Source organism: Nicotiana tabacum, chromosome 6 (assembly GCF_000715075.1).
Source record: "Nicotiana tabacum cultivar K326 chromosome 6, ASM71507v2, whole genome shotgun sequence".
In the NCBI taxonomy this organism is placed as follows: Eukaryota; Viridiplantae; Streptophyta; class Magnoliopsida; order Solanales; family Solanaceae; genus Nicotiana; species Nicotiana tabacum.
Window position 1 is genome coordinate 147,222,558 of NC_134085.1, and position 72,089 is coordinate 147,294,646.

General features: G+C 39.8%; 3 protein-coding genes across 4 annotated transcripts; 2 read left to right on the plus strand and 1 right to left on the minus strand.

Annotated features, from left to right (window-relative positions):
* Window positions 1–20,327: 20,327 nt before the first annotated feature.
* Window positions 20,328–32,931, plus strand: LOC107779369 (MAG2-interacting protein 2). The gene is made up of 12 exons (XM_016599794.2): window positions 20,328–20,612; window positions 20,700–20,751; window positions 21,908–22,081; window positions 22,581–22,782; window positions 22,875–23,086; window positions 23,216–24,215; window positions 24,808–25,781; window positions 26,562–26,644; window positions 27,057–27,416; window positions 28,346–29,555; window positions 29,683–29,948; window positions 30,058–32,931. Exons 1-12 carry the CDS (start codon window positions 20,523–20,525, stop codon window positions 32,665–32,667), a joined length of 7,233 nt encoding a protein of 2,410 aa, XP_016455280.2. The 5' UTR covers window positions 20,328–20,522; the 3' UTR covers window positions 32,668–32,931.
* Window positions 32,932–34,237: 1,306 nt separating this feature from the next.
* LOC107779370 (uncharacterized) lies at window positions 34,238–35,403 on the plus strand. Of its 2 annotated transcripts, none has more exons than XM_016599795.2 (3): window positions 34,238–34,391; window positions 34,702–34,861; window positions 34,946–35,403. In XM_016599795.2, the coding sequence occupies exons 1-3, from the start codon at window positions 34,313–34,315 to the stop codon at window positions 35,175–35,177; spliced, it is 471 nt and encodes a 156-aa protein (XP_016455281.1). In that variant the 5' UTR covers window positions 34,238–34,312; the 3' UTR covers window positions 35,178–35,403. The 2 variants fall into 2 exon arrangements, with proteins under 2 accessions (XP_016455281.1, XP_016455282.1); XM_016599796.2 differs by having other exon boundaries at window positions 34,242–34,391; window positions 34,762–34,861.
* Window positions 35,404–37,279: 1,876 nt separating this feature from the next.
* On the minus strand, window positions 37,280–41,278 carry LOC107779368 (uncharacterized). Its single transcript, XM_016599792.2, has 8 exons — window positions 40,773–41,278; window positions 40,068–40,212; window positions 39,809–39,977; window positions 39,318–39,588; window positions 38,520–38,785; window positions 38,226–38,441; window positions 37,973–38,075; window positions 37,280–37,780 (listed from the first exon to the last, which is right to left on the minus strand). The coding sequence occupies exons 1-8, from the start codon at window positions 40,924–40,926 to the stop codon at window positions 37,716–37,718; spliced, it is 1,389 nt and encodes a 462-aa protein (XP_016455278.1). The 5' UTR covers window positions 40,927–41,278; the 3' UTR covers window positions 37,280–37,715.
* Between the last annotated feature and the right edge of the window lie 30,811 nt (window positions 41,279–72,089).

Consider the following 72,089-nt stretch of genomic DNA (forward strand, 5'->3'; position numbering starts at 1 on the left):
TCCAAGTGTGAGTTTTGGCTCAGTTCAGTGGCTTTCTTGGGGCACATGGTGTCCAGCGAAGGTATTCAGGTTGATCCAAAGAAGATAAAGGCGGTTCAGAGTTGACCTAAACCATCCTCAGCCACAAAGATTCGCAGATTTCTTGGTTTGGCAGGCTATTATTGCCATTTTGTTCAGGGATTCTCATCTATTGTATCGCCCTTGAGCAAGTTGACTCAAAAGGGTGTTTCATTTGTATGGTCGGACGAGTGTGAGGAGAGCTTTCAGAAGCTCAAGACAGCTTTGACCACAGCTCCAGTATTGGTTTTGCCATTCACTTTAGATTCATATACCATGTATTGTGATGCTTCGAGAGTTGGGATTGGTTGTGTATTGATGCAGGAGGGTAGAGTTATTGCTTATGCTTCTCATCAGTTGAAGCCCCATGAGAAGAATTACCCGTTCACGATTTGGAGTTGGCTGTCATAGTTCACACGTTGAATATTTGGGGGCATTACTTGTATGGCGTATCTTGTGAGGTGTTTACTGATCATCGTAGTCTTTAGCACTTGTTCAAATAAAAGGATCTTAATTTGAGGCAGCGGAGATGGTTGGAGTTGCTTAAGGATTATGATATCACTATATTGTACCATTCGGGAAAGGCCAATGTGGTGGCCGATGCTTTGAGCAGAAAGGCGGTGAGTTTGGAGAGTTTGACATATACTTTAGTTGGGGAGAGACCTCTTGCGATTGATGTTCAGGCCTTGGCCAATCGGTTTGTAAGGTTGGATATTTCGGAACCCAGTCGGGTATTGGCTTGTGTGGTTTCTCGGTCTTCCTTATATGATCGCATCAGAGAGCGCCAGTATGATAATCCGTATTTGCTAGTCCTTAGGGACAGAGTTCAGCATGATGATGCTAGATATGTGACCATTGGTGATGATGGGGTATTGAGGATGCAGGGCAAAATTTGTGTGCCCAATGTGGATGGGCTTCGGGAGTTGATTCTGGAGGAGGCCCACAGCTCGCGGTATTCCATTCATCCGGGTGCCGCGAAGATGTATCAGGATTTGAGGCAGCACTACTGGTGGAGAAGAATGAAGAAAGATATTGTGGGATTTATAGCTCGGTGTCTCAATATCAACAGGTGAAATATGAGCATCAGAGACCGGGTGGCTTGCTTCAGCGGATTGATATTCTAGAGTGGAAGTGGGAGAGGATCACTATAGACTTTGTTGTTGGGCTTCCACGGACCTTGAGAAAGTTCGATGCTATTTGGGTGATTGTGGATCGGCTGACCAAGTCCGTGCACTTCATTCCTGTGTGTACTACCTATTATTCGGAGCGGTTGGCAGATATCTATATCCGAGAGATTGTTCATTTACATGGCATCCCAGTTTCCATCATTTCAGATAGGGGCACTCAGTTTACTTTGCAGTTTTGGAGGTCTGTGCAGCAAGAGTTGGGTACTCAGGTTGAGTTGAGCACAGCTTTTCACCCTCAGATAGACGAACAGTCCAAGCGCACTATTCAGATATTGTAGGATATGTTGCGTGCTTGTGTCATTGATTTTGGAGGGTCATGGGATCAGTTTTTACCGCTTGCGGAGTTTACCTATAACAACAGCTACCAATCAAGTATCAGATGGTCCCATATTAGGCTTTGTATGGGAGGCGGTGCAGATCTCCAGTTGGTTGGTTTGAGCCCAGTGCGGCTAGGCTATTGGGGACAGACTTGGTACAGGATGCTTTAGAAAAGGTGAAAGTTATTCAGGAGAGGCTTCGTACAGCACAGTCGAGACAAAAGAGTTATGCTGACCGGAAGGTTCGAGATGTGTCCTACATGGTTGGCGAAAAGGTTTTGTTGAAGGTTTTACCCATGAAGGGTGTTATGAGATTTGGGAATAAAGGGAAGTTGAGTCCTCGGTTCATTGGGCCTTTTGAGGTGCTTCGGAGGATTGGAGAGATGGCTTATGAACTTTCTTTGCCACCCAGCTTGTCGAGTATGCATTCGGTATTTCATGTTTCTATGCTCCGGAAGTATATTGGGGATCCGTCTCATGTTCTGGATTTCAGCACGGTTCAGTTGGATGATGATTTGACTTACGATGTGGAGCCAGTAGCTATTTTGGGTCGTCAGGTTCGAAAGTTGAGGCCAAAGGATATAGCTTCAGTGAAAGTGCAGTGGAGAGGTCGGCCCGTGGAGGAAGATACCTGGGAGACCGAGCGGGAGATGCGGAGCAAATATCCTCACCTATTTAAGGCTTCAGGTATGTTTCATGACTCGTTCAAGGACGAATGTTTGTTTAAATTGGGGAGGATGTGATGACCCGGCCAGTCGTCTCATGAGTTACCGCTCCGTTTCCCCCATTTCTGCTTCTTTATGCTTCGTTATTCATGTTTTGTGATATCGGGTTGGTCGGATCGAATTCGGAAGGAATTTGGTATGGTATGAGACACTTAGTCTCTTTTAAGGAAGTTTAAGTTGAAAAAGTCAACCGGATGTTGACTTGTGAGTTAGAGGGCTCGGATGTGAGTTCCGATGGTTCGGTTAGCTTTGGGAGGTGATTCATGACTTAGGAGTGTGATCGGAATGGGTTTTGGAGGTTCAAAGTAGAATTAGGCTTGAATTGGTGAAGTTGAATTTTTTTTGATTTTCGGTTGGTAGGCGAGATTTTGATATAGGGGTCGGAATGGAATTTCGAGAGTTGCAGTAGCTTCGTTGTATCATTTGGGATGTGTGTGTATAATTTCAGGTCATTCGAATGTGGTTTGGTTGGATTTTTTATCAAAAGCGTATTTCGGAAGATTTTAGAAACTTAGGCTTGAATCCGATGTGATTTGGTAGATTTGATATTGTTTGAGGTGTTTTGATGATTGGAACAAGTGTGAATAAGGTATTGGGTTATGTTTGTGCTTTTGGTTGAGGTCCTGGGGGCCTCGGGATGATTTCGAGTGGTTAACGGAGAAGTTGAGATGTCATTGCAGCTGCTGATGTTTTGCTGCTTCAGGTGTTTACGCACTTACGGTTTGGGGACCGCAGGTGCGGTACCGCACATGCGGAAGGAGAGCCGTAGAAGCGGATTCGAGAGGAAAGTCTGGAACCACAGATGCAGTAGTTGGACCGCACATGCGTAGTCGCAGATGCGGAGAGTGGACCGCATATGCGAAATTGGCCTTTAAGTGATTTCCATAAAAGCGGTGGATAGACCGCTTATGCGGTATCGCAGAAGCGGCAAAAGTTGTCGCAGGTGCGGGACAACTGGGCAGATGAATTAAAAGAATCCTTCGAAAATTTTTGGGTTATTTCACCATTTTTTACTTCGGCTTGAGAGCTTTTGGACGATTTGGAAGAGGGATTTCAAGGGAACTTCGTTAAGGTAAGGATTTTGGACCTAAAACACATTTCTATGGTAGTATTTCATGGATTAAGGCTGTAATTAAAGGAATTTAAGGGCTAAAAATGGGGGATTAGGGTTTGAGTTTAAGAGGCCTTAAAATGAGGATTTGAGGGGTTATTTGAACTCCGATTTTGGTATTTTTGATATGCATAGACTAGTGGGGAGATGAGGAATCTATTGATATAAAAATTTCTGAATTTTTAGACATGGGCCCGGGGGTCGGGGTTTTGGTAATTTCGGGATTTGTGCCCTTTATTGATTGTTTTCGCTTAGGCTTTGTTCCCTTGGCATATTTTGACGTCCTCGTTCTAATTTTGGTTTGATTCGACGCGCGTGGAGGCCGATTCTAGGGACAAAGGCATCGCGAGCTAGAGATTTAGCTGGTTCGAGGTGAGTAATGATTGTAAATGATGTTCTGAGGGTTTAAAACCCTGGAATTGCACATCGTAGTGCTATATTGAGGTGAGACACACGCTTGATGATGAGTGTGGGGTCGTGCACTATTGGGGATTGTGACTTGGTCTGTCCCGATTGATGATTTTACCGCGTATTTGATTGAAAACTATTTGCTATCATCATTATTTGGGCTGAATGTCATATTTGGGCCTAGTTCCAACTATTTGAACTCTTCGGGGATTTTTATTGATATTTCATCACTGTTTTGACTTTACACTTGAACTCAGTCCTGTTATTTTTCACTGCTTTCATACTCAGCCATGTTTACTCAGTTTTAAGATTTAAATGATATTTGGGCTGAGAAACATTGTTTGCTATTGCCCGAGGGGCCTGTGAGTATTTTTGACTGAGTAAGGCCGAGGGTCTAGTTGTGAGGAAACACTGATACTGTTTTGAGGCTGAGGGCCTGAGATATGTACGCCATGAGGTGGCTTGACTGATATGAGGCCGAGGGCCTAGTTTTGATGTCACGAGATGGCTTGTTATTGTGCTTGGGCCGTAAGGGGCTCCTCCAGGAGTTTGCACACCCCCAGTGAGCGCGGGCACCCATCATGATGTGAGATTGAGCCCGAGGGGCTGTTATTGTTCTGAGATGTTGTCCGAGGGGCGAAGTGGTGATACTGTGCCCGAGGGGCGAACTTCTATTTGTTTACTTTGCCTTAATTACCTGTCAGTTACTTGTTTACTTGCTGAAAGAGGATTTTACCTGACTTTCCACTATTTTACTATTTTTAAATGATTTTACTGCTTCATTATAGAATGCCTTGTGTCTTACGTGTATTCTTACTTTCAGTCGTTATTTACATTTGTTACTCACTGAGTTGGAGTACTCATTTTACTCACTGCACCCCTATGTGCAGATTCAGGCGTAGCTGATTCCGCTCCCGAGTGCTGATTCATCCCAGCTTCATGCGGATCTTCGAGGAGTCTTTAGGTAGCTGTTGGCGTTCGCAGCCTGGAGCTCCTTCCTATCTATTTCCTTTATGTTCTTAGTTCAGTATTTAAAACTCTGTAGTCACATTTGAGGATTCCGTATTGTTAGATGCTCGTGACTTGTGACACCCCGGTTAGGGCTGTGTTACGTTGTACTTCCGCATTTTTATCGATCGTATCTGCTACTTCGTATTATTAATCATGTCTTAGACTGTTTTACTGTTGTTTTAACTATTTAACGTCGGATTGGGAATAGTTGGCTGGCCTTGTTTTCACGAGAGGCGCCATCACGACCGGGTTCGGGGTTAGGGTCGTGACAATCTCGGATTTTCCAAAAGCCAGTTTGGTTTTCAAAAATTTCTGTTGCGCTTGGTATTACTTTCTTTGCAAAAAACGATGGAAGATATACTGATAGCTAACCGTTTGTAGGGAATAAAAGGGCACGTGAGAAGGTTACTGTTAAAAAACTAACGATGTTTAAGTTATGACTAAAAGTGCACCATTTTGTTAAAGTAAATGGATTATTAATGCTTCATATAAAAGAATATGCATGATTTTGAGTCTAAAGCCAAAGATAATGTATGATTTTGGGTTTTATCTCTACAATTTTTTTTAATAGAACTTACGAAAAAAGAGAAAAAATGATAAAGCAAAAATCTGGGAATGTAAATCTATGATATTGACTGCTTTCTTACATTTCTCTAAAGCCTTTTTTCTTAATATGTTGCTTCTACTATTAATTGCTCATATATAAGTTTCGTAAAATTGACAATTTTTCAATTCTCTCAAATAAAAGTTAATTAAAAAAGTAGAAATAGAAGGATAGAAAAAAGAAAAGAAATTGAAGAAATAAAGAATCAATTCAATGCATTTCTCTTATTTAGTTGACCAAAAAAATCTCTCTTATTTGAGTAATTATTCATCCGAACCTTCTTGCTTTTTAATATTTTAAAACATAGAGTTTCTATACCTCATTTTAACAAAATCTGTTGTTCTAGGCTCAAAATCAGATATTGCACCAAACATGCATGTAGTGAACTTCTTCAATAACAATGGCAGACTCTTCAAGTAGCGTAAACCTCAGAAGAATATGACCCACTTTTGTGAAGACGTTTTATGGCTAATCTTCTACAATATTTCATGTAGTTATTCTTTCCACTCCATATATAGCCCTTGACATAAAGATAACCTAAACCTTGTAAGCAGAATAAAATTGTTGCAAGAATAAGTCACTCTATTGGCTTGATAAAGTTCTTTATACTCTGCCTCTCACGATGTTTGATGACGATGTTAGCATATTTTCAATATTTACCATAGAGTAGGATATCAAAAAGCTAAGTAACCAAAAATTATCAAATTAAAGACAGTTATTTGTCAACAAAATATGAAATCAATAAAATAATACAATTTATCGATGTATTATTACCTCTGGCACTATTGTAGTACCATAAATTACTCATTGGTGAAGTACCGATGAGAATGGGGAAGGAAAACATGTGAACTATAGAATGACTCATAAAAGTCTTACATTTGTTTCATAAAAAAAACGTTGCATTCAAAATAGATGTAGTAAACCCATGCCGGTATCTCTATCGTTAATTTTCTTTTTTCGGCTAACCAAGTGACTTCTTTTATTTGGCTCTTGCCTTCTCTTCTTCCAATTCTTCAGATCTTCAAATATAGGTTTTTTCTCAAGAAGTGCAGTAAGTGCTTTTGGACTTCTAGATGCACTTGACTCAACAGAATAATGTACAAATTATCGGATAAAAAGAAATTTGTGGAGGTTAAAACTTAAGCTTGGAATATGGAAAGACTATTATGCATCCCAAAAAGCACTTATGAAAATTTAATGACCCATTATTTCAATCCAACCCTTGCAACTTTAATGACCTATTTTAATATCAATTCAATCATTGTAACCATTAGTTGAATTGTTGCAACGTTTTACATTCTTCATGTTGGAAAAAAGAAATAAGACATCTAATATAACAAAAAATGAGAGGAAAAGCCAAAAAAAGAGAAAAAAGATAAATGAGTTTCTTGGCCAAAGAGAGGTGTCACCTCACTTTTCTATTGCCTCTTTTATATATATATATATATATATATATACTAATTAAATTGTCCGCGCTTCGCGCAGGTTAACTTACATTTTTGGAAAAAATTAATAATTAATAAAAATAATTAAAAATTTAACTTAGAAATAAACATAAGTTTAGTTCTAAGGAGTTACAAAAAGAAATCCAAATATTCTAATAACTTCTAACTAATGATGAAGAAATTAGCTATTGCTAAATTTTAATTATATCGGTTGTGTAGGCAAATCATTACAATTGCATATATAATTGATGTGTTAAGTGTGGTTTCAGAACAAAATATTATATTAACGGCATGCTATATCAACCAATCGCAAAAGTGAATATTCTCTTCTTTTTTTTGTAAACATACGAGATCAACCACTATCTTGGAAGAATATTAACGATAGTCGTGGTATATGATCGGCTAATTGCAACCTTCTTTTTAAAAGAAAAAATATAGCAACATAAGCATAACTATATGATCTGCTAATTGCAGCCTTATTTTTACAAGAAAAAAGATAGCAATAACCAGTAAGGAGTAAAATTGCATTAGCATGACTCATAGATACTGTAGAAGCTCAAACATTCATTGTCCCAAGAAAATTTAGCACAATTTCACTCTACTCTACACTTTAACTTTTTGGGCCGATCTTTACAAATACACGTCTCTCTCTAATTTAATTCATCGGATACACCATCGGACGGGCGAGCAATCCATTTTTCATCCACATTCAACACTCTCATACAGTAAAAAGAGAATTCAGTCATTCACTGATACAATTTTATCTCATCATGTGGGCTCTCCTTGACGCTGCAAAATCAAGCCACCACCTTATTCTCCGCCTTCTCTGCCGCCTATGACCACTATGTGAACCCACCTAAATTTCACCTGTATGTATCAACTAACAGTGAATTGTCATTCATCATTTTCACAAAAAAGACTATATATACATTGACAGTGGAGTTTTTGAGTTTAAAGCAATATCGTAACTTATACGTTACAATCTTTTGGTGTGGCCACAATAATAAGGAACGAAATTAATGATACACATTTAAGGAAGAGATAAATAGGGTGTCTTAATTTTCTGCAATTTTTTTAAGGGAATACTTAGAGAAATAAAGGCCAAAAAATGAGAGAATAGATAAATAGGAATCCTAGCATTAGAGAGTGCCACATCACTTTTTCTATTCCCAACTTTATATATATATATATATATATATATATATATATATATATATATATAAAGATATATATATGGATTGTGGTACAAATTGCCAAGATGTCGTTATTCATGCTTATATTGATAGGAACTATGTGATTCATCTATATGCTTGTGATATACTAATATTCATCGTTTTAGGAGATTTTATTCTTTACAACAAGCTGGTTGGCCTATAAAGACTGAAAAACTGTGAGTATATCATGATTTTATTAGTAAATCTAATTAATTAGTCTGTCTTTGCATGTTTGATATATCATTCCCTTTTAGAGGAGTGTGATATATGTCTATGTGCTCAGTGCTCTAGTTACTGGTTTACCTCTAGCCTTAAGTAACTAGATAAGTGCACATGCTGGCACTTGGTATGTTGGGAATAAACCCCGTAAAAATAATATTCGTGGTATTAGTGATAATCGCGGACCACTAAGTTATGGTTAAATCAGCAAGAATAAAAATGCAGCAAAAATGACACCAAGATTTTACGTGGAAACTCTTCTGAATAAGGGAAAAACCACGGCCAAGAAGAGCAACTGATATCACTATAGCGAGGATTTTACACGGTGTAGTAACGAGTACAAATACTCCTAAGATCATTATACCCTCAAAAGAAAAAAATACTATTTTGCTTTTTTCACCTCACTGCAATATCTCTCACACTCTATTTTTCTTCACAGACTATTTTCTTATAGTCTATGGAATACATTGCTCTCTCTCTCTTTTCTCTCTTTGTTGTTGTGATGAAATGAGAGTTGAAGCTCTTCTTTTATAGCCAAAACTTCACTCTCTAAAGCCTACAATATTTGACAATTTTGCACACACTTTTCACAATTCAACAAGATTGGCTACCAAACCAATACAAATTCAACAAGATTGGCCACCAAACCTTTTGAATGAGTGGACACCATCATGGTAAAGGTTCATCCTATTGTTTAATCTACAAAAAAATGTTATGTGTTTCAGTTAATATGTTTCGTTAATTTATTTATTTTTTATCCTTAATATATTTACTTTTTAAATAGTCTTCTACTTATATCTTGTATACGGTGGAAATCGGGGCTACCCAATTTCATTCTTTGGTCGAGATAGGAATGTCACGTCAAAGAGCTAGGACGTTCAGTTCGGGCCGAGGTCAACCTCGGTTGCGGACAGAAAGAGGCAGACTTCAAGTGACACTAGCATGGCTTGATAACTGAAAAGGTGAGATATCCGCGATTGGCCGAGAATCGTGGTGTGAATCTCAGAACAGATCGATCTATAGCAGTTAATTAGATGATTTCTTACTATAATTAGAAGTGTACCTTATTTAGGACTCTTCTCTTAAGCAACACAAGATCAAAGGCCATTCAATTAACCACAAGAAGCACATAGTTGAACAATTAAAAAGTACAAACGACTCAATTATATCAATACGCAATCAAAAATTCATCCAACAATTGGTTCCATCAACCCTAGATGATGGGTTTAGCTACTCATAATACTATGTAAGATTACAATATAAAAAGTTATAACCAACAATGGAAATATGAAGAAGAAAGTGAAAAACTCGTAAAAGAATTCCCCGCCTTGCTCCTGGTGTGTTCTTGCCTCCTAAAGTATTTAACCCTCAAAAACGGCTTTAAGTTGCATTTATGCCAAATAGGGTTGATGTGGGGTGTCCTTGATCTCTCCTAATTCGAAAAGGAAAAGCTGAGTCGCGTGCTCGGGTTGGTGCAATGTGCGACCCCTGGGCACGCTCCCAACTATTTTTTTTGTTCTTTGTTCTTTCGCGTGCCAGGTCCAGTGCCAACCTCCATATTTCATTATTTTTTGGTTCATTTCCTAGTCCATTTCTCGCCTACCTTTCAGGTAATGCACCAATTATGGCACACTCCCAATTCTTGCATCTCTACTCTTTTTGCATCAAATTATCTAATTTTGCCAACTTCCATCTAAATTCTTTCCTATACATAATAAACACGTAATGAGTATATTTCACGTTTGTAATGTTACGCAGCGCCTTCCTAAGATTCCTTGGAAGGGCGACGTAAGGCTAAGCAACTGATGTTAGTGTTAGTGCAGTTACTGTCCGCCAACTGAGGTCTCCTCCGTACGCTAGATTAGATTGTCAATGTCGTATGGGAAAACCAATGTCAAGAGCAAATTGAGAGAACAGTAATGAGAATTGAGAATGAAAGAAATCTTAATTGAATAAATAAAAGCTATTATAGAAAGCAACACGGTGTCGAGGGGGAGAGACACCAGTACAGAGAATTGTGTGTTTGCTAGAAAGTTTGATTGCTTGATCCCCCCTAATAATGTTTAAAAAAAATAAACCAAAGCTACAAGACTAGACTTGACTAAGCTAGAGAAACATAATGGAAGTACATGAAATAAAACTACTCTATATTTACAATGAAAAGGACTTAGTTTTCTACAAGGCAAAAACAGGTCTATTGTCAGCAGCAGCGTCTTTGGCATCATGGTCGGCGCACGCGGCGCTGTAGGCATCTGCCTGCAGCTGGGCGCTGGCAAGGGATATCGGTGGGGCGACAGAGGCACATGTGCGCTTGTCACTTGGCGTGGCTAAGACCACGGGGCCATCCGTGGTGCTAGGCATTGGGAGGCTTGCTAGGACGCCACGGGGCGCGCCCAAGGAGTCATGGGGCATGGCTAGAAAGCTGCTCATGACATTCTCCCCCACCTGATTTAGCGATTTCCTCGGCGTCTTACTTGAAATATAATCTTCAATTAGGCTCTTTTAGGCTTTGAGGTTTGTTCCCCTCTCCCATGTATTCTCCTTTGCATCACATCCCTGCCATTTCACCAAAAACTCTTGGTGATCTTTCCTTGAGGTATGAATCACTCCATCATCAAGGATAGCTTTAACATGCATTTTCCCGGTTGAATTGGGACCTCGAATACTGGGTATTGTGAGCTGGCTCCGTGAAGGATCCTCCGTGTCTTCTCGAAAAGGTTTCAGGAGGTTGACATGGAAGACAGGATAAATTTTCCACCAAGCTGGGGTATCCACCTGGTATGCAACTTTCCCAATGCGCCTTTCAATGGACAAGGGTCCAATGTATTTTTGCAATAGGTGAAGGTCATGGAACCCGCAAATAAGTACCACTTTGGAATTTTGACCATCACTTTGTCTCCTACCTGGTATTCGACAAAGCGACGATTCTGATCAGCATGCCTCTTCATCCGCTTTTGAGCCTTGACAAGATAGCTCCGCACTATCTCCAAATTTCGCTTCCACTCTTTTGAGAAGCTAGCAGCTCAAGGAGATTTAGACATATTTGGTGCATTGACTGTGTATGGGAGTAGTTGTTGCTTTCCGGTAACAATTTCAAAAGCGCTTTTGTTTGTACTAGAGCTCTTTTGTGAATTGAAACACAGTTGAGCAGCATCCAGAAGCTTCACCCAATTCTTCTGTGATTCAGTTACAAAGTGGCAGAGATATTCCTCCAACATACCATTGAACCGCTCCGTCTGGCCATCAGATTGCGGATGAAAACTTGATCTGTGACTCAGCTTTGACCCAAAGAACTTAAGGAGTTGGGTTCAAAAGTTGCTAGTGAAGAGTGAGTCGCGATCACTAACAATGTCTTTGGGCAGGCCCCAATATTTAACGACATGAGAGAAGAAGAGTCGAGCTGCATCTTCTGCTGATATATATTGTGGGGTGGCAATAAAGGTAGCATACTTGGAAAACTAATCTACCATAACCAAGATAGTTGTGAGTTCTCCGACCTTGGGCAATCCGGTGATGAAATCCAAGGAAACGCTTTCCCAAGGTCTCTTTGGGACAGCTAGTGGTTCCAAGAGTCCCACTTGTGTCAAGCGGTCCGACTTGTCCTTCTGGCATACTAGACGAGTCTTCACATACTAAGCAACGTCATCGGCCATTTGAGGCCAATAATATGCACGACAAAGTAACGCCATGGTGTGTTCCTCACCAGGATAGCCGGCCCACATAGTATCATTACATTTCGCCAGAAGAGTCCTTCACAGATCTCCTCCTTTAGGAGCATAAAGTCGGTTCCCTTTCACTTTCAGGAAACCATCTTTTATGTAGAACTGGTGAGTCTTGCCCTGTCCTAACAAATCAACCAAATATTGTGCAGCAGGATCCTTGATGAGTAGATCCTATATCTGGTCCTTGATGGAGGTGGCTACTTCGCTCCCACTTAGGGTGGCGAATAGGCACACTGATGCTAGATCAGCTCTCCGATTGAGTGCATCAGCAACATGATTGGTCTTCCCACTTCGGTACTCCAAGTTGAAGTGGAATTCAGCTAGGAGTTCCTGCCACTTGTCCTGTCGACCATTCAACTTCGGCTGGGTCATGAAATGGCTAACAGCGGTGTTGTCTGTTTGACCACAAACGGGGTCCCCAACAGATAGTGCCTCCAAAGGCGCAAGTAGTGGATGACAGCCAATAATTCTTTCTCATGGGCGACATAGCGTCGCTCTGCATCCTTCAGCTTCCGACTCTCGCACGCTACAGGATGCCCTTCTTGTAGCAAGACTCCACTGAGGGCATAGTCGGATGCATCTGTTTGTACCTCGAATGGCTTGGCCAGATCAGGGAGGGCCAAGACTGGGCTACTAGACACAGCCGCTTTTAATGCGTTGAAGGCCTCCGCTCTCCTGGGTCCCCAATTCCAAGGCGTGACCTTCTTGAGGAGTTTTGTCAATGGTACTGCAATGAGGGAGTAGCTTTTCACAAATCGCCGATAGAGATTGCATAGGCCAAGGAACGCCCTCAAGGCGTGGATATCCTTAGGCGGCGGCCAATCTGTGATTGCTTGAATCTTCTGTTGGTCCATCTTGATTCGCCCTTCCTCGATGACATATCCGAGGAAGTCAATTTGCTTTTGAGCAAAGGAGCACTTAGATAGCTTCGCATATAGTTCATCCTCCCGCAATCGAGCTAGGACCTTCCGCAAGTACACCAGGTGTTCCTTCAATGTTTGGCTATATACCACAATGTCATCCAAGTAGACCACCACGAATTCGTCAATGTACTCTCGGAAGACTTGGTTTATCAAGGTGCAAAACATAGCTGGGGCATTAGTCAAGCCAAACGGCATAACCAGGAAGTCGTATGACCCATATTTTGTCACACAGGTCGTCTTGTGTTCATCACCCTCTGCAATCCGAATTTGCCAATAACCTGTCTTCAGGTCTATCTTGGTGAACACCGTCATACCACCCAGTCTATCGAACAAGTCTGCCATTAGCGGAATAGGATACGTGTTCTTCACAGTGATTTTGTTTAGAGCTCGATAATCCACACAGAGTCGCATACTACCATCATGTTTCTTTTAGAATAGAACAGGGGACCCGTATCTCGCATACTACAGAGGGCACAATGATCCATGTATCTAGCATTTCCATCAATTATCTCCGAAGCTCGGTGAGTTCGGATTGTGATATTCTGTAAGGCGCCCGGGCAGGTGTCTTCGCACCCGACACCAACTCAATTTCATGGTCCATAGTGCACCTAGGCGGGAGCTTCTTTGGCATGTCTTGTGGCATAACATCTTCAAACTCCAGTAGTAGCTCCTTCACGGGTTCAGGAATGGGACATGCAGAGGATTGCTAGGAACGTAGGTTCATTTCTTTTGACCCCTTTCTTCAAATACAAGGCCGAGATGTTCTAAACGTCCATCTTCATGGGCATGCACGGGATAATGCAGGGCTTGGCCCTATTAGTTCCCATCATCAGTAGCATGTCTGCAAATGGTACAGGCATGGTGTTGGTTTGCCTTAGGAATTCCAACTCAACTATCAACTCGAAGTCATCTATGATCACCACTCATAGGTTGAATTTTCCTTCGTAAGGACCAAGCTTCACCGGTACCTCTTTGGCTATTCCACCCACTCGTTGGGGAGGTGAGTTGATAGCCTTGACACGACCTTTAACTTTCCCTACAACTAGACCAAGGTGCTCCACCTGAGTCGAGACTAAGGTAGCTGTGGGTAGCTTCCGTGTCTATCATAGCCCGAATGGGCTTGCCATTCACCTCCATCTCAATGAACATTAAGGTCCTCTCTTTTTAAGAGGAGTCTTCTCATCCGCCTTCTTTTTTCCTTTCTTGGTGACTGGACATGGGTCCTTCTTCTTGCGGATACCAGCACTGGTGTCTGCTAATGCCTCAGAAATGGAGCCAACAATTGCATTGAAGGCACCTACTGGTTCAGTCTGACCCGCATCATCTGAGTCGTCATCAGTCTCATCATCAAAAGCCTGTTGGGCATTCATCTATGCATGTGGGCACTCATTATTCCAATGTGGTCCGCCGCAATGACGGCATCCTGAAGGAGGCTTTCTCCCCCGATCATTGTTGTTTGACGCAGCACTGTTGTTGCTTGATGAGGGAGCCTTAGATTTGGTTGAGCTCTGATCTCCCCCACTTCCGCTAGGGCCACCATTGCTAGGCTGGCCCCCTTTGAATCCCGCTCGGGCAGGCGGTTGAGGCCTATCCTTTCGAGCTTCCATTTGATAGGCCCCAAGGCATTCAACTGCTTGGATTGCCTTGGGCAGGGTATCTACCCTTTGTCTTTGTAGTTCTACGCGGGCATAAGGATTCAAACCTTCCAGGAAGGTGAAGAGCTTGTCTTTGTCCACCATGTCACGTATGTTTAGCATGACCGCGGAGAATTTCCGCACGTAGTCCCACACTGATTTGGTCTGGCAGAGCTCTCGTAGCTTTCTCCTTGCATTGTATTCAACATTTTCGGGGAAGAACTGTAGGCGTATGGCTGCCTTTAGTTCTGCCCATGTCTCGAGAGCATCTTCACCGGCTCTGATGGCTTCGTACTTCAGCTGCCACCAGAGTTTAGCATCACCCTGAAGATACATGGCAGCAGTTGCTACCTTCTTAGCTTCTTCTAGGCCCCCAACAGCATCGAAATGTTGTTCAACATCAAAGATGAAGTTCTCCACTTCCTTGGCATTCCTAGCTCCAATGTATGGCTTTGGCTCAAGAATTTTTAGTTTTTGTTCGCTGAAGCGGGGTTCGCAGCGCCCCCGATTTGTTTCCACCGCCTCGAAGCAGGCCCTGTAAAGCAGCATTGACAACATTGAGCTTGTCTGTCAAGTCGTCAATAGTTCATTGCATGGCAGTCACCATGTCTGCCTCTTGTGCCCTATAAGCTAAATCCTTGGCATGCTCCTGTTGGAGTCCCTCGAATTTGCCAAAAATTTCGGCTGCCTCTGTGACTGCCGTTTGCCGGTCTCCCTCGGAGTCGCGACTGATGTTTTCTATGTCAACTTTGGCCTGGAGCACCCTGCGGTCCAGGTCGTCCAACTTTTGCCCTAGGCTAGTTCTTAGTTCAGGCACTGTATCCACAATGGGCTGTAATCCGTCAACCGTCTGTTCAAGGGCCGCAATGCAGTCCCCATGATTCACCATGGTCAGAAATGGTGGTAATGGCAATGCGTTCCCTCATCCGATGTCGAGCCTAGGCTCTGATACCAACTGTTACGCGGCGCCTTCCTGAGATTCCTTGAAAGGGCGACCTAAGGCTAAGCAACTGATGTCAGTGCAGTTACTGTCTGCCAACTGAGGTTCTCTCCGTACGCTAGACTAGATTGTCAGTGCCATACAGAAAAACCAATGTCAAGAGCAAATTGAGAGAACATAAATGAGAATTGACAATGAAAGAAAGCTTGATTGCATAAATGAAAGCTATTACAGAAAGCAACACGGTGTCGAGGGGGAGAGACACTAGTACAGAGAATTGTTTGCTTGTTAGAAAGCTTGATTGCTTGATCCCCCTAATAATGCTTAAAAAAAATAAACCAAAGCTACAAGACTAGACTTGACTAAGCTAGAGAAACAATGGAAGTACATGAAATAAAACTACTCTAAATTTACAATGAAAAGGACTTAGTTTTCTACAAGGCAGAAACAGGTCCGTTGTCAGCAACAGCGTCTTTGGCATCACGGTCGGCGCATGCGGCGTTGTCTGCACTCGCGGCACTGTAGGCATCTGCCTGCGGCTGAGCGCTGACGAGGGATATCGATAGGGCGACAGAGGCACATGCGCGCTTGTCACTTGGCGCGGCCAAGACCCCGTGGCCGTCCATGGCGCTAGGCATTAGAAGGCTTGCTAGGACGCCACAGTGCGCGTCCAAAGAGTCATGGGGCATGGCTGGAAAGCCGCCCATGACATTAAGCATGTTATCTCTCCCAACTCACACAAAATGATATGAAACTACACTAAAAACGTGCATTTTTAGTCATGTATCACTGTTCTACCAAAATTCTTTTAAAGTGTGAAAAGTAACAAACAACAAATGAATAATTAATTTGTCAAAATGATCAAACTAACATGCCATCATACTATTTTATAAAGTATAAAATAATTAATTAGTCAAAAAATGATTGACTCTATTGGTAAATGCCGATGTTGAGATAAAGAAATCTCTGAGTTCAAATACAATATTTTGTAGTATGATTATCTGTATCTAACTTAATGCTAGTAGGATGTATAGTACATGTTTTTATCGATTGGTAGCATATAAATATCGTAATAATAAATTCCTACTTCGTGACAAAGTTTTCTCAAGTTGATGATGCATAAATATTGTACATCATATTTCCACCTCATGATAAACAAAAAACGTTAAAGTCTAAAACTATGAAAATATGAAACAAGAGAGAGAGAAAGCGAAAACGGTTTTTACGCTTCTTATTTAGAAGGGAGTTGTAAATAGGTTTCTTGCAAATATAAGATATTTCTGAAATAATAGGCCCGTAATCATTGCAACGTTGGTTTGTCTCATTACAAATTATTTAAAAATAAAAAAAAGACTACAAAGATCAAACACAAAGCTAGAAGACATGAAGCAACATGCTGCTCTTATCGAAAAAAATTAAAATAAATGGCAACATGTATACAATTTTCAAATGAGTCCAAAAGGGATGATGTTGGTAAGTAGCCACTTTTTAGGCCGGCAATTAAAGTTTAGTCATATTTTGAAGTATATTGGCAAAGTAACCATTTATTAATGCGAAATGTAAGTTTGAACAAAAATATTCCTAACTAAAATACGGAAAAACTCCAAAAATGACTATTGGACTTTGAATATTTATAAGTTCAAAATTCAATAATTATTCCTGAAGTTTGAATGACCTAAAGTAGTAGCTCTCAATTGTTGAAGTATAATGTCAATTCAAAAACCATAAATTGTTTTTGAATTTTCTCGAATTTTGTATTTAAAATTAAAGTTAAAATTGCTGAAATATAATATAAATTCATAAACTATGAATTATTCCTGAATTTTGCAGTAGTATTTCAAAAATCAGTAATTTTTCTTGAATTTTATGTTTAAAGATTAAAAATTGCTGAAATATAATGTGAATTCAAAAATCATGAATCGTTGCTGAATTTTCCTGGATTTTGCACTACAGAGGATTCAAAAACCAGTAATTTTTTCTGAATTTTGTATTTAACAGTTAAAATTTGCTGAAGTATAATTTGAATCCAAAACCATGAATGTTTCTTGATTTATTTTTTTATTTTTTTGAATTTTGCACTAGTAAAGGTTCAAAAATCATTAATATTCCTAGATCTTATATTTAAAGGTTAAAAATTGCTGAAATATAATGTAAATTCAAAAACCATGAAGAGTTCCTGAATTTTTCTGGATTTTGCACTAGTTAAGGTTCAAAAACCAGAAATTATTTTAAGGAGTTTGAATTTTGTACTAGTAAAGGTTCAAAATTACTGAATTACGCTTTGAATTCAAAAACCAGAACCGTTCCTGAATTTTGCGCTAGTAAAGGTTCAAAAATTAGGAAATATTTTTGGATTTTGCACTAGTAAAGGCTAAAAAAATATGAATAATTCCTAGGTTTGAAAATTCAACAAATTTTTGAATTCCAACATAGTTTACCGAGGTTTCACTTGTCAAAGTTTCGAACTCCAATAACGACTATTAGAGTTATGTTTCGTGTTTTTATTGGGGATAAATAAGTCAATTTAATTAGATCAGTGACTACTTTACCACTAAAATTTAAAATAAAGCTAAACTCTAATAGCCTTCCTGAAAGGTGACCAGCCCAACTAATTTTTTCATTCAAAAGTCCTGCCTCCTGAGCCCATAGAGTAACGAGACATTGAAGAAAAGGGACCAAATTTTTATGTGGCGCCCAATTTTGCACCATCAATTGAATTTGTATCCACTTTTTAAAATAACTTTGATTGATACCTAATTTTTGAACAACTTGGGATACATGCACTTTTCTCTTTTTCTTTATTGTTGTTTTCTTCTTTGTGCTTAGAGTTTCTTCTTCTTCTTAGTTGCAAAATGAGTTTGTTAACTATTGTTTTGATGATTGATATTTGTTATTTATGATATCGGAAAGTTATATTTCAAATTTGAGCTCATTTAGAGTAGATTTGGGTACTAAATCGTGTATTGAATTCTTGAAATTCGAAAAACATGTTTATGCTTCAGAATTGAGACCAATTTAGCCTAATTTTTCGTAAAAATAGCACCGGCTAGCCAGTTTCCGGACTGGTCATTAAAAAATAGCCAGTGTTTGCAAAGTCATTGAAAAATAGCCACTATTTTGCTATAATAGGGAGCGGTCCAACATAATATACTGGAGATCGGTGCACTTGTGTATGAAATTTCAGCATATTATGCTGGGACTCAGCGGAAAGTTCTAGCATAATATACTAGAGATTGGAGCACCTGCGTATGAACTTCCAGCATATTATGCTGGACCGGTATATTATACTTGAACTCGAGCATAATATGCTGGGTGGGTCGGGCAGGGCTGGGTAGGGAAATTTAGGAACCGTACGGGTTGTGGTCCGGGCCGGTTACGGGTTGAGGTTTACCAGGTTTAACGGGTTCGGGTTCATCCGGGTAAAAAATAAACCGTAAAGGTTACGGGTACAAGGGGCCGGGCCGAGTTAGTGTAATTTTTATTTTTTTTTATTTTGTATAACTGTTGTAAGTTATATTAATATAAAGTAAAAATATAAAGAATACAATGAATATGAGAAAAATTGCACTTATAAATTGCAAGTGCTACATTTATTTCAAAATTACAAAATCGAAGTTTGCATTTAACAAGTAAATTTACAAAAAAATAGTAAAACTAAATTTTCATGCATAATAAATTAATAATACTTCAAATTAATCTAACAAACTAAAACAATAAACATAAATACGTCTAATAATTTTAAATAACACAAATTGTCTCAAATCAACTTAAATACGAATTTCCGGAGGACGCTCAAGACAACTCTTCATATGCCTCCTTAAACTGCATGTGTCATACTTTGGACGAAGATTTAAGACTCGACCATAACTCTTGCACTTTACTTTCTGAACTTCTTCATTTTCTTCTACCACCTCAAAGTGTTCCCAAACATATGAGCGCACTCTAGAAGTACGAGGCATGATTTAACTTGAATTGAGAATTTGAGATTGAAAAATGAGAGACGAGTGAAGAAATGAAGAAGAGGGGGGTGTATTTATAGTTTTTCAAAGAGGTGTTAATTTTTTTTTAAAAAAACAAAAAAATGGGCTATTTGTGCAATTCAGTCGTTGGGCAACAACCATAATGGGAAATGGACCGTTGCCAACAGTCAGATTTAGGCCCACAAGTAAAAAAAAAGTTACTATTACCGTTATACCGGTCCGGGTCGGGCCGGGCCGGGCCGGTTAACCGGATGAACAATGATTTGCGTTGACCGGGTTTGACCGGTCCGGTTAACCGGTTGTCAAAACATGAACGGACCAAACCCCCTACCCCTTTAACCCAGCCCCACCTGGCCCCTTTGTACCAATCTGGGCCGGTTTTGGTTTCAATCGGTTTGGGCCGGTCCGAAAACGGACTGACCCGGCCCGTTAGACACCCTTAACTGGAACTCGAGTATACTTATGCTGGAACTCCATTATAATATGTTGGAGTTCCAGTATACTTGTGCTGAAACTCCATTATAATATACTGGAGTTCTAGTATACTTATGCTGGAACAGTATATTATGCTGGAATATTTTTCAGATTTTGAATAGTATTTTGGTTTAGATTTATCTTTACATAAAAAGTGGCTAAATTTCGATTATTTTTAAAATTATGGCTATTTTTGAATGACCACTTATAAATCTGACTATTTTTGAATTTCACGCCGAATCCACAAGTCCTGCCTCCTGGGCCATAATGTAACAAGACATTGAAGATTAAGGCCCAAGACCCGGATGTTGTTTCCGTACGAATCACTCATGCCATGATTATGCCTTCATTAAACCGGCCTCAACATTGACCCAAAACCCAAAAAACCAACGACTGGACCGGTTCGAATCTCATTATCGAACCGGTTTTCCTGCGAATTTTCTTACTGTAGATAGATGTTCCGTGCGTTTCTCTTGGAATTCTGAATCATAGGGTTTGGGATCTCGAAGATCACAAGCTCACAGCGGTTTATTTCTTACTTGTTCATACAGATGGAGGAATCAACTAGCGAAATCCTCTTTGAGACACGTCATCATGCCTCTAGGCCTTATATTTCCAATTATCCTCCACAAATTCACCAGGTTTCTACTGATTTGAATTCTATATTTTTTTGTTTAATGATCTTCCGCCTTTTTTCTCAAATGCTTATTTGCTTATGTTTGATTTAGCTAAATGAAGGCGCCAAAAGCAGTTATTTTTCAAGATTGCTTTCTTCCTCAGGTACATTCGCTTTTTGTTGAAATTCAGTATTTCGTGAAGTTATTATTACTAAATTGGCTAAATTATGTTTAAACTAATTTCTTTCTGCTAGTATGTAATGTAACTTCCAGTTGATAGTTGAGGACAGCTTTCTTTTGTTTTCTTTTCTGGTGTGATTTAAATGTAATCTTTTTTGTATTTCGTAAATGTAAGCCTATTCATGATTTGCTTGGATATTTCTTTGGCCGGATATATTCATATAGTGCAAAGACTTTTGAGTGTGAGTAGATTGTTTTAGTTTTGAAAATAGAAATTTTACACTGATGGATTATGAGGACGACGGGAAGTTTCAATTTTTCTTTCTTTTGGAATTGGATTACAAAAATGCAATTATATAAAGAAAATATGGCGTTATTTATCAAAAATGAAAAGAAGATATGCTGTTATTCTACAAATTTCATTATTATAAACTATGTATTGAAGTCACCCATCATCACTGATTAAAACTGACATGATAATATCATCAAGAAGCTGCATTGCACCCTTGTGAGTTTCTTATTCGATTATAGTGGAACTTGGATGTGATTTTTCGCATATGTGGTCTTATAGTGCATATCATCTTTGAGATGCTTAAATCTTGAGCTTCTTTTCTCTTTTCCTTTTTCTTCTTTTGCATTTCTTTTGGTTTCCCTCTCGTTAGTTTGGAGGCTTTGTATAGCTGGTTCACATTATTTTGCATAAAAACAATCATTTAATATTTCGAATTTTTGAATTCACGTGATCTTTAAGCAATTTCTCCTAAGTTAAATTACATGTGTTTTACTAGTTCAGAGATTCATGAGAAGAAATAATAGATTGTTTTATTGGAGTTTGATAGAGAATGGATTGAAATAATAGGTCGATAAAAGGCAAAATAACTAGTTGACTAAACATAATGTGTAAGTTACGATCTTCATCAAAAATTATCAGAATTACAATAAGATAAGATAGTAGTAGTCTAGTTTAAAAATTCTTGAAGGATAAGAAATTTTCCTTTTAAGGAAATGGACTAAGGAAAATTAGAAAGAAAATAAAAAGTCATTAGGATATTTGACTTTGTATATAGAGAGTATTTTTCATTTCGCTTGTTGTTAAGACCTTTTAGTTTATAGTATCAAATTTTTTACCATGTTTGAAGGTATTGCGCAACTCAAGGAGAGATGGAGAAAGCAGGGGGATCCAACAAAAGTAAGGAGATATGCATCCTTATTTGTTTCCGCAAGGGGTGATCTTGTGGCTGTAGCATCTGGGAATCAGATAACAATAATGCAGAAGGGTGATGACTACCAAAAGCCTTGTGGAATATATATCTGTAAGTTTTAGGAACCTAAAATAGAAAAAAACTGTGGTCGCAGTAACCTCCTTCAGAGTATGTCCTGAATAGGGCCATCATTTTAGCATGTTAAAAGGCTTCTTTGTTCTTAAGGTATCAGTGCTGCCTTCCTGCCTGCAGCTTTTCAGTGTTTTTAATTTTTCCTACTCTTCTGATCCTATTTAATCACTGAACCAACACATTGTGCCCTTTGATATGTATTAGTACCTAACTGGCGCTGGTTTTTTCCTCTGAAAATTCAATTGAATTATGTGGACATAGACAGAACTGTGTCACCGATGTGTTAACTTTCCTCTCTTTTCCGGTTGAGAATTCAATAAACCCAGCCCAGAAATAGATCAAGAGGGTGACGAGGAAGATTAGAATGACTGTCAAGTTACCTACTTTTATATATACAGTTGGTTTCCGGTGCCATTCTTTATGATTATGCAAAAGTATTGCTACATTTATCTATTACTTACTGCTTTTGTATTTCTAGGCAAAAGCATTACTTCATTCTGTTGTGGGGCTTGGTCTGAAACTCATGATGTTCTTGGTGTTGCGGACGATAGTGACACAGTCTATCTCATTAGAGCTAATGGTGAGGAAATTACCAGAATTTCAAAGAGTCATATAAAAAGTTCTTCATCAATAGTTGGCCTGATGGTGCGGGATGATGCTGATTTGAAGAAATCCTGCTTGTAAGCTCAATTAATTGTACAGGTTTCTTCTATCGGATTTTTCATCTTATTTCCTTAGCTTATGTCTTTTTGGGTGGATAACTCTTTTTCAGGTGTACCTTCACTATAGTTACGGCAGATGGCTTGATTCATGACGTTGAGATCAGTCAAGATCCAAGTGCCTCTGTTTTCTCACCCCTTGCCTCGACAAGTGGGAGAATGCTGCAGCAGTTTCCACAGAACATGTTCTGCCTGGATTACCATCCAGAACTGAGCTTATTTTCTGTAGTTAGCAGTGCTGGCAGCTTGCAGCTGACTAGTAATGGTAGCTCAAACTCTTTAACTATATCTGGACATATTTATGATTTTCTTAATTTTGTTTTACCAGACATTTCGAATTGGCACAAACTACTTATTACTTTTCCTTTATTACTGACAGTACTTCTTTTTCTAGGATTGTACAGTCTTTCCCTTTGCCGAAGAAGTGGAAACTTAGCCCTAGAAGTTCTCGTTTCTACTCAGTTTGAGGGTTTCTTTTCTATGCCTAAAGGTTACGTAGGTCATATAACTTCTCCTAAGGTGTCAATATCACCACAGGGAAAATTTGTTGCAACTCTTGATATGGGAGGATCTTTGAGTACCTTTAATTTTGATAAGGAACAGTGTTCTCTCTCAAAATTTGCTTATGGAGAGGAATTACATCATGGAAATAAGGAGTCAGATAAGGGGAACAATCTTGCGAATGAAGTCGTGGATTTTACCTGGTGGTCTGATGATATACTTGCTGTTGCAGAATGGAATGGTAACATCACTATGATTAACATATCTACCGGTGCTATGCTATTTAAGAAGGATGAGACTATGTATTCGCTGCCCCTTTTAGAGAGAGTACCACAGTTGTCGGGAAAACTTTTTCTACTAGAGACAAAACCATCCATTCAGAACAATGAATCAACTGAAGGAATTAGAGCAAGCAGCTTTCGTCTTTTTGAATGCAATCATGGTGATATGAATAATAAGTTTGACTGGGCCAGTATCCAGTGGAGCTTAGTTTCATTTTCTGAGCGATCCATTCCTGAAATGTATGATATATTAATCTCCAGACAAGAGTATCAGGCTGCTCTCACATTTGCGGATCACCATGGGCTAGATAAAGACAAAGCTCTAAAGTCACAGTGGTTGCACTCCTCCCAGGGTGTAAATGAGATAAAGACACTACTTTCGAATGTCAAGGACCAAGTTTTCGTACTTTCTGAATGTGTAGGTCGATTTGGACCAACTGAAGACGCAGTTAGGGCTTTGCTCGATCTTGGACTTGGCATAACTGACTGTTACAGATTTTTTGAGTCTGACGTTGATGAGCATAGTAAGGTTTGGGATTTTCTTGTGGCAAGACTTAAATTGTTGCAATACAGAGACCGACTAGAGACATTTCTTGGGATAAACATGGGCAGGTGATGATATTATTGCTCCCTATTTTTTTTCCAATGGTGAATGTTTCTATTTTTAGTTCTGGATTCATAAGGTTTGCATCAAACATTGAATTGGGATGTCATGATGCTCACAAGCGGTCTTACTGTTATTGCAAAGCAAAGAGCAATATCCTATTATTTAATATTGCTTTGAAGTTTCTACGTACCTAATTAGATTTTCTGGAAGTGTCAAACAGAAGCTGAAAACTTCAAAATTGAGATGAGGTTCCAAAACTTGCCACATTACCTTTGACTTCCAAATTTGACCGGACTTACTAGTTGAGATGGAAATCGTTCATTTTCAAACTGTTGCTTAAACTTTTTCTTGGGGAATAAAGTGGCTTGTTGCTCAATGACCCAAGCGGTGAAATTGATAAGGGATTTTCCTTATATCTAATTTGTTTCTTTCCTTATATTGCATTAGGATTGCTTCTTATTTGGTCGTGTTTTATAATGGTCCTAGTGATCTTTTTCTCCTCCACTGCTTTTACACGACAAATTTTCATGCTTTTAATAGCAGTAGTACTCAAATGGTTTTTACTGACTTGATACTTAATGACTTAGCCTTTTGCAGGTTTTCTTTACTGGAGTATAAGAAATTTTGTAATTTGCCCATTAAAGATGCTGCAGTTGCACTTGCAGAAAGTGGCAAGATTGGGGCATTAAACCTTCTCTTTAAGCGTCATCCTTACTCCTTAACTTCCTCATTGTTGGATGTCTTAGCTGCTATTCCTGAGACGCTTCCGGTGCAGACTTATGGACAGCTCCTTCCTGGGAGTTCCCCTCCTCCAAATATTTCTTTGAGGGAAGAAGATTGGGTTGAGCGTGATGAGATGGTAACTTTTATTATCAGCAGAGTCCCTGAGAGTCATGAGAGCTATATTCAGATCAGGACTGAACCAATTGTCAAACAATTTATGGGGTCTCAATGGCCATCAGTAAGTGAACTCTCTTCTTGGTATAAAAAGAGAGCTAGAGATATTGATACCTTAAGTGGGCAGCTCGACAACTCCATGTGCTTAATCGACTTTGCTTGCCGCAAAGGCATTCATCAATTGCAGCCGTTCCTAGAGGAGATGTCTTACTTACACCAGCTTATCTATTCTGAGGAGAATGACGAAATGAATTTCTCCATGAGTCTTACTATATGGGAAAGCTTACCCAATTATGAAAGATTTAAATTAATGTTGATTGGGGTCAAAGAAGATACTGTTATTAAAAGATTACATAGTAAAGCAATTCCATTCATGAAAAAGAAGTTTAACTCTTTGACTGTGCCTTCCAGAGATGAGAAAACAGACTGCTCATCTTTAGCCAATTCAGCTGAGTCATTTCTGGTCAGATGGCTGAAGGAGATCGCCTCTGAAAATAAATTGGAGATGTGCTCAGCTGTAATTGAAGAGGGTAGCAGAGAGTTTCAGAATAATAGCTTTTTCCAGAATGAGGCTGAGGTTGTAGATTGTGCTCTGCAGTGCATATACTCTTGCTCTGTTACAGATAGGTGGAGTATGATGGCTTCCATTCTGTCTAAACTTCCGTTTTCCCGTGGTACGTCCTTGACAAAATGCTATAATGGGTCAAACAATCTAAACATTGATACTTACCCCCAACCTTGCTAACGAAGAAAGTTCTGCTTCATCATGCTTTTGTTTACTAACTTATCAATCTGTAGCAGTTTTGCTAATCTTCCACCTTCTCTTCTTGGCTCCCTCTTCTACCCCCTGCTGGCATCGAGCTAAAAATTGAGTAAATTTTGGTCTAAGTTTTCTTTGAGACCAGTTCTTGATTCATAAATAATATAAGTTTTGGTTAATAGGTAATGATGGATATTCAATGTATTCTCATCTGTGCTTTTCTGATTATCAAACTTTTGGGGCATATAAATAAAAATATGTCACAGGCTCGCATGAAATGAATGGAATGCCAAAAACTAGTTGAATTCTTACCTGTAGTTGATACAGCACTAATAGAAGTTTTGAAGTTTATTATTTTTTTTCCTTTCTCTCTTTTTCCTTTTTCTCCCTCTCTTTTTAGAGAGAGGGCTGGAAGTTGTCATTTGCCCATCTATAGTTTCAGACTCAGACGAAAGCTCTTATTAAATCCATGGCATAGCTGATAATTTGGATTGTCAGTCATATTACTCCCTTACTAGTTTGTCTCGTTTCATGTGTCTGTTTCTTTGTATTTTCAGTGTCGAACGGCTTGTGATTGACATTGATTTGGTTGCTGTGCGATTGAATATTATTATTTAACTTTACTGAAGTCACTACTGTTTTTCCCTATTACGGATAAAGAAAAGAAATAATTATCCAAATTGTGGTTTAACAGATTCTGAAGATGCAGGCCTCAAGGAACGGGTGAGACTTGCAGAAGGTCATATTGAAGCAGGAAGAATTTTGGCTCTTTACCAGGTTAGGTTTTTCCTTTGTATGAGTAATCATGTATACCAAGATTTTTTTCTCCTTACTCCCATTGGATAGTATTGCTTTCATTCATAAGTTCAGGAATCTGGTGGCTTCGTGTCAAATTGTCATCAGGCCTGGATGCACCTTAAAATTGTTTAAAGCATGCCAAATTGGTTTTACCTTCCACTATTATTGTCAAACATTGACTCCCAATGATTAATGATGATTCCCCTGGTTTTTTTTTCCAACAAATGTGGTGCCATAAACATGCCGACTTGTGGCTACTTACTTCTTTATCTTTTTATATGAAAGGATGATGTTGTAGCTTGTGGTATTGATTGGGTAGTGAATCCTTCATTGCTGTTTGTCACATAACCTAGCTAATAATATTTTCCAATTATTCTTCCGTAACGCTCAGGTCCCAAAGCCTATCAGCTTTTTCAAGGAGGTATATTCTGATGAAAAAGGTGTAAAGCAGATAATTCGTCTCATCTTATCCAAATTTGTTCGGCGACAGCCTGGTCGATCTGATAATGACTGGACAAACATGTGGCTTGACTTGCAGTCTTTGCAAGAGAAAGCATTTCGCTTCATTGATCTTGAATACATGTTAATGGAGTTCTGCAGGGGATTGCTTAAAGCAGGGAAGTTTGCACTTGCGAGGAATTATTTGAAAGGTGTGGGCTCAGTGTCTTTGGCAAATGATAAAGCAGAAAACCTTGTTATTCAAGCTGCCAGAGAATATTTCTTCTCAGCGTCAAGTCTTTCTTGTTCCGAAGTAAGTCCATTTTATTTTTATTACTAGCATAGGAAGGATTACATAATTCCTAAGTTAAAGTTGGGAAGACCGGTAAAATCTGTAAGCCCTGATTGTTGTATCACGTTCTAGAGTAGTTTAACAAATAGATCTCTTCTAACATTGTTCATTTTGCTAAAAAATGTGGCAGTAGCTTTTGGTGTATCTGGGGAGCATTTTGTTTTTCTGACCAATGTGAAGGAATTATTTAGAATCAATTTCTAGGGAGGCTAGAATGAGAAAATGTTGTGCAGGTGCACTATGTTCTAAGAAGTTCTGTTTGGATTGAGTGAAATTGAGGGCATGTTTGATGAATACCTTTGCCTTTTTATCTTAATGAGACCTGCTTTTCCTGAATCATGAATAAGGACATGCTCGCTTGGTATTGTCATGCTACATGAAAGAAGGGATGCTTTATTTGGTCTGCTAGACCTCAAGTCTCCCCCTCCCCCGCAAGCACTCAAAAGGTTCCTCCACAGTGTGTGTTGACTTCAATTATCATTCAGACTAGACCTTCAACTATTCAATAAACATATAAGGATGTGGCCTAGTGGTTAATGAAGTGGGGTTCAAACCTGGTGACCAGGGTTAAATCCCAGCAGACTAGCAGAGACAAAAATCACTGTGATTTCTTACCATCTGTGCATGCGGTGGCGGAGTTACTTGGTACCTGTGCTGATTAGAGGTAGCAAGTTCCCGGTGGAGTAGTTGAGGTGCGGGCAAGCTGGCCTGGAAACCACCATTATTAAAAACAATAAAAAATAACGATGCATTCTGCTTTTGGCTAAAGTGTGTCCAGATTATGTTCTAAGAACTAATTTTTTACATTGGTTGCACACGCTCTTCGAAAGTAGTCCAATTCAAATTGACATGTATGACAATTTACTAATTAAGCTGCTAAATTCTGCCAGATTTGGAAGGCTAAAGAATGCTTGAATATCTTTCCAACTAGCAGAAATGTGAGGGTGGAGGCTGATGTTATTGATGCTGTAACTGTTAAACTTCCCAACCTTGGTGTCACCTTGTTGCCAATGCAATTCAGGCAAATTAAAGATCCAATGGAAATAGTTAAGTTGGTTGTTACAAGTCAAGGTGGAGCATATCTGAATGTTGATGAGATCATTGAACTAGCCAAACTTCTTGGGTTGAGCTCGCACGATGACATATCAGCTGTTCAAGAAGCTATTGCAAGAGAAGCTGCAGTGGTTGGAGATCTCCAACTGGCTTTTGATCTATGTCTTGTTTTGGCCAAAAAGGGACATGGTTCAGTGTGGGACTTATGTGCAGCACTGGCAAGAGGTCCTGCTCTTGAGAACATGGATATTGCTTCCCGAAAACAGCTGTTAGGTTTTGCTTTGAGTCACTGTGATGGGGAATCAATTGCAGAGTTACTACATGCATGGAAAGATCTGGATATGCAAGATCAATGTGAATCTTTAATGGTGTTGACTGGGAAAGAGCCTGGAAATGCCTTAGTTCAGGACTCAGCTATCCCATATCAACTTCCTTGTAATCAAGATAAAGCAGACTTAGAGGAATGTTCTGACCAGGAAACACAGCTTAAGCAGATAGAAAATTTACTCTTTCAGCTAGCCAAAGATGTTCAGGTGGATGGTGATTGGAGCATCCCGTCTATCTTGAGAGAAAATGGAAAACTTTTATCATTTGCTGCTGTATGTCTTCCATGGTTACTTGAACTGAGTCAAGAAGCAGAAAGCAATAAGAAATTTACATCCAGCTCATTTTCAGGGATTCAATATGTCAGTCTAAGAACACAGGCACTGATGGCTATCTTGTCCTGGTTGGCAAGGAATGGTTTTGCCCCTAAGGATAGTTTGATTGCCTCTGTTGCTAAGTCCATTATGGAGCCACCTGTCTCTGAGGAGGAAGACATCATAGGATGCTCCTTTTTATTAAATCTTGTCGATGCATTTTCAGGGGTGGAGATAATTGAAAGAAACTTGAGAACAAGAGAGAAATACAATGAAATAACCAGCATAATGAATGTTGGGATGATTTATGGTTTGCTACACAATTGTGAAATCAAGTGCAAGGACCCTGCACAAAGGAGGGACCTGCTTCTAATGAAGTTTCAACAGAAACATAAACTGATTTGCCCAGGTGATTTTGTTAATTTAGACCTATATGATCTACCTTATTATTTTTTACCCTAGGTGGATAACTGTTTGTATTTTGCTTTGCATGTTCATTTTTCTTATCGCTACTCTAACCTCATATTTTAATTCAGACGAAAAAGAACAAATAGACCAAGCACAATCCACATTTTGGAGGGAATGGAAACTGAAGCTAGAAGAGCAAAAACGCATTGCAGAGCGTTCGAGGAGCTTAGAACAAATAATCCCTGGTGTTGAAACTACTCGCTTCTTATCTGGGGACATGGACTACAGAGAGAGTGTTGTTTTTTCATTTGTCCAGTCCATTACCCCAGAGAAGAAACACATTGTGAAGGATGTATTGAAGTTGGCCAATACTTATAGCTTAGATTGCAGCAAGGTATGCAAGATTGTTAAACCAGAAGAGTAACTGAGTAATGAAATTACAATTACAGATACTAAGATGCTAGAAAACTAACTCTTTCTCCTACTGCTCCTCTTCTATTCAGGTGGTGCTGCATTACCTGAGGTCCATCTTTGTTTCTGAGGCTTGGAGCACCGATGATGTTAAAACTGAAGTGTCAAATCACAGAGAAGATATACTTGCTTGTGCTGCAGAAACAATAAAAGTTATTTCCTCGTCAATCTACCCTGCAGTTGATGGACATGATAAGAAGAGGCTTTCTCTAGTATATGGCCTACTCTCTGACTGCTACTTGCAGCTATATGAACAAAAGGATCCAGTGCATTCTGATTCTATTCATATTGCTCGTTTTTCCAAGACTGTTGAAGAAGAATGTTGCAAGGTGTCCTTTATCGGGCATCTAAACTTCAAAAATATTGCTGGAATTAAAGATTTGAACTTGGATTGCTTCAACAGTGAAGTTTCTGCTCACATCAATGAAAACAACGTTGAGGCATTGGCAAAGATGGTCAACAACATTGTTTCTGCTCATGACGGTCCTGTGCCTGATGGTCTCTTGTCTTGGCAGTATGTATATAAACATCATGTTTTAAGTTTGTTGACAAACTTGGAAGCTAGAGCTAAATCGGGGGTCAATATCCAAAGCTCTGAAAGTCTTCATTGCTTAATCGGTGATATCGAGCAGACTTATAACGCCTGCTGCAAATACTTAAAATTTATTCCAAATCCTGCTCGTCTGGACATTCTAAAAAAATTCTTGGCCGTCATACTACCTGCTGAAATATCTTTCAAGAGGCCTTTTGGCTCAGGTTGGCAGGTGTGCCTTGGCATGCTTGTGGATACTTGGCTCAGAATGATGAATGACATGCATGAAGTTGCACTACTTGAGAATTCGGAAGAAAGATTCTGCTTAGAATGTCTAATGACATGTCTTAAAGTTTTTGCACGTTTAGTTGCTGGACAAAAAGTTTCATCTAGTCAGGGGTGGGCTACAATTATTGCCTATGTAGGCTATGTTCTTGTTGATGATGCTGCCGTTGAAATCTTTAATTTCTGCAAAGCAATGGTTTTCTCTGGTTGTGGTTTTGCGGCCGTTGCAGATGTATATGATGAAGTCATGGCTCACTTCGTTCGTGAAGCTGGATCAGTGACAGAGTTTTCAAAAGAAGCTGTCAGCATCCAGAATCTTCGAGATCTCTATGTTAGTATCTTGGAGACCATCTTGCAGGAATTGGCTGACCATTCACGTGAGCACCAGTGTCTACACCATTACTTATCTTCTTTGAGTAAATTAGATGGTGACTTGGAAAATTTGCAGAGTGTCAGGCAGGCCGTTTGGGAGAGATTGGAAGAGTTTTCTGAGAACTTTCATCTCTCCAACCATGTTCGAGTTTACATGCTGGAGCTTATGCAACTTATTGCAGCTACTGATAAAAACAGCAAGGGATTTTCTTCTGACCTAGAGGTGGAAGTTCATTCTTGGGAAGGTTGGGAGAATTTGCATAGTGCAACTGCAAACTGTGAGAATACTGCTGCTGATGGGATTTCAAAGAAACTAGATGCGTCTAATAAGTTCACAAATACTTTGATTGCTCTAAAATCTACACAGCTGGTCTCCACTATCTCGCCCAGCATAGAGATTACACCTGAAAATCTTTCGACTGTGGAATCTACTGTCTCTTGCTTCCTTGGAGTATCTAAATTTGCTGAATCTGAATCCCATGTAGAAACATTATTGGCTATGTTAAGAGAATGGGAGGGGCAATTTACTCGGGGAGAAACTGAAAAGGATTCTGGTGAGATATCTGATGGTGGAAACAGTTGGAGTAATGATGATTGGGATGAGGGATGGGAAAGCTTCCAAGAACCTATTGAAAGAGCGCCAAAGAAGGATGCTGAACTTTCAGTTCATCCTCTTCATGCCTGTTGGATGGAGATCTTCAGAAAACTGCTAACAATATCCCAATACAACAAAATGTTGAAATTGTTGGACAAATCATTGGCAAAGCCAGGCGAAGTATTACTGGATGAAGAAAATGCTCAAGGTTTGAGCCAGATTGCACTTGGAGTAGATTGCTTTCTAGCCCTTAAGTCGATGCTCTTGTTGCCATACGAAGTAGTCCAGTTGCAGTGCTTGGATATTGTCGAGCAGAAGCTGAAACAAGAAGGCATATCTGACAAAATCAGCATGGATCTTGAATTTTTAGTACTTGTTTTATCTTCTGGAGTTATATCAACTATCATCAGCAAACCTTCATATGGTACAATATTCTCTTATCTTTGCTATATGGTTGGGAACTTTTCCCGACAGTGCCAAGATTCCCAGTTGTCAGATGTTGGATGTGGTGGCTCTGTAGAAAGTGAGAATATTCCAAAAGATCATATTGATCTTTTCACAAGGCTGGTATTTCCCTGTTTTGTCTCGGAGCTTGTGAGATCAGGACAGCAGATTTTAGCAGGATTTCTTGTTGCCAAGTTCATGCACACAAATCCTTCTCTTAGCTTAATTAACATAGCAGGTGCTTGTCTCACCAAGTATTTGGAGAGGCAAATCCAAATACTACAGGAGGGCAACCCCTCTAGGGATAGCGTGAAATTCTCTAACCCATTGTTAAATACAGTATCCAGTTTGAGGGACAGGATGGAAAACCTGATCCAATCCTCACTGTCCTTGCTTTCACTTGATGGTAGATGATTACAGTTTGAGTTTTCCTGACACTTTTTTGTTCACAGTCCAGTCCTTGGTCTTCCATTTTCCTTTCTAAATTATTATATCCAAACTTTGTAGATAGAGCATTTTAGAAATTTTGCTGGAGAGTGAATGGTATATATATCTGAAGGTAGTTGATATTTGTATACCTGGACTCAAGCAACTTAAACAATTGTACTTGCATATCTTTGTACAAAAACCTTTGGACCATGAATGTGCGTGCAAAATAGAGGTCTGCTGCTGCTTTTAGTTTGCTGTTTCTCTCAACCCCTCTCGGGCTCACCTCATCCTTTTGTTTAAGATTTTAAGTTCTGTGCAATGATAGTAAAATTTTTGCACCATCTGATTAGATTGATACTTGCAACAGGTAAATTTATCTGATATAAAAGTTCACGCTGTTTTTTGTTTAATTGTTAAAGTCAGTACACCTTAAATTATTTGAAAGAGGAAGTAAATGTTTTGGGAACTGGTCGATAAAAAGAACAATAGACCACCTTATTGCTTAATTATATTAGAGACAGATTCATATAAATTAGTCTGCCGTACAAGATTATGCAGTACAAGAATATAACTAGACCTGAAAAGGATATTTTCACACTTATATCCTCTAAAGTTCATTTTATTCATAAAGAATTTTTAGATAAACATCTCATAATTTTTAAGTCGAAAACCATATTTCGAAAACTTAACAAACACATACTCCTTTTGTTTCAATTTATATATTGTAGTTTTAACTTGAGCAAAAATTAAGAAAGAACAAAAAAATTTAAACTTGTAATTTTAAATATATCATAACATCTTATGTGACTATAACATATTTAAAACTTATGTTCTGAAACTTGTGATTTTTTTGTGGTTATGAAAGTTTCCTATTAAAAGTAAATGACAAGTTTAGTGTTAAATTATTTTTAAATCTATAATTCTTTTTAAAATGCATTAATAAAGAAATAGTATTACGTAAAATAAAGTTCAGGAGTAGAACTCTTTGAAAAGGTTTACAAATTCTTTTAAAACCTTTTCCATAGTTATTATCCTTTAATTTAAAGCTTATTTTATTCCTAAGAGAGTTTTTAGAAAAAATTCTTGGTGTTTATAAGGTCAAAACCCGTTTCTCACAAAACTCAACAAACACAAGTTTATATATTCTTTTAAAACTCTTTCTCCCTTGTACCGACACTTGGGAGTCGTTTGGTATGATGTATATTTAAAATTAATCTTGAGATAAAAATTTAGCATAGCCTTATTTCTTATTTGGTTATTAATCCTACGATAAGTTAAAAATTAAAATAGTACTGGAATAACTTATACCTGCTATGCTAAAGAATGGAATAATAATCCCATAATAAATAATTTCACGAAAAAGCAATAAAATTGACAATCTTTTTATTTTATCCCACAAAAAAAGAGCTAGAGGACAGCATGGCGAGTACAAGCATAAATATACTCGATAAGGCATACAAAAAATTATTTGGACGCAAGTAGAAATCCAGCACACACTAACGTCCAAAAGAGAAGGCAAAAAAAAAGGTGAAGAGTAAAGTGCACTTACAAACTGAAGCAAGTTTACCTCTTCCATTCTCTCAACTCTCTCCTGTAATACCCCTCCCCCCCCCCCCCACCCCAACCTCTGATGGAGAGGTTGCCACCTGAACTTAGTCTCAGAATTTTCTGCCTCTTGGATCACCGTAATCTTGCAACTGCTCAATTGGGTTAGTCTTAATTCTACTATTTATTCTTCTGATTCATTTGGCAATTTATTACATAATGGATTTGCAGTTAATATGTAGTAATTTTAGTTCTTCTGACAATTGGTTATCTTTCTAATTATGCATTACTTGACTGTGATGATCTGAATTTCGCATGAAACTGTTTCAGTCATATGAATTTGGCACTAAAATTGGATCTCTGTTTTGACCCCAAAAAAAGTCAAAGTTTCATTCTTTTTCATGCAAATGACTGAATTGTTTCCAAGAATTTGGCAATTATGAAAAAAAAAGTCTTTTTTTTTTATGTTGAAAGTTTGCAGAAGGTGGAAAATTATGGGTTCAGATAACAGCTTATGGTGTGATCTGTTTATAGAGAGATGGGGATTAGATCAAGCCACTTTTTATGCTCCTTCAGATTCTAAGACATGGAAACATGTGTATATGGTTCAAGATCGTTGTGATCGCAATGGATTGTAAGCTCAAAATTCAATGTATTTTACATGTTTTTGGTTTGCATTAGAAAACATAATTTTTTTACATGAATGGTTTTTTTTCAGGGGATTGAAGATTATAAGGGAAGGAGATGACTACTACCTTATACACCAAGGTGAAATTCAAAGCCATTTAGGTTCAAGAATATCGAAGATGGAAAACATCTCTGATTCATTAGCTAACTACAAAGATGATGATAAGGAGGAACCTAATTTAGGGATATTGGACAAGATCCTTTTCTTCATTGGGGATTTTGAAGCTGCTTCAGCCCAGGCTAAACGAAGCCGGCTGGTGTAACTGGATCAGTTTACACGCATCTCAACTATTAGGTGACTCTGCCCAACAAGACTTAAAAGCAAATATGTAAAAAGCACCTAACTTTTTTTTTTTGTATCTTCTTCAAATTTTATTTTTTCTTGTAATGGTGATATTTCAATGTGACAATGTTTTTCAATGTTTTTGTATGTAATATGATGTATTCATTAATCTTTGAAAGTAAATTTAAGCCCCAACTTCGTCGGTATTCAAGTGTACTTTATAATTATTGAAGAAATTTTTCTTTTTAGATCGGTTTGTCCTGCTCATTATCTTCTACTTCAAATTTTGCTAAACTTTTTGCTCTAATTTAACCAAAACAGTAACTAAATTGGTCAAGAAATAACCAGTATAACTCGAGGTAAGTGCGTAGATAGTCATTCTTAGGGATGTTATTTAGAGATTAGCCAGTATTTATTTTGTCCTAAAATTTTAAACAAAAAATCTTAACTTCAGGACAATGCAACACACTTTTGTCCTGAAAAATTAAACTAAAAATTTGGAATTTAGGATGCACTGACTAATTCCTAAATAGCAACCCTTTAGAGTGGCTCTAAAGGGCTACTTGGTGTCATTTCTACATATAACTCAGCTTTCTTGGATTCTTTTTAATCTAATTAATGGGCAGCCTATGAGCTCCATGAGTACTCTAATTCAAAAGTTCATAAAATTTGAACTTGCAAGTGTTATTTGGCTTGTAAAATATAATATGAACTCCAACCTTGATTTTGTTTAGCAATAGGGGAAGTGAATTATGACAAAGTAAAATTAAGACATGAGTAATAAACTACTAGTTAGATAAACTTGCAAGGATTTATAGTCAATCAATTTAAATGCTGCAGTAGTGAGTCTAGCAAATCTAGGATTTCCAGTATTGTATCAATATCTTACAGAACAACCTATCATTATTCTCAGCATTCAACAACTTAATGTCAGAAAAAACTTAACTACACCCAGTGTTCTCACGAAATCAATGGATATATGTTACTCCCTTCGGTCCATAATAAGTGACCAATTTGCTTTTTATTTTGATCCAAAATAAGTGTCCATTTATATAATCAAGAAAAAATTCAATTTGTTTTTACAAAATTACCCTTATGTGCATATTGCTAAAAAGTTTTCTTACTCCTCACATTAAATATTTAATTAAGGGTAGTTTAGTCATACTAGGTATTTTTGTATAAAATTTAGTATTTTCTTAATGAGCGTGCCCAAAGCAAATTGATCACTTAGTGTGGACCGGAGGGAGTACTTGCCTTTTACAGACTTCTACCATATTACCGTGATTAATTAAAATATTTTTTGTTAAGTCATCACTTAACCATGATAATTTAATATAATTTGCATGGTGTAAATATGATTTGCCTGGAGTATTCCCAGTTCTCATAGTTTCAAGTGGAATCAACGCTCTAAGCAGGCTCTCTTCCAACCTTGATTTCAGAATAAAATTGCACAAACAAGAACTGCTAACATGGTAAATGGAATGCCAAGCTACGAGCAACATTGCGTTCTCTGGTCATTCATTTCCACCAAACAGGAAAAATGTTGTTTGCTTTATAGGAAGATTGTAGTGCAGAGATTGTTTATGCTACGAATTGTTATGTCTTTAAACACTCTAATCCACATTTTGCTAATACAACAATTTTTATCCCACAATCGACAAATTTCGGTGAAACTATCTATGCAAGTTAGATACCAATAATACAACGTTTGGTTTTTGGTATTGAACTAAGCATAACTTATGCAGAATTCAATACTGGAAGCCAAAAGATCTATTGGTATTGACGGCATAACTTATGTAGAGTTCAATACTGGAAACCAAACGATCTTAAAATTATACGGATTATATGCTGGAAAAGAACAATGTTATGCTATCCATAAAAGAACAAACTTTTATGGTTCTAGAGAGTAGCGGCTCTGCACCTGAGTCCCCTGTTATGCTATCCACTACTGCACTCTTTCTTTGCCGAAAAAGGCTAAAGCGAATAGAATATAATGAAATATATATATATATAGAGAGAGAAAATAAACCCATAAAGGAACTAACTTTTAGACATTTGCCTGACATATCAATCACCAACGAATTTCCCAAGAATTGCAGCTTTGCTTAAGAAAAAGAATTGACTTGTGTTTTTCACTATTACATTCGAGATAAATTGTCAAAAAGATTAAAGCTATGACATAAAAGTAGGCCTCGGCCGACACTTGAACCATGGCTAAGGAAACAGGGGGAAAAAAATCATAAAGTAATGGCTATCACAGCAGCACAATCTGAGAGAAATGAAAATAGTCGAAAACGTGTAAGTGTTTGTCTTCTAAGAACACAACCAGGGAACTAGAATAACACCACTAGCTTATCTGCCTCTTCCTTATCTGCTAGGCAGGAACAGCTCCATTTTGAATCCATGGTCATTGCTCTTTAACAATTGTAAGCTCAACTAATATTAAACCCTGATGGCCGATTATGGTAATAAGTAGACCTTTGCAGACAAATTTCTCATTGGATATTTGACTGCTAAATCAAGATGCATTTAATGGATCGGCCTCAGTATCCCTTTCCTTCATTGCTACCCAATCTTCTGCTTCTGCAATCAGCAACAACATTAAGTCAATCCATCGACGTTACATAGAGCAAAATAAGGTAATGCCATATTAAGTCATAATCAAGTACGATTGGTCATGTGTGAGAACTGATCCTGCCTCAGAATTGGTAATGCATGATCTTAAATCTAAGGCATCAATTTCCTTGCAAGCTTTAGAGAGAGCCAAGTACTTACTTGGCTTGTCTGCAATGGCTGCAAGCCGTCTTTGCAGGATGGATGCAACAAAGAGGAAAATTGAGCACATGCCAAACATCACGGTGATGGGGAAAGCATTGACCTTCAAATAGACATGAAAAGATCGTCAAAAACCGGAACGCTGAATTGAAATAAGAATTATGTATTGCAGCACAACAATTGCTCGGGTAACTAAATGTAAGAACCGGAACATGTGCAACACAGTTACTTAGGGCAGAAGAACGATACATACATTGTAAAGCACAATGCACACGAAGATGTTGAGTGGAATCCTGAAGAAGTTCATTATGGTGCTCCTTGCCTCCTCAGGAATGTATTGAGACCTCATCTTCATGATGGATGGCCAGAAGAGGCCACAGCAACCCTCGAAGGTGCAGAAGCCAAGAAGCTGGATACATCCAGAAAAGGAGATGCCTCCCCCTTTCACATTTGAAGGAGATACTAGGAACTGGTTCAATGAAATATGTTAAAAACCAACAAACCACAAGGCAGAAAACTCAAAAGAATAAAGGCATTTCCTACTTACAGTTGTCAGAATGGGCAGCAAGAGAGATGCAGAAGATACGACAAAAACAACTTGCATGTAACTCTCAACTTTAGGTGAGTTCTGGGCCATAAGACGAGCTGCAAATGAGCTTCCCAACATTGAAGCCAACATGAAAGTTGCAAAAATAAAACCATGGGGAATGTCTTCATCATTTGGGCTGAGAGCAGGAGTCCACAGAAACACAAATGTATACATTGAACCTTCAAACAGAGATTGTATAGCACCGAGCAATGCAATCTTCTCATCTGTCAAAGAAACCGTGCAGCAATAAGGATAGTGCAAAAGTAAATGTAAACAAAACAAAAAATCAAGTAATGACACAGTGTGCAAGAGCTACAAACTGAACAGCCAATCATTGAATATATCAAACAGATATACCACAAAGAATGCAGTATCAAGAGACCAGAAAAAGATGTTAAGTCCCTGAAAATGCAACCTACGCCTGCCCTTTTTCAGGCAGCTATGGAGCTTTAAGTCCCTGAAAATGCAACCTACGCCTGCCCTTTTTCAGGCAGCTTTGGAGCTTTAAATCATAACAGATAACCTGGGTGCAGAAATGGTGCGTTCCTGTAACCTTAAAGATAGCAGAATGTAATTAACCTTATAACTTCCCGAAACCACTTTGCTATGAAACTCTAACTCTAATAGATAAATAGGGAGCACATAGCACATCTATATCCATGTCAAATCTCATCCGGAAGGGAATCACTCTATCCACTTTGACAATGCATAGGTTGAAGATCGTCCTCAAAAAAACATAATGAGTAGCATATATACCTGAAGCAATGGCCACAGCTGCACCCTTGAATTGAGTGAGCAAGTCTTTGCTCTCTGATGCATCTCCATAGTTCTCCGACCATGATGATAATATGATAGCCATTCCAATGGCAAGAAAGCAGGCAGCAGCATCAAAAGGAGACACAGGGCCGAGATTTAATGAATCAACAAGAAAATTCCCAAATAATCCAGCGATAATGGCAACAAGACCATTTCCAACGAATATTGCCTTGGAGAAAGTTAGTGAGAGCCATTGGGAGTCAAAACCCCTCTGCACAAAGAAAGCAAGTAATATATTAAAACTTCATAAAAATATATTAGATTAATAATAAAGAAAAACAAAGAGCAAACACTTGCTATGTTCCTTCAAAGGATTGTACGTTGTATCTCAAGGACAATGATAGTACGATCAACAATGTATAAAGATCAAATTTAACAGTTAGGATTTCCTACTTAAAAGGCAGCTTGATAATAAGGACATGTCATGTCACCTTAAAGTGTTCAGCTACAAGCCATGACTCAAATGCTGAAAACAGTAGAGATGTAGCAATGCCACCCAAAACACGTCCAATCATCAGAATCTTGTATTGAGGGGAATGCTTGGTGATGCAGCTCAGTATGTAAGTGATACAGTACGTTACACATGCCCTCTTCCGACCTCTGAAATTTAAAATGCAAGTAGATCATGCAAACAAGAAACTTTTTGGTATTAAAAGATGATTATTGACACAAAATATTCTGAAAGCCTACTGTTTGTCAGCAAGAGATCCAACAATTGTGCCAAACAACATGGAAGATCCAAATCCAGCAATAAAGAGCTGTCCAATATCCCCCTTTCCAAATCCATAAGTGCTGTAAAGGTAGTATACATATGGACCCTGTAGCCAATCACCGGCTATGGCCACAAAATACCCAAGCGTTAGCAAAGGGAAACACCACCATTCACATTTCACACAAATCATAAAGGCTGGAAGTATCACCTACTCATATATATTATTACTCCATATATAATGTAATTGTTAATTATGGAATTATTCCAGCATAGGATCAAGAAGTAAATACTTAGCCTCTTTTGTTTTTTAGTTGTGCTAATGATCACTGGAGCCTCAAATAATCCATAGGCAATATGAAAAAATAGTTGCTTAGATAATACAGCTGGATTGACAAGGAATCATTAAATGAAATGCTCATGCACAGATCTAAAGACCATTAAGCAAATTAGGCTGCATATCAACACTTCAAGACCCAATCTACTCGTTCAATTTGCCTCAAAAGCAACCCAAAACTCAGATCCAAATAGACAAGATTCAAATTCCGATAAAGTCCACGCTCAGATAATCAGATCGAGCATGTAAGTAAGAGAATTCCAACAGACACTAATGTGAAAATGCAGAGCGATTAAATCAATTAGAGGTAAGAAACGGCTCAGATCTGAGGAGAAGAAAAGGAACGTACCCATCATAAGAGAGTAAACAAGAATGTAATTATTCTTGAATGAATTGAAAGCCTGAGAAGTTGTGATTCGATCTTTGTTGCTCTTTCCACCCAGCTCCAGAGCTGCTACCACTGCGGCCAGAGCCCCAAACACCACGTAATAGAACAACTCCATTTTCGCACCAGTACTCGAACTCGATCTCTACTGGCATTCAGATTATATACTTATACGTACAAATCAGTGTGTGTGTGTGTGTTATATATGCAGAGAAGCGGGGCAATGTATACGCGGTTTCTTCTCCGCTGTAATCCTCTAAAGACATGTTACTTTTACTGTGACGATTTATCAGATTTAATCTCGGCCTTTGGTTATCGACATACTGACACGTGGCGACGAGGAATTGCGTGATATCTGTCGGTGGTTATGTACCCAACTTCATAGTATCCCTATGCTCCACAACGGAGGATAATTTGGATATTATTAATTTTGTTCATTTCATTTTCGATAGGGGAAACCTTTGTCACGTTCTGTAATTTAAGACGCAATGCCAAAAAAATTCATAGATGAATGCACTTGTTTTTATTCGCTTTCAACAGCACCATTTAATATCACATGGGCTTTCTTTGATTTTTTGCTTCTTCTATTAATTTTGCACTGTTCATAACCAGAGGTTAACCGACAGCATATATATGCGTAATATTTTTGAACTTCAATATTTGTAACCATTGGACAAAATTTTTGTTAAGAGTGTTTCAATTGAATTAATAGCTTTTACTAGTAAATAGTAATCTTCTTTTTAAATTGATAGTCATGTTCATACGCAATAAATTTTCAACTTCACTAAAATATTCATGTCAATTCTAATGTTGCCAAACAGACAAATCTGCGATTAATTCTATGTCACACGTTAGGAGTACATTGCGTGATTGGTTTTCCAATGCCCTAATAATTATCTAAAAGAGAATTTCAATGTAGTAGTAGAGTGTTTATCTAGTAGTGGAGTAACGTTAAAATTCCCAATTAAATGATGAAACATACAAGACATTTACTGAGTAGTTATTTAATTACTCGGACGAACCAACACGTACGTAGTTGTCAATCTCAAAACCTCGCCTAGTACAAAATTGACTTGTGCCTAACAACTGCTTCGTCCTCCGTTTCAGTGTATGTGACTTTATTTCCGTCTAATCAATTTCAAAACCTACTAGTATTAAATTTGAAAATCATTTAGCTTAGGTTTTATGTGATACCTGTAGTGAGAAATTTTATAGTCATACAAATATTTTGACATGTTTAAAGTTATAAGTTTTAAAATTCTTTTATTGTCTTGACATGTTTAAAATCTCAAATTCAATTTTTTTTTATTCCTTTTTAAATTTCGTGCCCAAATCAACTATGTGAATATAAATTAAGTTCCCACTTGATCATAAAATTTTGGAGCTTTTTTTTTTTTAATTTTATTTTTAAATATCTATATTTGTTTATAGATATTAATCAGTTTTGGCAAATTTTGAAAATAAAATCTTGAAATTTCAAAAACAACTCTAGGATATTTTTTGAAGTTTTTTATTCACAAAGCTTCGAATTTTTTTCAAGTAGAATACATATCCAAATAATATTTTAACTTTCAAAATCATTTTTAATCTCATCTTCAAAATTTTAGTTTTTTCAAGACGGAGGAAGTAGTAAAATTCTTACTTCCTCAAGGGTGATAATCATCTCTGAAATATGGGATATCACTTTTTTGCCAATTGACTCGTAGTTCTATGATATTTTCATGTTTCCATACGTTTGAATTTAGGAAGAGGTTTCATATTCAAAATATCAATAGATAATGAATCCATATCATGAGCAGACTATACTATGAAAAGAATGCCAAATGAGTAAAATCTATGGCACATAACGGCGTCTTTTATGTAGCATAAATCATTTTCCTCGTGAACTTATTTTATAATATTAGATTGTTTTAAATTATTGAAAAGACATAAAAATATATTTGAAGTGAACAGCAGACTAGCATCATTTCTGGACGCATATGAATAAGATTATTAGTGCACTTTTATTGTATACTTCAGTTCAACCAGTTTCTATAGTCAATTTGTTTCCTTCTCTCAACTGTCAATAAAAACACTACCAGAAGCCCATAGTTCTTGCCATAAATAGCTCATTTTTTAATTAAAAAAAAAGAATATTATACACACGCTAAAAATGAATTAATTTGTAACCACTATAACTAAACCATTGGTTAAAGCTGGCATAGGTAGCTCATGTCATATGATGAGTGCCTTGCACGAACAGCACTTGCAAATTACAAGTTACTCACAACCACCACTCTACTCAATTGTCAATCGTCATTTGAAAATTCTCTCTCTATGGCTGACAAGCTATTCTATTATTAGGAAAATTGTTAAAATACTGCAGCACTCTCCCCTTTATTCCGGAAGGCTAGTTCAAGACTATTGTCTTTTATCCTAATTTAGTCGGGATCTTTACACAAATAATTCATTATTTACTTTTCCTATAAATTATACACAGTTATATATAAATTTTATATATACTATATATTGCTCCCAAGGGCCTTGCCTTCAAAAATATAGTCCACGAAACGAGAACTCCGTTGGCCCACGCCCACCTTTAATACTATGATTACCATCAACTTTACTTTTGCATGAAAAAGAATGGAAGAAGATTTTTTAACAGGAATCAAAGAGACCATGGAATCCTCCTCCAATTGAAAAGAATTTTCCTCATGATGTAAACATCAATGCCATCAAATTATAGTTTGACTTATCTTTTAATATCTCAGACAAACTACACAAAATGTAGTATAATATTATAGGCCGACTCATTTTTCTCATAAGATAGTCCTTTTCCAACTAATGTGAAACCAAATAGCAGGCGGACCTCTAATTAAACCACCACCACAAACTTAAATTATCCACATTTCCCATGCATGGTTGCCGACTAATCCCTTCTCTAGATATTCATCAAAACATCTCCAAGAAAAAAGCAACAAACATTTAAGAGGAGAAAAGTTCCTAAGTTTTTTCACAAAAGTGAGAAACTACCCCGAGGTAAAATTTTGGTTCTTTTTTTTAGTTTTTATAAACTAACAGTGATTCACTCAAGCAGTAATTCCTCTATTTGCCCGATATGCAGGCTCGACCCACGGAGCTGTAATTTGTATGTCAAATTATACAAGGTAAAAAAGGAGTGGATAGCAGAGGGGATAAGCTGCATTTGCCTTTTTTGATATTTTTTCTAGAACAAAATAAATCTTTGAATTTATGGATTAGTAATAATCTATTGAGATGCCATTTCAGTGCCATCTTTCTGTCTAGTCTGATTCACCGGATCAACTAAAAACGAATATCATCTTTCCCTTACCAAATTACGAAAGGAAAAAAAAAAATGCGAAGATAAAAACTAGGTGTATCCACTAATTATGATAGGTGTATCACAAGTGCAATGGAAAATAAAACGAAGTCTAGGTTGGTCCTGGCTTCCTTAACTGGTTCATGATTCAAAAATTTGGAACCAGCCCAGGCTCCTTATTTTTGGGGTTCGGTCCGGTTAAATAATAGGTGGATCGGGCAGTTTAAGCTTTAAAGGGTCCATTCAGGGGTTCGGTTAAGGGGTCGACCCTGCCCACTTGACAAATCTTGCAGAATGCAAATAGGAAGCAAAGCTATGTCCATTTTAAACTCGGGATTAATGCATGCATATCTTTTACATAGAAAATTAGTACTCGTGTAAACTAGTAACTAGGCTACTTGGTTTAGAAAAGGAACAATGTCTAGAAGCATTGGAGTTTTATTTATGTTTTTTCATTACAAATGCAACATTAAGAGTAGGTAGACATAATTTTCATTTTTGTGTTCCATGTCCTTCTGTTTAAATGGCAAAAACAACTTTTCATTTGTGAAATATATTTCATCGAGCGTGAAAGATAAGTAAGGTAAAGGTAAAGGTAAAGAAGATACGACATATTCAAGTACGAAAGGATGTGAATAGTCGGGACTCCAGATATAGTTTGGGTTTTGGTTTAATTCACAGAGGAGACCCGAGTGAAAATTTTGTAAATCTCCAAGGATTAACATTCGAAGACGAATGTTCTAAAAGGGGGAAGGATGTTACACCCCGTAAGCTTAACAACCTTGATATCGTTATATATGTACATTTAATATGGTATTTTGAGTGGAACATTTTTGTAAAAAAATAATAATAATAATTTGAAAAATATAATTTTATACAGTTATTAATATTACTACTTTCGAATATATTTTAAATTATACACATAATATGAGAAGCGTTTACGAGATTCTCTTTATTATAAAGATAGAAATTATTCTATCACAAGAAAAGAGAATTATTTTTTTACCATTTTAAAAAAAAATTAAGCATACAAAAAATTTGTACTCTTTATATGAAACTAGAAAAATTAGAATATTGAGAAAATATATTTTTACATGGATGTTTTAATGAAATAATAGTTTATGTATTTATTTTATATGGTACCACATGACTGTATGGGTCGAAATTTGGACGATTATGACCGATATCTAGCGGAGCGAGGTCCCTACGATGTCGCATCTTAAGGATCGTAATGATGGACGACAATTGACAGTGGCTAGCGAATGCACGACGTCTGTGATCGAGTTGGCATGATAGGAAACAAAGAGAATATGCTTTCGAATATTCTTTGTGTTGTACTTTTCTCTTTTTGTGTAAAAGGGGAGGTTGCCCCCTATAAAGGAGACCAAACACTCTGTAAAAAGGGGGAGATTATTGATCACAATTCTAAGAGAGATATACGATTTTTCACTTAAAGCTGAGGATATCCATTACAAATTCTCTCTACACTCAAAGTTGTCATATTTCTAATTTGTTGTTCAGTTCTGAGATATAAAGTAGTATCGTTCATCCTGTTCGTTCTTTGCATCCTTCAAGCTAGATCTTATTATACTTGGCTGATATTTACCCCTTCAACTTTTCTAATTGATTTAATCAAAAAGGTTTCAATATCTTTTGATCAAACAATTTGGCGTCGACTGTGGGGATTTCTTTAGCTAAGATTTTAGTCTCATCTAGACTCTTGAAAGGGATAACCACCTCTTCCTAGCTTTGTATAAACTAACAATGGCAGGGAAAGGAGATGCAAGACTGAAAGCAATAGTAGGCATTACAACCAACCTTCTGAACACCATCAACGAAGATAGCAGGGAAGATAACGAAAATGAAACACCGGGCATCACACCCAGGAGAGACGATTCACCTTCCCGCACGAAAATGTAACTGCATAACACGAGAAGGAAGCATCCACATTTGCAACAGGAGAGGCACCACCAGTAGTACGAAGACTGCTGGAAGAATGGCTGACGAGTAATCTGAACGCCATACTTGACAAACCTGCCCAAAGGGATAATAGGAATGCTGCACATGCAGATGTCACGATAAACGCTGATGAGCAGGATGCCCCCCATACAGGTAACACTTATGTCGCTAATGACGCAGGTAATGATATGCTTGCCGATGTTTTAAAGAAAATGGAGAAGATGGAAAATGAGAATAAAGCACTCCGCGACCAAATGAAGGAACACCAAGAGAGGGTGGACAAAATACCAGGCACTCCAAAGTTGTTGCCAAAACGCGATGTTGGTCGATTCATCGAGCAGCCATACAGTGAAGAAGCGACCACCTATGCTATTCCAAAGACCTTCAAAATGCCGCCCTAGCTAAAGATATATGATGGTACTATCGATCCAGAGGATCATATCATCCATTACGTTACAACCGTGAAAGGTAACGATCTTTCAAAATAGCAGGTACCATCGGTGCTATTAAAAAAATTTGGCGAAACCCTAACAGGGGGAGCCTTGACATGGTACTCTCAACTGCCGACACGCTCGATAACAATGTTCGAGGAAATGGCAGATAAATTTATCACCGCCCATGCAGGAGCCAAAAAAGCAGAAGCTAGGGTAAATGATATATTTACTGTAAGGCAAATGCACAGCGAAGGACTCAGAGACTTCTTAGCTCAGTTCAACAGGGTGAGGATGAGCCTGCCGAATGTGTCGAAAGGAATGGCGGTAGCAGCCTTCCAGAACGGATCGAGAGCAACCAGAAAATTGCTAAGCATGCTCATAAAATACCCTCCAACTACTTGGGAAGAAATCCACAATGCTTACTGTGTCGAGGTACGAGTCGATGAGGACGACCTCAACGGTCCGACCCAATGGTTGATGTCAATTCAAACTGAAGCAAGGAAAGATTGTCGCAACGACGGTCGAAGAGATCAGTTTAGGCCCCACCTCGGCCGAGAAATGCATCAGCCTTACGTCAGGATGTTTGCCCCACCTCCACCATGGCACACATATGCTCCCCCTCGACATACATCACCATATCGACACGAGAAAGGTATGCCTTCACTCCTATCTACTCACAATTTTTGTGTTTCTCCTTCAGAAATAGTGTACACACTGGAGAAACTCGGTCCAAAGGTGTAATGGCCGCAAAAAATGAGGTCAAACCCCAGCACACCCGGAAGTCAAGCGCTTTCTGCGAATTTCACCAAGAAAGGGGTCACAAAATCGAAGATTGCATAGGACTGCGATAGGAGGTAGTGCGAATGCTGGGCCAGGGACACCTGAAAGAGTTGCTAAGCGATCAAGGACCGGCTAACTTTGCCCGCGGACGCGAACAGCCTTAGGAACCTCCAAAATTGCCTTCTCCCACTCGCACTATACAGATTGTAGACATATGATTTTTGACCCTCCCCAAGATTTTTTATATATTAGCGTAAAATATTTAATTTAGGCATAATATAGATATTTTAAGTAATTTTGACTCTTTTACTTTATTTTATTACAAGAAAACAAAAAAATCACAAAAATAGGTTCATTAATGTTTTGTAGTCATTTTTAATCTAAAGAAAAAATCTTAAAAAATATATACAACAATAGTATCGTATTTTTACTTTAATATGATATTTGAAAATACCAAAAATAGATTTGTTTTAATGGTTAGTTTTATTTTAATAATTATTTGAATAGTAGGAATAATTAACAAATGAGCCCGTATTTTTAATCTCGTTCGCAGCGAAAGAATAGAGCTTGGGCTCGAGCAACCCATCTTTAGGCCTAATTTTGGACCTAGCCCACAATTGCCAAGACCATAATTATTAGGCCCATACCCCTAAACTAAAACCCTGCAACCTAGACTCTACACTATAAAAGAATGTTTTAAGACTAAAAGAAGAGGCTGGAACGAAAAAAGCAGCAAAAACTGCGCATGAATAACGAAGAAGGAGGCTGGAAAAAACGAAACAAAACTCCCCCCCCCCCCGCGTCGTCTTCTTCACGAGCCCCACCCCCTCGTTTTAATCTCCTTGAGCAGCCATGAACAAGGAAGCAGCCATAAACGACCCCTACTGAACCTTCTCTGAAACTCGCTAGTACGCAGCAGCAGCCATACACGACCCATGCACGCCGGAGGAACGTACAAACCCCATACTCTCGTCTTCGTCTTCTTCACGACGACCTGAGCCGACAGCCGCGTAACACCCAAAAAAAAAACGATCCCTCCGGTACTCCATCTGCCTCACACCCCATCAGCGTTTCCTTCACTCTTCAATGCTGAACCCATCAGCAGCTGCTGCCTCGCCGGAGCTGATCACCGGTGAGTGACGACGCTACCGGCGAACCAAACAACACCCTTCATTTTTGCTTGCTTCAACCTAGAACAAGCTCACACCAGTAGCACGCGCCATCACACACACACGCACATGCTGAAGCAGCAATGAATGAAAAACGGGCTGAAAACAGTGAGGAGTTCAAAATTCGTTTAACACTTTTCCGGCGAGTTTCTGGCTGAGTCCCGATGACTATTCTGCTGGTTCCTTGTCGAGGTTGAGTCCATCTTGGGATTCATTTGCGAGATCCGTACAACGCCATATATTGAGGTTGTCACTGTCCGTCGAGGTCGTTCGAGATTTCAGTGCACTCCCTGTTTGGCCGATTTTATTTCCGACTGAAGCCTATTTTGTCGATCGAAGTTTTTTTTTTCTAAAATAATTCAGGTCTGCTTCTATTTCTCTGCTACTATTTAACTTCACAACATATTATTGTGTCATGTTTGTCACGTTTTTGCTTGGTCAATTGTCCGAGTAAACAGTTTTCATTGCTTTGTTCGTTGTGGAATGCTTTAATAGTACTCGTTTGTCGCATTTATTCAGTTGACTGTTATTTGCACTTTGGTTTGGTTTAATACATGTTATTTGAATTTGATGGCCAAGAGCAAGATGATTCTTTTGTTGTTGGAATTGAGTCTACCTAAGTATGCGCATGTCGTTGATTTCCTGGGTTGAAGTATTGAATATGGTTGGGTTTTTGAATTCTTAAGCAAAAATGCTAGGTGACCGTGATTCGAGTTGAACATAAGTCAAGATCTGTTTATTTTGAATTCGCTAGGCGCATGCTAGGCCTGTTAATATCATGTAGTTGCTCTCTTTTATTAGTCCATAAATAGTTTTGTTGTATTCATTAACAATATCGTAGTTTGCTTTAGACGCGTTAAATTTATAATTATCACAACAATTGTTAAAATCCCGGGGTGTATTTCATGTGACCCGGTTCTAATTGCCAACAAGGTTAAATAGAGCGTGTCGTGAACCACGGGTGCATTTCATGTGGTGTGGCTTGCGATATATTTTAAATGACCTTGAATTAATTCTTTAAATAAGTTAAAAGCGGTTAAAAGGTTAAATTTGCACATAGGTTCAAAATGTTCTAAAATTAGATTATTAAGCCGAATATAACAGTTGAGCGACCGTGCTAGAACCACGGAACTCGGGAATGCCTAACACCTTCTCCCGGGTTAACAGAATTCCTTACCGGATTTCAGGTTCGCAGACTGTTAAACAGAGTCATATTTTCCTTGATTCGGGATTCAACCAGTGACCTGGGACACCATAAATCTCCCAAGTGGCGACTCTGAATCTTTAAATGAAATAATTCCGTTTCGATTGTCCTTTAATTGGAAAAACTCCCTTGTATTTATACCCCTCTCGAGGGTGTAATGAAAAAAGGAGGTGTGACACAGATGATCATCAGCGCAGGCAATGGCGAAACAATCAATCATGTTAAATTCACCACCACACATAAACTCAGACGATCAATCACCCACGAACGGTATGATGACCTCGAAGACAGTATCATCTTCGATAAGTCAAATACCGACGGTTTGTCTTTCCCTCACTATGATACTCTTGTTATCACTTTACATATCGCAGATACTGATGTAAAAAGAATAATGGTAGATAACGGGAGCGACGCTTGCAATATCCATCCTCGAGTCCTTGGGTAGATGAGACTCGAAGATAAAATAATACCGCGCTGTATAACGCTAACAGGTTTTAATAATGCAGTTGAATGGACTTCTAGAGAGATAGTGCTACCCGTCCTAGCTGGAGGAGTCACCCTGAAAATGACATTTCACGTCATGAACCAGGAAACAGCTTACAACGCCATTATAGGATGCCCATGGATACACGCCATGCGAGCGGTCCCTTCTAGTCTCTATCAAGTGATCAAGTTTCCAACCCCATGGGGAATATTCAGCATTCGAGGAGAACAACGCACCGCACAAGAGTGCTATCACGTCGCCCAAGATTGCGCACACACCCAACAACTCAAAGGAGCGAGTGCGGAAGAATAGCAATCAGCGATGTCGGGAGCCAAACTTGACATACGGATAGACGTTATTAAGGACCCCGACATCATATAAGCATCCAAATCGACGATAGAAAATTGTGATCCCGTCCTACTAGACGGCAACAACAGCACAAAAAAGGCTTATATCGGGCACAACCTCTCGTAACCAGGTAAGTTTCATAAATTCTTGACTGACCATGCCGATCTGTTTGCCTTTTCCAATGCAGATATGCCAGGCATCCCAAAAAATATCGCCACCCACAAGCTAATTGTCGATCCCTTTTACCCGCCGGTGCGGCAAATGAGAAAGAAGTTCAACGACGCTATCAATGAAGTTGTCAACAAAGAGGTCGATAAGCTGCTCACGAATGGTTCGGTCCGGGAATCAAAATATCCTCAATGGGTCGCCAATGTGGTCATGGTGAAAAAGAAGAACGGAAAGTGGTGGATGTGTGTAGATTTCATGGATCTAAACAAGGCATGTCTGAAAGATTCTTTTCCATTGCCACACATCGACCAACTCATCGACACAACAACAGGGCACGAGTTGCTAAGCTTCTTGGATGCCTATTTGGTTTACAATCAGATCCTCATGGAAGAAGAAGACCGGGATAAAACCACTTTCATCACTCACCAGGGAACATACTGTTATAAAGTGATGTCGTTCGGGCTAAAGAATGCAGGGGCGACATATCAGAGATTGGTCACCAAAATGTTCAAAAACTAACTTGGTAGAACAATAGAAGTATACATCGACGATATGTTGGTTAAGTCGAAAAGGAAAGAAGATCACATCGATCATCTAAAGGAAGCCTTCGATATATTAAGACGGTATGACATGAAGCTGAACCCCAAAAAATGCACCTTCGGTGTAAGCTCGGGTAAGTTCCTCGATTTCCTGGTATCCCAAAGAGGCATCGAGGTCAACCCAGAACAGATTAAGGCAATTGAAGGAATACCCGAAATGCTGACCAGCAAAAAGCAGGTACAAAAGCTGACGGGACGGATAATCGCCTTGTCGAGGTTCATCTCACGGTCATTGGATAGATGCCGCAAATTTTTTAATGTATTAAGGAAAAATAATAGATTTCAATGGAATTCGGAATGTGTCGACGCCCTAAAGAAACTGAAGGTATACTTGTCTTCACCAACCTTACTCGCCAAGGCAGATCCAGGAGAATGCCTCCTAGTCTACCTGGTTGTATCCAAAGTCGCGGTACGTGCAGTTCTATTCCGAGAAGACAAAGGTACGCAATCTCCAATTTACTATATCAGCAAAACCCTAATTGATGCCGAAACGAGGTACCCCCACCTCGAGAAACTAGCTCTAACATTAGTCATAGCTTCACGAAAACTTAGACCATATTTCCAATACCACCCCATAAAGGTAGTAATAACCTTTCCCCTCAGGAGCATCCTACACAAAGCCAAATTATCGGGAAGGTTGGCCAAATGGGCCATAGAATTGAGCGAGCATGATATAACATATCAACCGCGAACCACGATAAACTCGCAAGTACTTGCCGACTTCAGTGCAGAAATAATGCCCGAAGTCGAATAAGAAGCACTTCGCACTTCACCTGATCGATCTGACCTCTGGGTCCTCTATACCGATGGTGCGTCCAATGCGTCGAGATCAGGACTAGGACTCGTACTCGATGTCCCGACAGGTGAAGTAATTCGTCAATTTGTACGATGCCTTAAAATGACTAACAATGAGGTCGAGTATGAGGCCGTAATTGCAGGATTAAAATTAGCTCTCAAGTATGATGCTTGGCGAATCATCCTCTGCTGCGACTCGCAACTCATTGTGAATCAAGTTACTAGAACTTTCCTGATTAAGGAACAAAGGTTGCAAAAATACCATACCGAAATCCACAAACTGCTGCCAGAATCGACGAATGCCGAGGAGAACGACGACTAAAAACATCATCAAGGAGAACGTGGTCACCCTCTTCCGCTCATCAATAGACCAAGTCGAGGTACATTCTATAAATTTAACTTGGGACTGGCGTAATCTCATCATATCATATCTACTGGAAGGAACACTCCCACAAGATAAAAAAGAAGCCAAAAAGCTCCGAATACAAGCTGCCAGGTACAGCCTCATAGACCACAACCTTTATAAAAGGACGTTTGGCGGCCCCTTTGCCAAATGCCTTGGACCAAATCAGACAAGGCATGTGCTTTAAGAGGTACACGAAAGCCATTGCGGCGCCCATACGGTCAATTGGGCCCTTGTCAGGTGTCTTATTCGTGCAGGATACTACTGGCCCACTATGAAAAAAGAGGCTGCGAAGTACGTCAAGAAATGTGAGTAATGCCATAAATACGGGGCATTTGCATCTATAACCGCTTTTTGTGTCACATTTTAACTTGTGTCCGCTTGCCAAAAAATTACAAGCGTACCCATTTTTTCGCATAACTTCAGCATACGGGGCTGAAGTAGCAAAGGCAATCACGCAAAACTTCAGCATTCTAGTAGATGGGCCTGGAGTTTTTGTTCTCTATTTGCATTGTGGAAGTTTTTGTTTTTGTAACTGGCGTACTTCAGCTCTAGAGCTGAAGTTTTTGTTTTGTAACTGGCGAACGTCAGCTCTAGAGCTGAAGTTTTTGTTTTTATAACTGGCGAACTTCAACTCTAGAGCTGAAGTTTTTGTTTTGTAACTGGCGAACTTCAGCTCTAGAGCTGAAGTTTTTGTTTTTGTAACTGGTGAACTTCCGCTCTAGAGCTGAAGTTTTTGTTTCTGTAACTGGCGAACTTCAGCTCTAGAGCTGAAGTTTTTGTTTTGTAACTGGCGAACTTCAGCTCTAGAGATGAAGTTATATAGTTCATTTAGCCATGTGGGTCGGATCCAATGTTGCTAGGTATGCACCACTCCCACAAGGTGCCATTCTTACTCTGTTATACATGTCAATCAAACTACAAGTTGATCTTAGCTAAAGTTTCTGCAACAAAGACACCGCTTTCTGGATATGCCAATCTTTCAGTTCTGTAAATATGCCCCACTGTAACTTTCAGTTATGTTTCTTATAGTGTAGTCAATAGTAGTGGCTGAAACAACCTTAGTATGAGACCGAAGTAGTTGGTTCTTGAATGTAAATGTATAATGACAATTTTTAATGGCTACAAACTTTAACCAGCAGAACTGGAAGTTACTACCCATATTTATGGCAATTATCCCATGAACTAAAGTTCCATAGCAGCACCAATAGCAGCAGAAGAAAGAAGAAGAAGAAAACGAAGGAGGAGAAAGGGGGCTGAATTTATTTTAAAAGTGGGTACAGGTTAAAAGTTTTTAAAAAAATGGGTATAGGTTAAATGGGGGCGACCAAATAGGGTGCCCTGTGCAATTTTTACCAGAAATACGCCCCTATGATACACCAAGCGGGAGAACTCCTACAACCCGTCACCTCTCCATGGCCGTTTATAAAATGGGGGATGGACATCATCGGGCCCCTCCCAGTAGGGCGAGGTAAGATACACTTCCTTCTGGTTTTAATTGACTATTTTTCCAAATGGGTGGAGGCAGGTGCGTTCTCTCAAATACACGAACAAGAATTCATCGCATTCATCTGGAAAAATATCATATGTCGCTTCGGCATCCCCAAAGAAATCATTTGAGAAAACAGACCCCAGTTCACCGGGAAAAAGACGACTGAATTCTGCGAGAAATGGCACATCAAGCGGATACTCTCCACGCCATATCATCCCGCCGTCAATGGCCAAGCGGAATCCTCCAATAAAACAATATTAAACATATTAAAGAAAAATCTTGAAGATGCCAAAGGGCTATGGCCGAAACTGCTACCGGAGGTGCTATGGGCCTACCGCACAACGCCGAAGACCAGCACAGGTGAGACGCCATATTCACTAGTCTATGGCACCGATGCAGTTATACCCGTTGAGGTCGGGGAACCTAGCCTGAGATACTCCAATGAGAGTAGATCAAGCAACAACGAGAGCAGACTACAAGACTTAGATGAGGTGGAAGAACGAAGGGATATGGCACACGTAAGAATGGTGGCCCAAAAACAACAAGCAGAAAGATATTATAACAAGAAAGCCAAAATACGACCACTAAAAGTCGGGGACTACGTACTAAAAGCAAAAGCGCAAGCAGCGAAAGACCCAAATGAAGGGAAATTAGGAACAAACTGGGATGTGCCATATAAAATCACAGCAGCAGCAAGCAAAGGAGCATTTCAACTAGAAACAATGGAAGGAAAACTACTACAAAATAACTAGAATGTCGCCCACCTAAAATACTTCCACTTCTGAAAAGAGACGCCGCCGAAGTCGTACTCTTTTTCCCTTGCCCGGGTTTTGTCCCAATCGGGTTTTCTCGGGGAGGTTTTTAATGAGGCAATGAGGAGGGCACCTCGAGGTGTGAAGTATTGTTCATTTCCCCACCTATTGATTACATCTCCAGGTCGAACAATGAAGGGACTAGATATAAGGAATCTCCATTATATGTACAAAATCGACGTGTACCGCCGTTGTACGAGCAAAGTTGACATGTATCTCCGACATATGAATAAAATCACTCCATTGTGTACACGAAATCAACACGCATCTCCAATGCATGAATAAAACCAGTACCTACAACATTCCAACAAATAAAATAGAATGCCACCCTCACGATGGGATATTACTTTGGCGCCAGCTCGAAGGTAATATCCCAATGGCTAAGACCATCGACAAAAGAATGGGTTTAATATCATTCGAACCACGACGGGATATTACTTCAGTGCCAGCTCGAAAGCAACATCCCAATGGCTAAGGCCATCAACAAAAGAATGGGTTCGACATCATTCGAACCACGACGGGATATTACTTCGACGCCAGCTTGAAACATCCCAATGGCTAAGGCCATCGACAAAAGAATGGGTTTGACATCATTCGAACCACGATGGGATATTACTTCGGTGGCAACTCGAAAGTAACATCCCAATGGCTAAGGCCATCGACAAAAGAATGGGTTCGACATCATTCGAACCACGATGGGATATTACTTCGATGCTAGCTCGAAACATCCCAATGACTAAGGCCATCGAAAAAAGAATAAGTTTAACATCATTCGAACCACGACGGGATATTACTTCGGCGCCAACTCGAAAGTAACATCCCAATGGCTAAGGCCATCGACAAAACAATGGGTTCGACATTATTCGAACCACGACGGGATGTTACTTTGGCGCCAGCTCGAAACATCCCAATGGCTAAGGCCATCGACAAAAGAATGGGTTCGACATAATTCGAACCACGACGGGATATTACTTCGGTGCCAGCTCGAAAGTAACATCCTAATGGCTAAGGCTATCGACAAAAGAATGGGTTCGTCATCATTCGAACCATGATGGGATATTACTTTGGCGCCAGCTCGAAAGTAACATCCCAATGGCTAAGGCCATCAACAAAAGAATGGGTTCGACATCATTCGAACCATGACGGGCTCGAAAGTAACATCCCAATGGCTAAGGCCATCGACAAAAGAATGGGTTCGACGTCATTTGAACCACGTCGGGATATTACTTCGGCGCCAGCTTGAAAGTAACATCCCAATGGTCAAGGCCATCACCAGAGAAAATAGTTCGACTTCATACAAACCACGATGGGACATTATTTTGGCACAACTGAAAACAATATCCCTACAGCCAAGTCCATTGCTAACGAACATAGTTCAACTAAATGCAACAAGTTTAGAATTTCGACAAAGCTTCAGAGCGACGTAACTGCGGCAGAAGCCATCGTCAAAACAAACCAAAGGAAACGACTTAGAGATGCACGACCAAAACGACCTTCATTTACAGCAAATATATTACAAATGTTTGTCTTTACAAAGGGTTCAAAAACGCCCTTACAAAAATCGCGAAGAAAAAAGTAAACACAAAATTACTACACATAGTTTCTGGTGGCATACACGTCTTCGTACCAAGAGTCGGAGGCAAGTCTGTTCGCATCATCAGAATTAATATCATCTCCATCAGGAGTGAGAGGATCGTACCCGTATGCCTCACGAGCAGCACGAGCCTCAGCACGTATATCCTGAAGCCCGCCTTAGACGCCCTCCTATCAACATAAAGAACTTTGTACACATCAAGATAAGCCTCAGCGTGAACCCACAACTCATATAAATGTCAGGAACGATAAGATCAGTTGATGTAGAAGGCTGCGACTATCATCGTACATCCTCCGCTTTCAAAGAATCCACTTGCGTTCAGTGCGGACAGTTCTGCCTCCAACCCTTGAATACGCCCCTCAAGTTCCGCCATCTTAAGTGCAGACATCTCCATCTTCTTAGTACGCTCTAACCTACAAACACGAAGGGCATCTTCTGAAACTGCCACCTCAAAAATGGCCTTCGCCCTCTCCCTCTCAGCGTGGGCCAATCTATCAGCATTTGAACTCAATTCACCCTTAAGCTCGTTGACCTCAGCCATCTTTATATCCAGTTCGGCAGTCAAACTAGCTACCTTTGCTTGAAGGTCGGCATTTTCGGACAATACTCCCCTACTTAGCTCAAGCTCATCTTCCCTAGCTCTAAGGGCTGCCTCAAGCTCACTATTACGGGAAACGGCCCTCATAATGTCCTCATCTCGTTCCTTCAATTCCTTGACCTTACGCGCCAGTTGATCCTCCCTCTCCTTGAGCCCCTCGCGGAGCAGTTGGAAGTCATGATCTTGATTGAATATATCGACCATCGTACGATGCTTGGTGCAATATTCTTGGTACTTGGAAGACATATTTCCATAGAGGGTCGTCCTTCTCCTTTCCCGACGCTCACGCTCGATCTCCATGATGAGGGTCTAGCATGAGAAGTAGAAGTTAGAACAAATAGGCCAAAAATAGTAACACAGATCCAACGATGAAATAAAAAGAGAGATATTTACCCGTAGAGCCATGCCAGAAATGCTCCGAGAAAACTCTGCATCACTTATCGCTTTAAGTGCCTCTCTCTCAAGGGCAGCACACAAAGGGGCAAAAACAGATGCCACCTAATCACAGTCCGACAATAAGTCATAGTCCCCAGGAACGACTATGTGTCTATCAGAACCCTCCATTCCGACCTCTACGTGAGTATGACGCTCTGCAAACTCACTAACCTCCCCTGGGTCGACGTCTGAACCCGAACTGTTGCCCTCGGTGCGCAAACCCCTGCCGAAAGTAAATGATGCGCCTCCCTCGGTGGAGCGTGCAGACCCCCTTCTTGATAAACCTCTTCTGTTTGGGAAGACCTCCCCGCCAAAAAGGCATCAACCATAAACATGAGTATCAGTGCCATCTCTGATGCACCCGTCCTACTCTTATCGGTCTCAACAACCACGCTCTTCTCGAGCTTTATCCTCCTCTTCTTTCTCAACGAAGACTCGTCCCCATTAGAGGACTCATCCACGAGGTGTTGGACGGGTAAAGAACGGATATCCTCCCTCACAACCATATCTCAAGAAGAGTCCCTCGCCTATAACGACTGGGCACGATCCTCTCGGGCGGACTCATCCAAAATGAATTACATCCCAGCGGAGGCGACGACCCAATGAAATGTAGGGACTGAGGCCCCCCGCCTAGAAGCTCCACGACCTGTCATCATAAAGTGTCGTATCAATAGACAATGATATATAGCCGAAGAGTGATACAAAGGATGACACTCACTAGATGAAACTTTCGGCCCAAAACGTTTCACGAAAGAAGGCCAATCTAGAGTCTCCGTTGCATAGGGAAGCTGACGGGCTACCCAATCCCTTATAGCTGCAATGGGATGGGGTGGGCGCCCCATAGCTACAAAAGAGAGCCGCAAATAAACACTAAGGTGAATAAAGAAAAAATAAAGAGTAAACAAGTGGTGGCACTTACGATTCTCATTCTACCGCTCAGGGAATCTAGCGGGGTCAGACACGATGTGTTCGGTTCTGATGAAGAAGTACATATGCCAAAATTTGTGACTCGCCGGATCATCGGTTCCGACCACCAACCCTTTTGTCCCACGGTGCCTCAGATGCACCATAGTACCCCTGTGACAGCTGGGTGAAAACAAGTGTAGGAAGTGGTGAACGGTAACTTCACACCCCGCCAACTCCGCTTACTTCATCAACAACAGGAGTATTTTAAGCGTGTACAGGGAAAGTTGCACCGAGCTAACCTGATAAAATCGACAGAACTCTTCAGCTAATGGGAGAAGGGGGAAAGAATGACCAATCACAAAGGGGTACTCATAAAAAGCACAGTACCCCGGTCTATGGACTTCCACAAAGTCCCTTCCCGATGGAACCATCTCAATATGAGCGGGAATGTTATATTTTGCATGGAGGGCATTGATGTGGACTTGCTCAGTGTCAGAGAATATTGGGACGGAAGTAGGAGGAGGATCTTTGAGAAAGTCACTTCGAGACATGGGGTGTCTCGGCAGTATCTCATCCACGGTGGGAAAGCTATCCCCCTCCTCCATCGTCAGGTCCTCGCCACTAGGAGGGGGCGCAATGGATAGCGGAGTGGCGTCAGAAATCCCCTCACGTGATCGGTGTGTTCTAGGCATGTCTCTGAAGGGATATGTACTAATGGAACAAGAAAGACCAAGAACAATGAACGAGAAGGAGGAAATGAAGAAAATGCAGAAGCAAAGCTAGAAATGTGAAAGGAAATGATCGGAAGAGAAATGGCCAAACATTTTCGAAAAAACAATCCCTTCCCCTATTTATAGGGTTGGGTGGCGCCAGAATCGAGGTGAAAAGGATTCCTGTGGCAACAAAACCAAAGCGACAGGACATCATGTTGTTCCTCGGGAAGATGCGCCATGATGACGCAAGTGGAAGTGACGTCACTCCAAAGACAACATACGCCGCCCAAGGTATAGCGAAATGCTTCGTCCTTCTGTCATTCGCCAAAACCGTCATGTTTAGTAAATAAAATTTCTTCCTAAGCAAGGACGATGTCCGCTTATCAAGGATGCCCCAAGCTGCGACCTTGACAAGCGGAGGGACTAACTTTATGGGTCGAAATTTGGACGACTACGACCGATATCTAGCGTAGCAGAGAGCGAGGTCCCTACAATGCTGCTTCTTAAGGATCGTAATGATGGACGACAATTGACAGTGGCTAGCGAATGCACGACGTCTGTGGTCGAGTTGGCATAATAGAAAACAAAGAGAATATGCCTTTCGAATATTCTTTGTGTTGTACTTTTCTCTTTTTCTGTAAAAGGGGAGATTGTCCCCTATAAAAGAGGACCGAATACTCTGTAAAAAGGGGGAGATTATTGATCACAATTCTAAGAGATATATACGATTTTTCACTTAAAGCTGAGGATATCCATTACTAATTCTCTATACACTCAAAGTTGTCATATTTCTAATTTGTTGTTCAGTTATGAGATATAAAGTAGTATCATTCATTCTGTTCGTTCTTTGCATTCTTCAAGCTAGATCTTATTATACTTGGCTGAGATTTACCCTTCAACTTTTCTAATTGATTTAATCAATAAGGTTTCAATATCTTTTGGTCAAACAATGACCATGATAGTATGATGTATAAAGTGTATTAAAAATAAGTAGAATTTTAAGTCATTTGAGACAATTCTTAATTATGCGAGTAATTAGTTAATTACCTGGTATCGGGTTATTACTTAATTAATTAATATATTATTGGATAAGCTAAACCCTCCTCTTAACATGGCACCCCTCCCCCCCCATTTATAATTAAAATGACTCTTTAGTGTGAGCACATGATTTTTGTTTCGCGCGACAATCGCTCCAAAAGAAATAAAAAATAATAACAATTGGTCCTGCTGTACAATTTTTGGATTTTTACATGGCACTTTTTTAATTATTTATGATTTTTGCCCATTTTATTTTTATTAAAACAAAATACAAAAAGAATGTAGTGTCATGCGTGACTTGAACCGTAATCCGGTTGTTAAATAGAAAATCATAAAATACGCATTTTTGTCCTGATTTGTTGCTTTGTTTAAATTTACCTACTTTTAACATTTTTTTGTTTATATATGCGTGTAAGAAATACATTAAGTGCTAATTAATGGTGTTTAGTTTTTATTTAATTAGGTTGTGTGTTTAAGAAAATTAGAAATAAAAAAGGGGGGGGGGGGGGAATTTGTTTTAATTTGGGCCGATTCCGATTTCAAAATCTGAGACCCAAACAAACAACCCAACCCAAAACCAGAATTACCCGGTCCAGTCCAGTTGATACCCAGGGTGTCCAAACGACGCCGTTTTAATCCAATCTGATCTGGGCCGTTGATCTCAGATTGATCAACGGCCAAGATCACCTCCCCATAACCCACTGATGACCCCGACCCGTTTCCACCCGGACCGACCCAAACCCTCTAAAGATGAAACGACACCGTCCCCTATCAGCCAAGAGATCCTGACCCTTCATCGCACCCCATCCAACGGTTAGAAATCAACCCCTCACTAACTATATAAACCCATAACCTTACCCTGCCCCCCTATCCGAACCCCGGCTTTAGGTCACCTTCATCCTCATCCCATTCCCCCTCCAAAAAACCCTAGCCGCCCCTGTATCCTTCACCATGAAAACCGGCGGCACGGACGCCTGTGACCCCACCCTTAACACCATAGAACCCCCTTGCCATCCGGAACACGGATCTGTTAACCACGTAACTCGAATCCCTTCCCACCTTCTCGAATCTTCGTTTGAAGATTCGAGTCGGAACTTGACTTACACCGTTTAACCCCAGTTTCACACCAGACACTCCCCAGACCCCCCTCGTGACCAAACCATGCTTGGTTTGGTCCGAATCTGATCAGGGAAGCATGAATCCCAGATCTGATTTTTGGAACCTTAGGGTTCCTCGTCACTGGTCCATATCCGTTCAAGCCGAAGAGATTAAGGTCTAATGGACCTTAATCGAAGTGTTTCTCATCGATTAAAGTCCGTTCAGCCTTAAGAAAGGTCTGTTGGAATCCAAATAAGATTTTGATTTTTCGGGGTTTGAAGTAAGTTTTGCTTTCTTTTCTTTATTTGTTTTGGTTCATCTAATTGTTTTAAAGGTCTGTTCATGTTTTGTTTGTGTCCCTGAATTTTATCAACTGTGCCCTGTCCACTTTGCCTGAACCTCTGTTGTTTGATTGAGTCTTTCTATTTGTTCTGATAATGTGTATGTAAGTGTTGTGCAATTAGCTGATTTTCAAATTTGAACTGACTGATTGATTCCTCGAATACCACTTTGTTTAGTCAGTATAATTCAAATCACGTGCCGATACTGTTAAATGTCTGATTTTTGGCTATGATTGTGCATGTTATGATTAATATAGTCGAGTCGACATGTGTCGTCAATTAGTTTCAGCTGCCTGAACAATAACAAATCGATTTACTTTTGATAAGCATGGCTTGAATCACTTAGGAACTAAGTTTAGTGCTTATAATTAGTAATTTGAATCAGAAATGTAAAAATCAATGTTCTGTTTAGTCACAGTTCTGAAATTGGAGAGCATGTGCACTTATGCACAACATGTGCATTTTGTGCACAGCCTGTGCCCTGCCTAAGTGCTTTTGAATTAAATAGTTTGACAGCATGTGCTGTCAGACTACATCCTGCTGCCCATATTCTGCTTTAAGTTTCAGAAATAATAAAACATTACTAAAAAGTTAAGCCTGCCAAGGGAATGTCATGGGGTTAATACTTAAATAGCTGAGTGGAAACTGAAAAGAAGATGGCACATGGGAGGGGTGTTCTTTTGGTCTAACAGGTTGTTAAAGGGCTGAGGTTAGGGCCTATAAGAGGAGAAGACATCTGATATTAAAGGGACAGACATAAGAGGGAGAGGGGAGAGCTGAAATACATACATATAGAACATACATATAGACAGAGGGAATGGTTAAGAGAAAAGATAGAGACATCTGATAATAGAGAGAGACAGAGGGAAATTGTTAAGGAAAAGATAGAGGAGATCAAGAGAGATCTGAGAAGAGAGGTTTGGAGACATACATAGATACACATATATACAGAAATAGAAAGAGAGCAAGAAAGAGATAAAACAGATTAGGAAATCAGAAACTTGGTTTGTTTGTCTGAAGTTCATCTGTTGCCAATTTGTTAGGTAGTGTTGCTTCTTCTAAGTTTCAATCGAGATTACTGTTAGTGTTCTGTTGCATTTGGTATATCTCGGAATTGGATTGTCTGGAGTTTTGTTTCCACCACACTGTGTGCTGCTTCATTTGGCTACTTTCTCTTTAACTATAGTTCCACCCCTTGCAATAGAATCTGCTCTGTTGTGTTGTTTTGATTCGCTGCTGTTACTCTGATTCCTGCTGTTGCTGATCTTCCCTGTTATTCTCTTCTTCCTCTTTGCATTTCGGCATTCCAGGTACACATTTCAAGTCCCATATTGATGTAACTGAAACAGTTTGAAAGCATGAAATGAAAAGGTTGAAGAAGTTCAAGTATTTGTTGTAATATTCATGGTACATTAACGGGTCTGTAAAAAATTGATTAGTTTATAATTCAATATTGTGAAAGTATGTACTGATACTCGACTGAATTTAGCCCTTTGTGTTAGTTTGTCAGTTGTTTGTTAGTACAGGGTACGTATACTCCGACCTTGTACAATCTAGCCTAAATTTCATTTTAGTTTTTTTTTTGGGGTTCCATTAGGCAGTACATAGGGTCACATTCAAAGTCCCATTGGTAACAATATCTAGTAGCTAAATCCTTTAATCTAGCCTAAATAAGTTAGTTAAGTTCAACTCAAGAAATGTTCGGATTAAGTGTTATATTTCGTTAGCTCGTATGCGATTTCTTGTCAGATTAAAGCATTTTTCCATTAAAGTATAACGTTTTCTTAACTTTGTAAATAATTAATCATAAGAATCCGGATCAGGTCAAAGCATATAATTAAATTAGCATGTACCTTTTCTTTTTGATTTTAGGGACAAATGTATTAGAAATGTAGCCACTTTAGGATATCCTTTCTAAAATAGAGACGAGCCTCGCCAAATAAAAAATACAAAATTGCGGGGGCCCTCGATAAATAATCATAATAAATATTTAGAATTCAGGCTAGGCCGTTTAGTAATCTCATGGCCTTCTCAAAAATAATAACGCGTTAGGCTCTTTAGGCGCGACTTAATTAAATCATATTCCTAAATTCGGGTGCACATTGATGTGACCCAAATCCAAATCTCAACGAAGTCAAAATGTGTTGACAATCATTGGCGCATTGATTGTGACGTGGTTCGAGATGCATTTTCACAACGTTCCAATTCTATAAAATAAGTGATAATGATAAAAGCGGTTTAAACTTAATAAAAGCATGTAAGTCATAACATTGTATTTAAGTCAGATATTTAGCCATTATAACAATTTAAGCGACCGTGCTAGAACCACGGGATTCGAGGGTGCCTAACACCTTCCCTCGGGTCAACAGAATTCCTTACTTAGAATTTCTGGTTCGCAGACTTCATTTGGAAAAGTCGAAAATTTCCTCGATTTGGGATTCAAGATAAACCGGTGACTTGGGACACCAAAAGCCAAACCTTTCCCAAGTGGCGACTCTGAATTAAATAAATAATCCTATTTCGAATATTGTCACTTAAATTGGAAAAACTCTCCTCGCGCATTTAACCCTTTGGGGGCGGGCGCGCAAAAAGGAGGTGTGACAGCTCTGGCGACTCTGCTGGGGAAGTAAACCCAGAACCACTAGTTCAGGGTTCAAGAATTCGAGCTTAGAATAATTGTTATATTTGGCTTTATTATCTGATCTTTATTACATGTTTTTGCATAACGTGCTAAATGTTGTCTTTTACCGCTTTGATATTATCTGAACTGTATATAAACTGTGCCGAAACCCTTCTCTTCTTACCTCCGGGGAGAAGCTCGCTGGTCGAGACTCCCTATTCTGTTAGTGTCAATACCTGAAATAAGAAAGAGGTCGGACAAGTTACAAAGCCGGACGATCTCGCGGGTCCCCGGTACGTAGCCCCCTCCTCGACTCGAGTTGTCCGCTTGGGTACACAGTCTAGAACAAATACCCAAGTTACGAACCTAGAATAACTTGACTTCATGCCGGATCCCTAGTAGGAACGCTTATTTGCATCATGTTGCATTTGACTTAGGGGACTCAACACAGGGGTTGGGTCCGTCTAGGACTAGCAACCTGAAATGAAAAGACCATCTTGCTGCATCCTATTTGTTTTGCGCATTTATTTGCCTCGGTTCCGCATGCTGACCGGTTTTTTTTTAAAAAAAAAAAAAAGAAGAAAATAGCGGCATAGGGAGATAATTACTGATTTGGAAAAAATAGAACCAATGTCCGAGTAGTGTCGAAACCTTGCCGGAATTTCTTCTAAAAATATATATATATAAAAAAAGATTGTCTTCTAGTTTGATAAAAATATAAAAAATTTCTTTTTTATCATTTTCAAAATCAAAAAAAAAGAGAAGGTATTTATTTAAAAGTAGAAAAAAAATTGGAAAATTCATAATTCAAAAAATAAAAATGTTGTCTCTTTCGCAGTACCCCTTTTTATAAATTCAGACTAATAGTCCAAATATTTCCTAAAAAAAAAATTTAAAAATTTTTCTTTAGTCCTTATCTCTTTGCAAAAAAAAATAATAAAAATATGTATTCTTGTTTTCTAGGTCTATTTGATTTTCTCTATTTACGATATGCCCGAACTACGCCGGTTTGATTCTCACCGGATGTGAGATACGTAGGCAACCCTCGTCGGGTTCAACCCCCATTTTTGCTAAAATAGCCAAAATCAATGAAAAAAATGTGTTTCAAACTTTAAAAAGAGTCGTAAATAAATCGGGTGATGCTGTTTTGTCATAAATAGCCGAATGTTCCCGAAAGGGAGCCCGGAAGGCTGACTTTGCATAAATAGCCACCTTTGGGTCTTGTTTAGTATTTTGTCCAGTTGACCCACACGGCCTTAAAATCTTCGTCCTCAAGGTGTTTAAAGGCCGTGTTCAAAACTTAATCCCTTTTGTAAAATATTTTTGAGTCAAAATCATTTTTGTTTGAAATCACCTTAATAAATGTGCAGGATGAGCACGATGCAAAATGAACATTTTTCAATAATGACCAAAATCCCTGTCAAATTACGGCTATGGTGGAATGATCTAGGTGCTGAAGGACAAAATGAGGTCAAGAAACATCTGAAAGGTCTCGTGGGTTTGTTGGAAATCCAGCCTCGGGGAGATATCATAAGAGCTTTGGTTACCTACTGGGACCCGGCGCACAATGTTTTCCATTTCTCTGATTTTGAACTCACCCCCACTTTGGAAGAAATGGCCGGATACATCGGGAATGCTGAACTTCCTTTGAGGCAAAAATACTTGGTCGCCCCAAGAGTCGTCACGGTACATCGGTTCCTAGATTCATTGAAGATACCTAGAACAGTCCACAACCCGGATCTGGCAGCCGAATTTTGTACTCCATGCTTCATATATGATAGGTACGGTCATGAGGGGGGATTCAATAATCCGATCAACAAACTGTGTAGCAAAGGAGTTCGTCAGAAGTGGGACAAGCACAGACGGGTAGCGTTCATGATAATGTTCCTGGGCCTTCTGGTATTTCCAAGGAAAGACAGAAACATTGATTTGAAGGTATCCGGGGTCGTCAGCACTTTACTCACGCAAAGTGACAGTACTCTCGCGCCTATGGTGGTATCTGACATCTTTCGAGCTCTTACAGCTTGTAAAGCTGGGGGAAGTTTCTTCGAAGGTTGTAACTTGCTCCTAAAGATATGGATGACCGAGCACCTCTGCCATCATTCCGAGATTTTGAGCCATGGTTCCCCGGAAAAGACCTGCATAGAAGAATCTTACACGAGAACCAAAGAGATCAGTTTGCCCAAAGGAGTCCTGGCATGGACCTCGTTCTTTCAAGCTCTTACTGCCAGCCAAATACAATGGACGTTGGGATGGTTGCCTGTTGATGAGATCCTATATATGTCGGCAGCCAAAACTCATTTCTTATTAATGGGGCTTAAGAGCATTCAACCTTACGCACCCTGCCGAGTTTTGAGACAGTTCGGAAGATGCCAGACAGTACCTCATAAGGAAGATCTTAGCACTCAAGCAGTTGAGATAAGTCCTAACGGACAATTCCCAGAAGCGAAGATTCGCCAAATCTGGAGTGAGTGTCAATATTTGAAATCAGATACTTGCGTGCGGGATCGAGCCAAAGGAGAGACGGCGCCAGGTTACCTTGCATGGTATAGAAGGGAATTTAAGCATGAAAGGCCGGCTAAGAGGCCCCACATCCGGAATTTCACCGAGTCATCGCAAAGGCAGTGGGATTGGTTAGCAAAGGAAAGAGGCTATTGCACCGAAATCAGCAGGTTAAAGCAACAAGTAGAAGGATTGAAATATGAGCACAACGTGCAAGCTGCTACTAGTCTGGGAGAGCGGAACAGGTTAATTCAGGAAAACGAAGTGCTCAGAGCCCAGATCAAACAGATAAGGTTGGATGCAAATAAACAGCCAAGGCGTCAATCAGACGAGCAGATGATAAAAAGGCTAAAAAGTGAAATCAGGAAATGGCAAGATGGTTTGGAGAAATCTGAAAACGTCATAGCAGAGCTCAGGGCACAGTGGGATACAAGAGCAGATAAGCATCGCCGATACCTGAATCAATTGGAAGGCGACCACGAGAAAACTGTTGCTAAAATAAAGAGAGAGATGGCTACACTTGAGATCAAAGCAGCTAATCAGGCCAAGGGTTTCCAAATTGAGAGCAGATACTGGTACGACTCAATAGCCCAGATGAAGTTGGAAGTACGGCGACTGAAGCACCAGCATATACAGGATGCTCAAGTATTCAAGATATGTAGCGATCAGATAAAACGCCTACTCATAGAGAAGAAGCAAACCAGAGATAGGATCAAGGCCATTGCCCATGCCATCACCAGACGATGTCTACGATGTGAGAACATGTCCAGCGTTACCGTCCTCTCGGCAGTGATGGGTTATGTCAAGCAGACTATGCATGAGCTGGAGCAACTTGAGAGGGATCTCACGCCTAGGACCGCGGCGAGGCCGAACGATGCCCCGCGGACACCAATTTTCAAAACCATAATGCACTCATAAGTCAAGCCTGTATCTTAGCATCTTCTGCCTGTTTTTTCCCATCAGGGTGATTTTTAGTCTATTTTGAGTCTAGGTTTATTTTCAAAGTTTGCTCTTTCTTTTACAAAATGTAGTTTGTAATAGACCATTTCAACAATAAAGAGGTTGTTTCTTTTACGCTCATTTGTGTTTTTCGAACTACGTAATGATCTGATTCACGTAGGCATCGTGATACGTAGGCAATCCTCATCGGATCCGGTCGCATTTCTTTTATTGCAAAATAATAAAAATAATAAAAAAAAAGGGTAAAAAAAAAAACTAATAAGGGCAAAAATGCCGGAATGACGCATGCTCTCGTAGCAAACATGTAGTAATCCACTTAACTGTATAGGTGCATCATGCCTAACGTGAGATTGACTATCTGTTATTTGCTGCAAATTAACCGTGCATTTGTCGTTGAGTATCTTTCCAGGGTTTTTGAAAAGACGGTTGGTTTGGTGAAAGTCTGACCTCGCACTCATATTTCACGAGGTCAAGGAGAAGTGTTCAACTACCTATTGTTAGGACCAGAAGCAGTACTCACACTTACTTCACCAGGTCAAAAGGAAGTGTGGAAATGTCTTCAGAAATTCCATTGCAAACGATCCCTGTTTCTGAGGAGAGCTCAATCTCAGCCGTCCTCACACCTGAATCCGCAACTGCGGAGGAAAATAGAATCCTACGGCTCCGCATGTTGGAAATGCTGGACGACTGGAATAATGGGAAAGAACCACCAAGTGCCGTCCCCGGATTCCCTGAATTATTCTCCAGGTCGAGTGGGACTTCTAATGTCCCCATAAATTATCCTGCTACCCCATTCGGGTACCCAGCCACCTCAACCTTCTCTGCTGGATTGCCTTCTGAGCCTTATCCCCGAATGTCAGTCACTGATGCAAGCATGAACATCTTTACTGCGTCGCCTTGCCCGATCACGGCACAGCTGGCCACGTACAAGCCAAGCTTTGACTCATCCTCTTTTACATTCCAAGCACCATCGTTCTCAATGGAACCAACTAGGTTCGCTACCAGCATTAATCCTCTACCGCCTCAGTGCGAGCTTGCACCCGGGCAGGATCAGAACCCCAGAATTGCAGAACAAAATGAGATTGCCAAGAGAATGAGAAGCCTTGAACAAAGTTTGAAGAATATGCAAGGATTGAGTGGACAAAATAGCGTCTCTTACGCCGATCTGTGCATGTTCCCTCACGTGCACCTGCCGACGGGTTTCAAGACCCCAAAGTTCGAGAAATACGATGGGCACGGTGACCCCATTGCACATCTTAAGAAATACTGCAACCAATTGCGCGGAGCCGGCGGAAAAGAAGAATTGCTGATGGCATATTTTGGGGAAAGTCTAGTAGGGATAGCTTCGGAATGGTATATGGACCAAGAAATGTCCCGATGGCATATATGGGATGATCTCGCCAGAGATTTTGTGAAACAATTCCAGTATAACATCGACATTGCGCCAGATCGAAATTCTCTGTCGAATTTGAAGAAGAAACCTTCAGAAAGCTTCAGAGAATATGCTATTAAGTGGCGTGAGCAGGCGTCAAGAGTGAAGCCTCCCATGGATGAAGTGGAGATGGTCACTACCTTTCTCCAGGCTCAAGAGTCTGATTATTTCCAAAACATGATGTCAGTCATGGGTAAGCCATTCGCGGAAGCGATCAAGATTGGAGAGATGGTGGAAAATGGCTTGAAGACAGGTAGGATTCTGAGTCAAGCAGCCATAAGGGCGACTTCCCAGGCCATCCAAAGCGGGCCCGAAGGAACGACAAGAGGGAAAAAGAAGGAAGAAACGACTATGGCAGCCTCGGAAGCAAGGGAGTATCGTCATCCCAGGCCCCATTTTCCGGAAAGAACCCCACAACACTACTACCCCCACTCAAATTTGGCATATGCTCATCAACCTTATATGGTCATGAATGCCCAACCTTATACCCATCCGCCACAACAAGCCAACCGAGGCCCAGCTCCACCTCCCAGAAATCAGCCTCCTTACCGCAACCACTATAACCCACAACCCCCGCAGAATAACTTCCGCCCTCAGGAGCCACCCAGAAGGCGGACTTTCACGCCCATCGGTGAACCATACTCAACTTTGTTCCCAAAGCTGGTCCAGTTGGGTTTCTTGCAACCAATCCCTCAAACAAGGCAAAACCCGACGTCACCTTCTTACAAAGCTGGAGTCAGATGCGCCTATCATTCAGGGGCCGAGGGACATGATACAAATGATTGCTAGTCGTTGAAAAGAGTGGTCGAGAATTTGATAGAGCAAGGGAAAATAGTGCTAAGGGACGAAGAGATCCCAAATGTGACTAACAATCCATTGCATGCTCACAATAATGGGCCGCTGATCGGAATGATTTGCGAAGACAAAGAATTTGACCCTGCTTTGAAAGCCATAATTTCCATTGTCGACACGGGGAAGAGGCCCGAAACAGACCGGAAACCAGGAAAGGGGGAGGAGGCCAAGGCTATAAAGAAAGAACTTGAAAAGAAGGTGGAGAAGAAAGTGGTACCGGTAGGGGATGAAGTTCTTTACATACCACGAGGTCAAGCTGAGAAGACGCAGAACTTCGCAATCAAAAAGACAAAACCTATGTACGTGCCGAAAGGGGCCTATGTGGTCCGGGGGACGATTCAACCACCTCGGCTGAATGAGCCAGTGGTTATCGGACGCGCGCCACAAAAGCCAATGACCAACCCGTCCACAGTGCCGTGGAATTATCAAAAGACTTTGGTAATGTACAAAGGTAAAGAGGTCATGGGAGAACTTCCAGAAAATACTTTCATTGGAAGGTATTCAAATACCCAAGAACTGAACAACGCCACACAAAGGCGCTTCCCGCCAAAGAAGCCCGTAAGTGTTGAAGAAGCGGAAGTGTTCTTCCAACAAATGAAAATGCCGAATTACGAAGTGATAGATCAACTGCGCAAGTACCCCGAGCAAGTGTCCATGCTATCATTATTGATGAGGTCGGCCGAGCATCAAAAGATCTTACTGAAGACCCTGAATGAAGCATATGTGCCAGTTGAAACCTCGGTTGAACAACTAGAGCAGATGACAGAAAGATTCTTCGCCGTCAACCAAATCTCTTTCAGCAAGAATGATTTACCCCCGGAAGGAGCGACACACAACAAGCCTTTGCATCTAACAGTTAAATGCGAAGACTATTATGTCAAGCGGGTAATGTTGGATGGGGGTTCGGGTGTTGACATTTGCCCGCTCTCCACGCTGCAAAGAATGGAAATTGGGACCGAAAGAATCCGACCCAACAATGTCTGCGTAAGAGCTTTCGACGGCATCAAGAGAGATACCATGGGAGAAATAGACCTGTTGTTGGTCATAGGACCAGTCGAATTTCAAGTAACCTTCCAGGTGCTCGACATGGATACATCCTACAATTTTCTCCTTGGCAGACCTTGGATCCATGCGGCAGGAGCCGTGCCTTCCACTCTTCACCAGATGGTGAAGTTTGAGTACGAAGACAGAGAGATCGTGGTCCATGGGGAAGATGAGCATGCTATTTATCGGGACCCATCCACCCCATATCTGGAACCAAGAGAAGGGAGCGAACATACGGTCTATCAAGCTTTTGAGATTGTACTGGCAGAGCAGCACGAAGAGGAATACCCTGCCCCCAGCCTTTCTTGTCTAACGCCTCGGTTATGGTGGACAAAGAGATGATCCGGCACGGATTTAGGCCAGGGAAGGGGCTTGGACGAACTCTTCAGGGAATAACAGAACCCATTACCTTGCCGGTCACCAAGAAACCTTTTGGACTAGGTTTCAAGCCTACTCCAGCAGACGAAGAGTGGGCAAAGAAAAGGAAAAATGAGGGTTGGAAGTTACCTCGACCACTGCCAGATTTATATGCAACTTTCATCAGGCCAAGGTACGCCGAAGAAGAAGATGATGAGGTTTTCACAGCTGAGGAAATTGAGGAGATATGTGGGGCAATGAGAGAGATGCTCTACGAGATCCACATGGTTCAACCAGGTGAAGGCACAAGCGCTGCTGAGATGATGTACGTGGGGCCGAATGCCGAACTTCAAAACTGGGAGGCCACGCCATTCCCGACTAGACGGAAGTCCGGGTAGACCTGTCCTGCCACCTTTCCTGTGTCACAAGTTATCTCCAGGACATAACTTGAACATTTTCTTCCTTTCCGTTGTTGTTTTGTATTCCTGAGTTGTAAACATTGTTGTCCTCCAACTTTCCAAAGAAAATAAAAAAAATCATCAATGCTTTCCCATTCTTTCTTTTGTTCTGATTTTTGTTATTTTTCCCTTTATCTTTCTTTTCAGTTATAACAATGCGGCTTTAAAAATGACATGCTTGCGGACTTCACGCCCAGATCACAATGAGCTATTTAACTGTGAATTAATGAACCCAAAATCAGAGTATGATGCGGAAGAGGCTTTTAGGTAAATAAACCGAGAGTTGGAATATTTTGAGAATAAACCCAAGCCAAATCTGAATGACACCGAACCGGTTAATTTAGGAACTCCTGAAGAAATTCGGGAG

Coding starts and splice junctions, on each gene's coding strand:
- LOC107779369 (XM_016599794.2), top strand. CDS start 20,523: ATGGAGGAATCAACTAGCGAAATCCTCTTTGAGACACGTCATCATGCC. Junction 29,556..29,682: donor ACATAAACTGATTTGCCCAG/GTGATTTTGTTA, acceptor ATTTTAATTCAG/ACGAAAAAGAACAAATAGAC. Junction 29,949..30,057: donor ATAGCTTAGATTGCAGCAAG/GTATGCAAGATT, acceptor TCTTCTATTCAG/GTGGTGCTGCATTACCTGAG.
- LOC107779370 (XM_016599795.2), top strand. CDS start 34,313: ATGGAGAGGTTGCCACCTGAACTTAGTCTCAGAATTTTCTGCCTCTTG. Junction 34,392..34,701: donor TCTTGCAACTGCTCAATTGG/GTTAGTCTTAAT, acceptor TTATGTTGAAAG/TTTGCAGAAGGTGGAAAATT. Junction 34,862..34,945: donor CGTTGTGATCGCAATGGATT/GTAAGCTCAAAA, acceptor GTTTTTTTTCAG/GGGATTGAAGATTATAAGGG.
- LOC107779368 (XM_016599792.2), bottom strand. CDS start 40,926: ATGGAGTTGTTCTATTACGTGGTGTTTGGGGCTCTGGCCGCAGTGGTA. Junction 38,442..38,519: donor TGCTGCCCATTCTGACAACT/GTAAGTAGGAAA, acceptor TCATTGAACCAG/TTCCTAGTATCTCCTTCAAA. Junction 37,781..37,972: donor AGCCATTGCAGACAAGCCAA/GTAAGTACTTGG, acceptor TGCTGATTGCAG/AAGCAGAAGATTGGGTAGCA.